We start from the raw sequence: 72,089 nt of genomic DNA on the forward strand, positions 1-72,089 counted from the left end.
CTTATCCCAAAAGGATTATCTGATTTGATTATCAGAGACAAGAGTTCCTTCAAGCAGAAGGACTCTTATCCATGATACGTCGATCAGTACCCTGGTCTGCGTGCGTGCAACCAAAAAAGGGATGTTTTCACATCTCTTCTCAAATCAAAAAAATCCTCAAAAATTTATGTGAATTGAGGATTCAATTTAAATTTTAGAAAATTAAAAATGGTGATAAATCCTCATGGAAGGATACTATGCTAGCACCTCTTCATGCGAGTGCTGATCACCACGTGCGCAGGCATTAAGACCGACTTATGGCATCTGTGTGGCATCCAGATAAGGCTAAACAAATTCTAGAAAAATTATCAAAAATAGCTTATCAAATGTAGAATGGTATCACCAAAAATTGTTCCAATTTAAAAGCATTTGATAGAGAGAAAGACTCTCCAAATCATAGAGAGATGCGATGCTTCTGTGCACGCCCGCGAGACATCCTTCTTTTTCCAATTTTTTCTCTTCCTCAAAAATTCTAGAAAAAATATATCTCATACTTTAAGATATGTACCAGAGGATAGAGAGTGATGTGAGATATTATACATAATTTTAATTCTATAAAAAATAATATTTTTTCTTCTACCCACACCAACACTTGTATGTCAAACCTGTTTTGCACCAAAAGTCCACCACAACTTGGACTCTTCATAATTGGTGTTAACATAGGATGTGGTGCCCTAATTTGAGTTGCTTCTAGGTGACATATCCTGACCCAAATTTTTACTAAATTGGGCTAGCTAATTAGCAAGGGATGGGATCAAATTGGTCTCCAAAGGAGCAAGGGTTTCCACACATGCTAGCATGCTTATCAGAACTCTGATTGAATCCAAAATTCTAATCAACCTTTTTCAAAAGGGTCCTTGGCTAATTTCTATATGTGTGTGATCCATTGGGTTCTACATCTAGTTGGTAGTAGGTCTGGATATAAGTTGACCAAATTTGATTAGATTTCAATCTAATCGATTTTGGTCCAATCGAGCTAACCCGAGTTTAATAATTAGAATCATTTCTAATTGGCAATCGAATTAAACTCTTTAATTTGATCAAAAATCTACAAGTCAAGATTGATATCTAGCAATGTATTATGACCATCTAAAAGATATAAAATTTGATAGAAATACCAAATCTATCCTTCAGTGGTAAATTATCGTGCAATTCAATCCTTCGATCATCCTTGCACCCTGAATATGTTCATGAGTATGGAATTATATCAAACTCAAACACATATTCATATTGATTCTCAATTAACCAATAATGACTCCAATAAAGAAGCATTGAAACTCTTTCTAATCTTTTTTCTACTTTTGGCCAAAAGACTTTTCTGAGTCATCTAGGATTGAGAATACACAGGATGCGATCTCCTCTTACTAGGAGTGATAGATTCCATATTGACCTTCTCACAATCTTCATACACACTCCACCATATCCAGAACACCCCGTACATATCTTAATACCATCCCTGAGTATGAACCAAAATATGGGTTCATGTGTACAAGATTTCATGATGGTTTCAGGTCTAAGGATCACTTGCATAACTCCCACTTAGAGAACCATCTTTGACATGCAGATAAGGCTTCCATTAGATGTTCTCTTTCATCGAGTCAATTCGGTGGACTCATTTCTCAAATGAGCACCCACATCCTTGTATTAGTGTCTCACATAAGTGGCTAGTGAGATCTGCCACCCTCTCCATTGAGCATACATAGGATGTGCCAGTCTATCTGAAATATTGATCTCCGACTCAATGCTCCTACGATCAAAAATATTTAAGATTAAGATTTTAGAATTTTAGGTCTCACTAGCATGACCCATTCATATCTCCTAAAATCATTATCCTAATCTTTGGGGTTCATCATAATCTTAGACATATTAAGATGCAGCTAATATGATGAATCAATACCTCAAATAATAAATATCGTTTCATGAGTTAGAAAATTTTAAAGAAAGTTCCATCGCAACACACTTACGATTGGCTTATAGGACACTCTTCTTTCATGAACCCCATAAGTTTCAGATCTGACTCGCCATAAACCAACCATTGGTCCTTAGTATTTCTCAAATACTTAAGGATGGCTTTAACCACTTTCCAGTGATTTTTTTCAGGATTAGATTGGTATCTACTCACTACTCCTAGTGAGTATGCCACATCTGGCCTTGTACATGTCATGACGTATATGATAGATCCCATGATCGAAGCATATGAGATTCTACTCATACGCTCTCTCTCTTCAGGAGTTATCGGACAATCTTTCTTAGAGAGAGAAATCCATGGTCTATTGGTAGATAGCCCTCCTTGAAATTTACCTCTTCAACACAGTATCTATGTACGTGGACTGGGATAATCCAAGCATCCTTTTAGATCTATCCCTATAGATCTTCATCTCTAGGATGTAGGATGCTTCACCCAAGTCTTTCATGGAGAACTGCAATGACAATCAAACTTTTATTTTCTGTAGTGCGGGGATGTCATTTTCGATTAAGAGAATATCATCCACGTACAAGATAAAGAATACCATAATAGGACTATTTGCCCATTTATAGATGCAGGGCTCTTCTTCATTCTTAACGAAGCCATACATTTTGATCACCTTATCAAAATATATGTTCAAACTTCGAGAAGCTTACTTCAATCCATAAATGGATCTCTAAAGCTTGCACACCTTGGACTCATCTGTGGATGTAAACCCCTCAGGTTGTATCATATACACTTCTTTGGTCAGCTCTCCATTCAAAAAAGCTATCTTTACATCCATCTGCTAGATCTCATAATCCAGATGGGCAGCTATTGCAAGCATTATCTGAATAGATTTGAGCATTGCCACAGGAGAGAATGTCTCGTTATAGTCAATACCATAATGTTGATGATACTCCTTGGCAACCAGATGGGCTTTATAGGTCTCTATCTTTCCATCTGCGTCTCTCTTCCTTTTGAAGATCCATTTACATCCAATGGGTTTAATCCCTTCAGGTGGGTCAACCAATGTCCATACATCATTGACCTTCATAGACTCCATTTCGAATTTCATGGCTTCAAGTCATTTCTCAAAATTAGATCTCTGTATTGCATCCATATAGGTGATCGAATCCTTATCATTCTCATCAAGTTTGATGGGATCACTGTCCTGGATTAAGAAACTATAGTATCTGTCTGGCTGACGTAGTACTCTATCGGATCGCCTTAATGGTGTAGGTACATTGGGCTCCGGATATGATCTAATCAAATCTGACTCAGGTTTAGCTATTGGTGTCGGTCCTTCTACCTATTGAACTTCATCAAGTTTAACCTTAGAGGCAATGGTTCCTTCACCAAGGAACTCCTTTTGTTCATCAGCATGATAGAAAAAATATCTTTTGGTCTCTTTGGGGTATCTTATGAATGTATATTTGTTAGACCTAGGTCCAAGTTTATCTGTAACTAACTGTTTGACATAGGTCGGGCACCTCCAGATCCTAAGATGTGAAAGTGCTGGCTTACGCCCTGTCCATATCTTATATGGAGTCTTAATTACAGACTTACTTGAAACCCTATTTAACAGATAACAGGCCGATTCGAGTGTATATCCTCAGAAGAATATCGATAAGCTGGCAAAACCCATCATGGATCGGATCATGTCTAACAGAGTCTGATTTCTCCTTTCAGACATACCATTATGCTGTGGTATTTCTAGAGGAGTCCATTGAGAGAGAATCTCATTCTCTCCTAGATATATGAAAAATTCACTAGAAAGGTATTCTTCTCCTCGATCAGATCGAAGAGTTTTAATACTCTTCTCAATTTATTTTTCTACTTCACTTCGGAATCATTTGAACATTTCAAATGAATTCAACTTATGTTTCATCAGATAGATATATCTATATCTGGATAGATCATCCATGAAAGTGATGAAGTAAAAATATCCACCTCTAACACCTGTACTCATGGGCCTGCATACATCAATATGTACTAGGCTCAAGAGCTGAGTAGCTCTCTCACCTTTTTTAGTAAAAGGTGACTTGGTCATTTTACCAAGAAGACAGGACTCACAGGTTGGAAGTGATTCACAATCACTGACTTCGAGGATTCCCTCTTGAGTCAACCTGTTTATCCTATTCTTGTTTATATGACTTAGCCTACAGTGCCATAAGTAGATATCGGATACACTATCTAATCTAGAGTGTTTGCCTGTAGAATAGACTACGTTAACAGGTTGTGATAATATATGCACACTATGGTTCAAATATCCACAAAAACTAGTAACACTATTCATAATGATATTACAAACTTATTTTTTTATTGAAATTTTATAATCATTTTTGGCCAGAAGGCCTATAGAAATAACATTTAAAAAGAAACTGGGACAGAAATGACAATCATTAAGAATAACGGTATGGGGCTCAAATACAAGTTTCAAGATTTCTAATGTTAGAACTGAAATTGATCTTCTATCTTCAATATTCAGGAACCTCTCATCTTGCTCGAATCTCCTACTAACCTGCAACCCCTGCAATGAATTGCAAATATGGTAAGGGCTATCGGTATCCAATACCCAGTCAGTTATATCACAAATAGAGAAATTGCAAGGAGTTATCATATAAATACCTTGCCCAGCAACAGCTTGCTTCTTTTTCTGTCTGTTCGGATCCAGGGAGGTAATGTACTGAAAATAGTTCCTCTTTCAGTACTCCTGCTTCTTGCAAAAGAAGCATTCAGTTTGACTCTTATCGGGCTTGATCTTTCTGGTCTGGCCCTACACTGATGTCTCAGCCTGAACTTGCACCTTCGTCACTTTCTTCTTCTTGTTCTTCTTCCCTTTCTCAAAAGATCGAGAACCAGAAGACGAACCTCCCATTAAGTTCAACGACTCTTTGTGGAGTTGGTGATCCTTCTTAAAGTTCTGAAGCAACCCCAGTAACCCATGGTAGTTTACTTCAGACTTTGTCATTATATAATGAGTGAGGAATGGAAGATAAGACTTGGGCAGTGAGTTCAGTATTGCATCTTTCCCAAGCTGCTCATGCAAGGAGAAAACGAGCTTGCTCAAACACTCCATCAGCTCGATCATGTACAATACATCATCAGTGACAGAAGCACCATCTCATATTTTGGCATTGAAGATGGCACAACTTGTCTTATGCCTCTCCACATCATCGAATGTGCCAAAGGCATCCTCCAACACTTGAAGCATGACCTTTGGCTGAGCTGTCTCAAATCTGTGACTAAACTTGTTGCTCATAGTAGCCAGCATGATACAGTGTACCATGGTCCGATCACTGAGCCACTTTTGGTAAGTGTCTCTGACTGTTCCACGTGCATTGACAGCTGACTCCTCAGGTGCAGGATCCGTTATCACATATAGGATTCATTCATGCTCCAGGACTATCTTCAATTTTTGATACCAGCTACCGAAGTTGGATCCCACCAAATTTTCATTATCCAATAATGATCGGAGTGATAGGGAAGTGGCCATATCTGCACAAAGAAAAATCATAACCTAATTAGTAATTGATTCGTTAAACCTAAAGATTTGGACTTTAATTAAAAGATTTCTCCTACTATTTTATTCGAATTAGTAGTCTCTACCTCCAATTCAAGAAAATATCCTAATTTCCTAGTGGATACTAGAATCTACTTAGACTGCACACAAGCCCAACTTTGGTTGGCCAACCCATGTACATCTAAGGATAGGTTCATAACCAATTATTTTTTTAAATAATTTTTAGTTATTTTAATTTTGCCCCAGTCCCTAATCAGTAGGCTTTGGCCTCCATTGAAAAGATCTAGTTAGGTCCAACCATTAACATGACCATACTTGACCCATCTAGCCAATGAATGATTAGGCCCAACTTTGGTTGGCTAACCTAACCATCATTTAGAAAGATGCAATCAAGAAATCATATTATGAATGATAATTCTATCAACCGATAAGCACCAGGCCTTTGGGCCTCTAATGATTGTCCAACTGATGGACCCATTATCATCCACTTAATGGGAGGTTATGATCTAGTTATCACCATAACTATTTCATTTTAAGAACCTAATAATTTTAGAAGATTTAATTGATTTAGAGGAGGAGGTCAGATCAACCAGCTTATCATGATTCTCCCACTGGCTTCACCAAGTCAGCTTAAGGGAGACCATTAAAAGGGCTAGTCTAGGAGCACCTAAATCAGTCACACTGATTTACCTAGCTGATATGGGTCACTCGAATAGTCAAGTGATCTAATCAAAATATAATTTTATCAAGAGGCTAGGTAAGTTCGATCGGTGGGAGGGTCTGCCAAAGCTTGCTTTAGACACCATCAGAAATGGTCAGGTAAGCAGGCTGTCAATTAAAAACCACCAGTCTGGTTTACCTTAGACACCAACTGATTTAATTAGTTTCGATTAGATCAACCTAACAGTTCTGCTAGACCGCTTAGCCAAGAATCAAGTTCATTTAGTTCTCGTTAAAGACATGGACTTGACCAACTACAACTATTGTAATTGAGCTAGAGAATCTTTGACCTAATCTAAGACAACAATTGATTAGATTTAGTCAATTCTCTAATTAAATCCATCTTTAATCTAACCTTAGGTCTAACCCAATTAATGGACCTAATTCCTACTAATCCATTAACCCAACGTGTTATGGTTTGTGTCTTAGGTTCTTCAATTCGCAATCCTAGAACCTAATCAAACAACTTCTTAATTCTCAATTAAGTTTTGAGCTGAGGATTGGGGTTTGACTTTTTGAAAATAATTTTCATATTTGTAAAATATTTTTACAACATAATTCTACCAACCAAGTTGCATGTTTGATTTATAATCAAAATGCAAGTGAAATAAGCATGAAACTACTTTAGATCTAATCTAAACAGGTTCATGTAATTGAAATAATTTCAACTTTAAACTGCATAAATTTTTCAGACAAATATATGATGGTTCTTTACACAAAAATTATTAATAAAAAGATTTTATTTTAGATTTAAATACTCTTTAAATCTAATAAATTATGAATTTAATTTAGATCATATCTAACAAATTTATGATTAAAGATAGATCTACACAAACTAGGACAATCTTTGCACTGTAAGGGGTAAACCTTACAGCAGAACAACCTACAGTTTGTGATTGATCTAAAAATTTTAATTTTTAATTTAAAAATTAGATTATAAATTAGATCTAATCTAAAAAATAATCTAAACATATATAAATAATCATGTAATAAATAATCTGACTCTGATACCAATTGAAGGAACCAGATCTAGGGTTTCAGGATTAGATCTTGAAACTTTTTCAAGATCAGGTAGCGAAAGACTAAAATAAATCAAAATTTATCTTATAAAATTAAAGAATCTCTAGAACTAAGATCTTATTATATGATTATTACATAATATTAAATCAAAAATTAAAATATAAAGAGCAAGAACTACATGTTGATCATATCAACATGTTTCTATACTACATCTAATGTATGTAAAATATAATAGATCAGATCTATTATCTTAAAAGTTAGATGTTCTAACTTTGCTGATCTGAACTTGAGGATGATGTTGTGAGCCGCACATACGTCCGACCTCTAGGAGTCATCCACACGAGCCCACAAATCACGATCAGAAGTCCTGATCCAGAAAATCACCACAGTATGCTAGTACTGTGTGATCTTTCTTCAATGGTCGATCAGATGCCTCATTCCTTTTGATTTGGACTCTTCCAAAGATGAGAAGTAGGAGAAGGAGTTTTAAATGTGAGATACTCTCAGAAAACTCACAGATGGAGGAAGAAAAGAGGTGAACTCAGCAATCCTAGAAGAAGATCCTCTTCTTCTTCTCTTTGCTCTCACCTAGACATCTAGTTTTGTGTCTATTATATCTCCACATCCCAACACTCTTTCTCTATGATTTTTACACACTCCAAAGATCTATCAATGCTCTATAATTCATAAAAATCTAAAGAAGAATTCATCTTAAATAAAGAGATATGAAGAATCTTTGTCTAGGTCAAATACCTAGTTAAGAAAAATCCAAATAGGGCAAGACAAGGGGTGCCCAACTCTTGGGTGCCCCCTCCTTTTTTTGCCATGGACCACCAGCAAAGGGCACACAATATGTGCCATAAAATTCATAAAAATTTCAAAAAAAATCTAGGTAAAATCAGTGCCATAAGAAAAAAGTTTTGATTCCTAAAATTCTATCTCATAGAATTTGAAATCCAAACTAATTCCTACTTTGACTTGGTTCACAACCACATTCCATGTAAGAGAGAAAGAGTGGAAAGCTTTGGGTATGCATGAAGGCCTAAGAGAGAAGGTTTTGTCACACAAAATAAGAGAGAGTGGGAGTGGGGGGCTAAGGTGACGCAAGGTGGAATCCTAGTCTTACTAGGATTCAATCTATGACTTGTTCAAATTTAGTTTCTCAAATCAAATCAAACTAAAACTAAATCAACCTAATTAAAATAAGTCTTAATCTAATTAAAAATTTAATTTAATTAGATTAAATTAGATTTAAATTTAATTTAATTTTTTAATCGAATTAGAAATTAGGTTGACCCATGTCTCAATTGAACTAAGACTAATTTTTTCTTGCACTTGGCTTATCCAATAAACTAATTGGACTTGATCCAATCAAGTCCAAACTAAATTTAATTAAATTATATTTAATTAAACTTAATCTCAGCCTATTGACTTAATTATATTAAGTCAATTAGCAATCAAATTACTAATCGATCCTCCTGCAATACTTACACTAGGTTAAATATCAATCGCATTGGTCGTTTAATCCTAGAACGATTCTTAATCATTGATCAACCATCCTGATCATGAACTCTAATATGTGTAACCTCATAGATCCAAACTTAAGCTAGTAGTACAGAAATAAATTTTTGTACCAATCGAAGTGACCATCTAGCAATGGTACCCGACGGTCGGATAGGTCGAATGTGTAGAACAACATCCTTAGAACCCATACGGATATAGTTTCTATATAATTCATCCCCTTGATCAAAATGCTTATAGAACATCTCAGAGTTCAACTATCAACTCTGATCAGGTTATCCATATTGTATTTCAAAATATCAAATCCATCTGATGGATTATCCTGATCAAGATTTTGCTAAATTGAAATACAGCGACTCATTCTTCTCCAACTCTTAGAGTGGTCAATCTCATTTTGATCACACTCTAACTTCACAAGTACTTGACTTTGCCCAAATGCCTTCCATCACTGAATTAGAAATCCAGTTAGTCCAGTACCAAAGCACAGTGAGTTGCTTGCAAGTCACTGAGATGATCTCAAATCTAAGGGACACTTATACCTATATCCCATTAGAGATATTCTCAATAGCAGAATGCTCTGGAGTTGGTCATGTTCAATAATGATGTACCCTTACATCTCACCTATATGCCATACCAGTGTCTCCACACTCTTTGATTAAGAGGACAACCAACCCATATGGCCTACAGCGACCTATGCTCAATAGAGACTATCGTCCTTATTAACAGTCTATCATTTGATCGTGAACAGTTTTAAGGACTAATCGATAAATTCTCTCTTTATCGAACCTAAATAGTCCTAAAGACTTCATCACAACAACAAAGTTCATTAGAAGATGAAAACTTATGATGAAAATATCAAAAATATATTTTATTTATTAACAAATCAATTACAATACAAGGTTGCTCAACCGTCAATAGGTTGACGATTGATTTTTGGGACATATTTTCCAACACAAGTATTATATGCTGGCATCTATGTCAAATGAGTTGCAAAGCCAGCATTGGCATATACCCACTGTCCGGGCCATGATCACTCACCTACAAGAATTATATGGTGAGCAAAGCCGTACTGCGTGCTTCGAAGTATCTAAAAGACTCTTCAATCTGAAGATACGTAAAGGGCAGTCTGTCCATGAGCACTATATGACAGTGATCAAGGATATTGAGGAGCTTGAGAAGCTCAGACTAGAAATACAAAAGGAATTGCAGATGGATCTGATCCTTCAATCTCTTATTAGTTCATATAGTCAATTCATTATGAATTTTTATATGAACAAACTTGACTGTACTATTTTTGAACTTGTCAACATATTGGTCATCACGGAGGGTACCTTGAAGAGTTCAAGAGATTCTGTTCTCGCTATGGAGTGGACTTCTTCTTTCAAGAGAAAGTCTACTGGAAGGAAGAAGGTTAAATCAATGAAGAAGCAAAAGAAAGAGAGCAAGCCGAAGAAGGATGGTCCAAAGATGGCTGAGGCAAGGAAAAAGTATTTTCACTATCATACTGAAGGCCACTGGAGGAGGAACTGTCTTAAATACCTGGAGAGCCTAAAGACCAAAAAGAGTGATAAGCCTTCTGAAGGTATGCTCGTAATTGAATCTAACATTATGGTTTCTTCTACTTCTAGTTGGGTATTAGACTTTAGCTTGAGTGCTTATATATGTACCTCAATGCAGGATTTAATAGAAAGTAGGAGGTTGAGGGAAGGTGATATGATCCTTTGGGTTGGTAATAGAGCAAAGATTGCTGTAGAGGTTGTTGGCACTTATCCTCTTCGATTACCGTCTGGTGTTAGATTAGATTTGAAATACTGTTATTATGTTCCTATAGCTAGTCAGTATTTAATTTCTGTGTCTATGCTAGCACGAAAAAGTTTTGAAATTTATTTTAATAAAGACTTTTGTTTCATTTATTTACAAAATAAATCAGTTGCATGAGATCTTTTAATTGACAATCTTTATCACTTGTATGTTGATGCGAATGTAAACCTAAACAAGCAAATAGTGAGTGTCATAGGCCAAAAGAGATTCAGAGATGAAATAAACTAGAAGTACTTGTGGCACCATATACTAGGCTATATTGGAGAGGACAGGATAAACAGACTGGAGAAAGATGGCCAAGTTGCCCTTTGTAGGACATGGAGAAAGGATCACAGAGTTACTTGCCCTGGTACACACCAATGTGTATGGAGCATTTGATGAGCAGGTCAGGAGTGGTTATACCTACTTCATTATCTTTATCGATGATCTATCTAAGTACGGATATGTGTATCTCATGAAACATAAGTCTGAGGCCTTTGAAAAGTTTAAAAAATTCAGATATGAAGTAGAAAAGCAGACAGACAAACCCGTTAAGGCTCTTCGATCTGATCGAGGAGGTGAATATCTTAGTCAAAAATTTTTGGGATATCTTAAAGACAACGGCATAATCTCTCAGTGGACCTCTATTGGAATATCTCAGCTCAACAGAGTATCCGAAAGGAGGAATAGGATCTTATTGGATACAGTCTGGTCCATGATGAGCTTTACTGATCTATCCTTATTTCTTTGGGGACATACTTTGTTAACTGTCATTCACTTATTGAATAGGGTTCCATCAAAGTTCATTCCTACCACACTGTATAAGATATGGTTCAGTAAAAAGCTGAGTCTGGATTATCTTAAGACTTGAGGATGTCTGACCTATGTTAAGAGATAAATGGCGGATAAGCTAGAGGATAGATCTATTATAGTTTACTTTATAAGATATCTAAAAGAATTCATGGGATACTACTTCTACCTTCCATAAGATCATAATATGATTGTGAGTCGAAATGTCGTATTTCTAAAAAAATAGTTTATCTAGGATGGCGGCAGTGGGAGGTTAGTGAAGCTCGAAGAGAAAGTCTCTGAAGAGCTCAGAGCTATAGATTCTCAGGAACCCGTAGTTCATGAGCCAGTAGTTGATGTTCCTCTATCATCTCATAGATCTAGCAGGGTCTCCCGACCTCCTAAAAGGTTCATGGGTATGCTTATAGAGGAAATAAAGAAAATATTCCTTATAGGAGATAGGGGTCATAGTGATGATCCTAATACCTTTGACAAGATGATGTCTGACATCGATTTTGAGAAATGATTAAATACTATGAAGTCAGAATTAACTCGATGCACTCGAACCAAGTCTGAACTTTAGTGTATCCACCTGAGGGTATCATATCCATTGGGTGTAAATGGGTCTATAAAAGAAAAATAGGTGCCGATGATAAGGTAGAGACCTATAAAGCTAGACTTGTGACTAAAGATTATAGTCAGTGCGAGGGCATTGACTATCAGAAAATTTTCTCGCCCGTAGCCATGCTGAAATCTATCCATACTTGCTATTGTGGCTTACTATGATTATGAAATCTGGCAGATGGATGTGAAAACTGCTTTTCTGAATGGATATCTTGAGGAAGATATCTATATAGAGCAGCCTATGAGTTTCACGTCCGGTGATAGTGATCACAGAGTCTGCAAGCTGCAAAGGTCCATATACAGATTAAAGCAGGCTTCTCAAAGTTGGAACCATCATTTTGATGAGGCAATCAAATTATTTGATTTTATCAAAAATGAAGAGAAATATTATGTATACAAGAGGGTCAGTGAGAGTGCGATCACCTTCCTCATATTGTACGTAGATGATATTCTTCTTATTGAAAATTACATTCCCATACTGACCATAGTCAAAAGATGGTTGTCTAAAAAATTCTCCATGAAAGACCTAGAAGAAGAATTCTATATTCTCGAAATAAAGGTATATAGGGATAGACCTAAACGGATGCTTGACCTGTCACAAAAGCTGTATATAGAGAAGGTGCTGAAGAGATTCAGCATGAAAAACTCCAAGAGAGGTCTCTTACCTCTTAGGCATGATATTAGTCTCTCCAAGATGATGTGTCTGACCACATTTGAGGAGGTACAGTGCATAAGTAGAATTCCTTATGCTTCGACGATAAAAAATCTTATGTACACCATGCTATGTACTCGACCTGATATGATCCTTATCGTGAGTGTCATGAGCAGGTATCAGTCGAATCTAGATGCGAAGTACTGGATAGCTGTGAAGAACATCCTTAAGTACTTAAGAATGACTAAGGATTTATTCTTGATCTTTGAAGGTGATTCTGAGTTGCGAGTCGAGGGCTATATGACTCAGACTTCATATCTGATCTTAATGATAGAAAGTCTATGTTAGGGTACGTATTCGTTTGCAATGGTGGCGCAGTTAGCTGAAAAAGTTCCAAGCAACCCATCATAATGGATTCAACCATGGAGACTGAGTATGTCACTATTTCGGATGCTGCAAAGGAAGGCTTCTAATTCAAAAAGTTTGTTATGAAATTTAAGGTTATGACATCGGATGCTATACCATTGTACTACAACAATAATGGAGCTATAGCACTTGTTAAGGAGCCAAAGTCTCATCAGAAATCTAAGCATATCGAGTGACATTTTCATATCATATGCGACTACCTCGAAAAGAAATATATCAAGGTATGAAGAGTAGACTCTGCAGACAATGTGGCAGACCCACTGACTAAGTAGTTGAGCCAATCAAAAATGGAAGTCCACCTTGAGAAGATGGGACTTAGATTTGTAGCCAATTGACTTTAGTCCAAGTGAAAGATTGTTGGATGTATGTCCTAAAAGTCAATATGGCTGATCCATTATAATAATTTTAGGATATAATTTTGTACTTAATATATTAATATGATCAATAAAAGGATAATTTTTTTTCATTCAAGTGTGATGTGTTCTTGAATCATCCATAGAATTAGTTTCGACACATATTTTCAAAGTGTTAGAATTAGAGACATGCATTTAATTCTTAAATATTTTCAATCATAGGATCATCATGAGGACGGTGATAGATCCAGATAGACTAGCACATAAATTACTTCCTTTGAGATAGATGAGTCTCTGATCTATTGTGTAGAGATACAGGACGATAAGTGCAGATAGTTGTTAGAGAATAACTAGTACTAAGCATGACCATAAGAGAGATCACTTGGATTTCTATTCAATCGTCAGTGATTATCTCAATGCTGTAGTTGTATGACTGATTCTTTGACTTGAAATGATACTACTGTTCATAGTGAGACTGCTGAAGTTTAATTGACACATAAATATAGATCTCAATGAGCCTTTGTAGTGAATGTTGGCGACAGTTGGTCTGCTATAGGAGTGGGGTATGCATGAAGATAGGATCTATCGATCCTGATAGAGAGGAGTAGTCTCATGAGATTTAAAAGGTTAAATCCAAGAATCTATGGCCATAGTAGTGTGATCGATGGAAAAGAGTTTTTATAGAAGTCACAATTGGACTTGAGCTAATCGAATCTATCATATGACTGATGTTGAGATTTGACGATTTATCCATAACCTGCCATCTAGTCGGGACTCATAATAGAGAGACTGAATCACACGTTAACTACACCTAGAGATTCATTTCAGTTCTACTAGATTGCCACTATATACTATCAGGTGTCACTGATGGATTGTGAGACCTCACTAGAATCATTCTGGATCGACAATCTTTACTAAGAGTGAAATTATTTCGACCCACTGAAAAGAGTTTCAATGATACAATGATAGAGATTATTGTATACCTCACTAACAAATAGAATTGAACCTATGAGGTCACACAATAAAGAGATTAGGTCTGAAATAAGTAATTGAGTTTATGAAGTGTCAATTGGGTTTAGAGAAACCCATTGAGTTTATGATAACCTTGCTAGCACATGGTTGGACTCAATTCCTCTTTCTGTTAGGATTACTTATTTGATAAGATAATTCTAACTTAATTATCTGCTAATAACTTACATGAATTAGATTCATGAGATTCTAATTGTTGGATGTCTAAGGTTATGGATCATATTAATTAAGGGTGCAAGTTCCTAATTAATTTTTTTGATTGTTATTTTTGGACGCCATCTTGATTTGATCAAGTTGGGCATGTCCATTGATTAGAGAGCTTTTAATTCTCTTATGGGGCATCTCTTGGGTGTATTTTGGGGTGTCTAATTATGGGTGAAAGGATCCCAATTATTGGTGCCTAAAGGGTCTCCTAAAGTAAATTGGATAACTTAAGTTAATAAGAAACCCAATACAAGTAGGACTTATATTATGTGATTAAATAGGATTCAATTCTTGTACCTATTTAAAGGGACCTCCTCTAAAATCTCTAAAGCATCCAAATCAGCAGCCCCTCATGCCCAAAGGCTCTCCTCATGCCCTCTCTTCCTCTCCCTTTCTTTTCTCTTGGGCATTCTACATGCCCATCCCTTAGGATGCGAGTCCCAAGGAGTTCCACACCTAAGGTGTTGGGCGTTCTATAATTTGCTAGTTGCTGGTGTTTTGTAGCAGCACAAAGTAAGGAAAAAACTCTAGAGAAGAGGAGAAGAAGATCAAGGAGAAAGATCAAGCATTGATCGCAATCCAGGCTTCATTCAGATTCAGTAGGTTGAATTTTGAAAAAACTAAAATTCAGATTTTAGAGGACTGTTCCAAACTGATCCCAAGTGGATACTCGTAGAGGTCGGATACTTGTACAGCTAAAAGAGAACCTCTTCTCTTTCAGATTTAGATTCGAAGAAAAAGATTACGAAATAGGTATGTGATTTGATCACAATCTGAATTTTAGCATATATCAATTTCAGCATATGAGATAGATCCATGTAGTTTTTGTTGGGAAATATATCTCAAAAGCCAATCATCAAGCTATTGACGGTTGAGCAATCAAGTATTATAATTGATTTATTAATAAATAAAATATATTTTTGATATTTTCATCCAAAGCATTCATCTTCTAATGGACTCCATTGTTATGATGAAGTCTTTAGGACTATTTAAGTTCGATAAAGAAAAGATTTATCAATTAGTCCTTAAAACTGTTCAAGACCAAATGATAGACTGTTAATAAAGACGACAGCTTCTATCGAGTATAGGTCGCTGTAAGCCATATGGGTTGGTTGTCCTCTTAACCAAGGAGTGTGGAGACACTAGTATGGAATACAGGTGAGATGTAAGGGTACATCATCATTGAACGTGACCAACTTCAGAGTATTCTGCTGTTGAGAATGACTCTGATGGGATATAGGTATAAGTGTCCCTTAAACCTGAGATCACCTCAGTGACTTGCAAGCAACTCACTGTGCTTTAGTACTAGACTAACTAAATTTCTAATTCAGTGACGAAAGACTTTTGGGCATAGTCAAGTACTTACGAAGTCAGAGTGTGATCGAGATGGGATTGACCACTCTAAGAGTTGGAGAAGAATAAGTCACTATATTTTAATTTAGCAAAACCTTGGCCAGAGTAATCCATCAGATGGATTTGATATTTTGAAATATAATGTGGACAACCTGATCAGAGTTGATAGTTGAACTCTGAGGTGTCCTATGATCATTTTGGTCAAGGGGATGAATTATACGGAAACTATATCCGCATGGGTTCTAAGGATGTTGTTCTACATATTCGACCTATCCAGTCGTCGGGTACCATTGCTAGATAGTCACTTTGATTGGTACAAAAATTTATTCCTGTGCTACCGACTTAGGTTCAGACCTATGAGGTCACACACATTAGAGTTCATGATCCAATCGAATGGTTGATCAACAATTTAGAATCGTTCTAGGGTTAAATGATTAATACGATTGACATTTAACCTAGTACAAGTGTTGCAGGAGGATCGATTAGCAATTCGATTCCTAATTAGCTTAATTTGATTAAGCCAATGGGCTGAGATTAAGTCTAATTAAATATAATTTAATTAGATTTAGTTTGGGCTTGATTGGATCAAGTCCAATTAGTTTATTGGATAAGCCAAGTGCAAGGAAAAAACTAGTCCTAGTTCAATTAGGACTTGGGTCAACCTAATTTCTAATTTGATTAGAAAATTAAATCAGATTTAAATCTAATTTAATCTGATTAAATTAAATTTTTAATTAGGTTAAGATTTATTTTAATTAGATTGATATAATTTTGGTTTGATTTGGTTTGAGAAACTAAATTAAAACAAGTCATAAGATAAAATCCTAGTAAGACTAGGATTCCACCTTGCACCACATAAGCCCCCCCATGCCCTCTCTCTTATTCCACGCCAATCTCCTCTTATTTTGTATGATAAAAGTACTCTCCCAGGTCTTTCCCATGTTCAAAAGGTTTTCTCTCTTCTTTCATACATGGAAAGTGGTTGTGGATCAAATCAAAGTAGGAATAAGTTTGGATTTCAAATTCTATGAGATAGAGTTTTAGAAATCTAAAACTCTTTCTTTTTTGTACCGAATTTATTCAAATTTTTTTTGAGATTTTTGTGACTTTTAGGGCACACATTTTGTATCCTTTGCTGGTGGTCTATGCATGAAAATAAAGAGGAGACGCTCAAGAGTTGGGCACCCCTTATCTTGCCATGTGTGGATAAGCCTTGACTAGGTATTTGACCTACATAAAGACTCTATCATATCTCTCTCCATAAAATGAGTTTTTTCATAAAAATTTTGAAGAACATAGAGATTTGAGAGACCTTTGGGGCATCCAAAAATCAAAGAGAAAAATCTTTGGGTTGTGGAGATATAATAGACACAAGATAGGGTGTCTAGGAGAGAGTAACGAGAAGAAGAAGAGGGTCTTCTTTTAGGATTGTTAGTTTCATCTCTTTCCTTACTCCATCTTGAGTTTTTCTGAGAGCATCTTAGATCTAAAACTCCTCCTCCTACTTTTTATTTTTGGAAGAGCCCAAATCAAGAAGAAGGAGGCACCTGATCAACCATCAAAGAAGGATCAGCGCAGTACTAGCATACTGTGCTGATTCCCTGAAGCATGACTTCTGATCGAGACTCGGGGGCTCGTGTGGACGACTCCTAGAGACCGAATGCATGTGCAGTTTGTAACATCATCCTCAAGTCTGGATCGATAAGGTTAGAATGTCTAACTTGTAAGGTAATAGATCTGATCTATTATTTAATACATATATTAGATGTAGTATAGAAATATGTTGATATGATCAACATGTAGCTCATGCTTTATATATTTAATTTTTGATTTAATACTATATAATAATTATTTAATAAAATCTTAAATCTAGAAATTTTCTAATTTTAGAAAATAAATTTTAATTTATTTTAGTTTTTCGCTACTTGATCTTGAAAAGTTTCAAGATCTAACCCTGAAACCCTAGATCTGATTCCTTCAATTGGTATCAGAGTCTAAGGTTATTTATTACATGATTATTTATATATATTTAGATTATTTTTTAGATTAGATTTAATTTATAATTTAATTATTAAATCTAAAATTAAAATTTTAGATCAATCATGAACTGCAAGGTTATCCTGCTGTAAAGTTTATCCCTTACAATGCAAAGATTGTCCTAGTTTGTGTAGATCTATCTTTAATAATAAATTTGTTAGATATAATATAGATTAAATTTATAATTTATTAGATTTAAAAAATATTTAAATCTAAAATAAAATCTCTTTGTTAATAATTTTTGTGCAAAAAAATTATTTAAAATTAAAATTGTTTCAATTACATGAACCTGTTTAGATTAGATCTAAAGTAGTTTCATGTTTATTTTACTTACATCTTGATTATGAATCAAACATGCAATATGGTTGGTAGAACCATATTGTAAAATTGTTTGACAAATATGAAAATTATTTTTGAAAAGCCGAACCCAACCCTATGCCCAAAACTTAATTGAGAATTAAGAAGTTGTTTGATTAGATTCTAGGATTGTGAATTGAAGAACCTAAGACACAAACCATAACACATTGGGTTAATGGGTTAGTGAGAATTAGGTCCATTAATTGGGTTAGACCTATAATTAGATTAAAGATGGACTTAATTAGAGAATTGACTAAATCTAATCAATTATTGTCTTAGATTAAGTCAAGGATTCTCTAGATCAATTACAATAGTTGTAGTTGGTCAAATCTATATCTTTAATGAGAACCAAATGGACTTGATTCTTGGCTAAGCGGTCTAGCATGAACTGTTAGGTTGATCTAATTGAAACTAATTAAACCAGTTGGTGTCTAAGATAAACCAAACCGGTAGTTTTTAATTGGGAGCCCGCTTACCTGGCTATTTTTGATGGTGTCTAAGGCAAGCTTTAGCCGACCCTCCCACTGATCGAACTTACCTGATCTCTTGATAAAATTATATTTTGATCGGATCACTTGACTATTCAAGCTGACCCATGTCAGCTAGGTAAATCAGTGTGACTGATTTAGGTATTCCTAGACCAGTCCTTTTAATGGTCTTCCTTAAGCTGACTTGGTGAAGTCTGTCGGAGGATCATGATAAGCTGGTTCATCTGACCTCATCCTCTAAATCATTTAAATCTTCTAAAATTATTAGATCCTTAAAATGATAAAGTTATGGAGATAACTGAGTCATAACCTCCCGTTATGGTGTTTGATAATGAGTCCATTAACTTAATAATCATTGCAAACCCAAAGGCCTAGTGCTTGTTGACTAATGGAATTATCACTCATCATATGATGACTTGAAAGTGTCTCTCTAATAGTGATTAGATGAGCCAACCAAAGTTGGGCTTAATCATTCATTGATTAGATGTACCAAATATGGTCATGTTAATGGTTGGATCTAACCGGATCCTTACATTGGAGGCCAAAGCCTACTGATTAGGTTTTTGGGGCAAAATTAAAATTACTAAAAATTATTTAGAGAAACAATTGGTTATGAATCTACCCTTAAATGTACATGGGTTGGCCAACCAAAGTTGGGCTTGTGTGCAGTCTAAGTGGCTTCTAGTACCCACTAAGGAATTAAGGTAATTCTTCGAATTGGAGGTAGAGGCTATCAATTATAATAAAATAGTAGAAAAAATTTTTTGATTAAAGTCTAAATCTTTAGGTTTAATGAATCAATTACTAATTAGGTTATGATTTTCTTTTGTGCAGATATGGCTACTTCCCTATCGCTCGATCATTGTTGGACAATGATAAGTTGGTGGGATCCAATTTTGGTAGCTGGTACCGAAAGTTGAAGATAGTCTTGGAGCATGAAAGGATCTTATATCTGATAATGGATCCTGCACCTGAGGAGCCAACTACCAATGCACGTGGAATAGTCAGAGATACTTACCAGAAGTGGCTCAGTGATCAGACCATGGTGCGCTGTATCATGCTGGCTGCCATGAACGACGAGTTCAGTCGTAGATTCGAGATGGCTCAGTCAAAGGACATGCTTCAAGTGTTGGAGGATGCCTTTGGCACACCTGATGATGTGGAGAGGCACAAGACTAGTTATGCCATCTTCAACACCAAAATACGGGATGGTGCCTCTGTCACTGATCATGTATTGTACATGATCGAGCTGATGGAACGATCGAGCAAGCTCAACTTTTTCTTGCATGAGCAGCTTGGGAAAGATGCAATACTAAACTCGCTGCCCAAGTCTTATCTCCCATTCCTCACTCATTATAGAATGACAAAGCCTGAAGTGAACTACTAGGGTTACTGGGGTTGCTTCAAAACTTTGAGAAGGATCACCAACTCCACAAGGAGTCGGTGAACTTAGTGGGAGGTTCATCTTCTGATTCTCAATCCTTTAAAAAAAAGGAAGAAGAACAAGAAGAAAAAAGTAAAAAAGGTGCAAGTTCAAGCTGGGACATCAGTGCAAGGCCAGACCAAAAAGATCAAGCCCGATAAGAGTCAAGTTGAATGCTTCTTTTGCAAGAAACGGAGGCACTGAGAGAGGAACTGTCCCAGTACATTGCCTCCCTAGACCCGAACAGGTAGAGAAAGCATCAAGTTGTTGCTAGGCAAGGTATTTATATGATAACTCCCTGCAATTTCTCTATTTGTGATATAACTGACTGGGTATTGGATACCGATAGCTCTTACCATATTTGCAATTCATTGCAAGGGTTGCAGGTAAGTAAGAGATTTGAGCAAGGTGAGAGGTTCCTGAATGTTGAAGAAGGAAGATCGATTCCAGTTCTAGCATTAGAAATCTTGAAACTTGTATTTGAATCCCATATCATTATTCTTAATGATTGTCATTTCTGTCCTAGTTTCTTTTTAAATATCATTTCTGTAGGCCTTCTGGCCAAAAATGATTATAAAATTTCAATAAAGAAACAAGTTTGTAATATCATTATGAATGGTGTTACTATTTTTTATGGACATTTGAACAATGGTGTGTATATGCTATCACAACCTGTTAATATAGTCTATTCAACTGGCAAGTATCCTAGATTAGATAATGTGTCAGATATCTACTTATGGCATTGTAGGCTAGGTCATATAAATAAAAACAGAATAAACAGGTTGACTCAAGAGGAAATTCTCGAAGTCAGTGATTGTGAATCACTTCCAACCTGTGAGTCCTGTCTTCTTGGTAAAATGACCAAGTCATCTTTTACTGAAAAAGGTGAGAGAGCTACTGAGCTCTTGGGCCTAGTATATACTGATGTATGTGGGCCCATGAGCACAAGTGCTAGAGGTGGATATTTTTACTTCATAACTTTCACAGATGATCTATCCAGATATGGATATGTCTATCTGATGAAACATAAGTCGGATTCATTTGAAATGTTCCAACGATTCTAAAGTGTAGTAAAAAAACAAACTGAGAAGAGTATTAAAACTCTTCGATCTGATCGAGGAGAAAAATATCTTTCTAGTGAGTTTCTCACATATCTAGGAGAGAATGGGATTCTCTCCCAATAGACTTCTCTAGGAACACCACAGCATAATGGTGTGTCTGAAAGGAGAAATCAGACTCTGTTAGACATGGTCCGATCCATGATGGATTTTACCAGCTTGTCGATATCCTTCTGGGGATATGTACTCGAATCAGCCTGTTATCTATTAAATAGGATTCCAAGTAAGTCTGTAATTAAGACTCCATATGAGATATGGACAGGACGTAAGCCAGCACTTTCACACCTTAAGGTCTGGGGGTGCCTGACCTATGTCAAATGATTAGTCACAGATAAACTTGGACCTAGGTCTGACAAATGCACATTTATTGGGTATCCCAAAGAGATCAAAGGATATTTTTTCTACCATACTAATGAATAAAAGGTGTTCGTTAGCCTTAAGGCAATCTTTTTAAAAAAGGAGTTCCTTGGTGAAGGAACCATTGCCTCTAAAGTTGAACTTGATGAAGTTCAATAGGTAGAAAGACCGACACCAATAGCTGAACCTGAGTCGAATTTGATTAGATCAGATCCAAAGCTCAATGTACCTGCACCATTAAGGTGATCTGATAGAGTACCGTGTCAGCCAGACAGATACTATGATTTCTTGATCCGGGATGGAGATCCCATCGAACTCGATGAGAATGATGAGGATCTGATCACCTATATAGATGCAATGCAGAGACCTGATTTCGAGAAATGACTTGAAGACATGAAATCCAAAATGGAGTCCATGAAGGTCAATAATGTATGGACATTGGTTGACCCACCTAAAGATGTTAAACCCATTGAGTGTAAATGGGTGTTCAAAAGGAAAAGGGACGCAGACAGAAAGGTGGAGACCTATAAAGCCCGTTTGGTTGCCAAGGGGTATCGTCAATGTTATGGTATTGACTATGATGAGATATTTTCTCCTATGGTAATGCTCAAATCCATTCGGATAATGCTTGCAATAGCTGTCCATCTGGATTATGAGATCTGGCAAATGGATGTAAAGACAGCTTTCTTGAATGGAGAGTTGACCGAAGAGGTGTATATGATACAACCTAAGGGATTTACATCCATAGATGAGTCCAAGGTGTGCAAGCTTCAGAGATCCATTTATGGATTGAAGCAAGCTTCTCGGAGTTGGAACATGTATTTTGATAAGGTGATCAAAATGTATGGCTTCGTTAAAAATGGAGAAGAGTCCAGCATCTATAAATGGGCAAATGGACCAGTTGTGGTATTCTTTATCTTGTACGTGGATGATATTCTCTTAATTGGAAATGACATCCCTCCACTATAGGGAATAAAAGTTTGGTTGTCATTACAGTTCTCCATGAAGAACTTGGGTGAAGCATCTTACATCCTAGGGATGAAGATCTATAAGGATAGATTTAAAAAGATACTTGGGTTATCCCAGTCCACGTACATAGACACTGTTGGGAATAGTGTCCCAAAGTCAATCATCAGTCTGTTGACGGTTGTACTCATTTTTGTATATATACATGAATTATGAATTAATAAAAATTATTTTAATATTTTTCATCACAAAATATTTCATCTTCTAATGAACTCCTATGCTGTGGTGAAGTCCTTAGGACTATTTAGACTCGACAAAGGAGGATTTATCATTTAGTCCTTTAATTTATTCACGACCAAATGATACGTTGTTATCAAGGACGATAACATTTATCAAGCATAGGTCGTTGTGTGCCATATAGGTTGGTTGTCCTCTTAACCAATGAGTGTGGAGACACTGGTATGGCATACAGGTGAGATGTAAGGGTACATCTGCACTGAACGTGACCGACTCCGAAGCTATTTCTACTATCAAGATTTGCTCCGATGAAATATGGGTATAAATATCCCTCCGACCTGAGACCACCACGGTGACTTGCAAGCAACTCACTGCACTTAGGCACTGGACTACCTGAATTTTTAATTCAGTGACGGAAGGCTGCTGGGTGTAGTCAAGTACTTGACTTGTCGGTGTGTGTGTCAAGATGGGATTGACCACTCCAGTTTAGGAGCTGTGTACAGTTGTATTTCAATTTAGCAAAACCTTGATCAGGGTAGTCCTTATGAGGAGTCATAGGACTATTTGAGTTGAGCACGATTCGAATGATCTGATCAGAGTGGACAGTTTAACCCTGAGTCGTCCTAAACACAGGGGTCAAAAAGATGAATTATACAGTAACCATATTCATGTAGGTTCTGAGTGTTGCGATTGCAACTCTTTGACCTATCTAGACATCGGGTACCATTGCTAGATGGTCACTTCGATTAGTACAGGAATTGGTTCCTGTGCTACCGGCTTAGGTTCGAACCTACGGGATCACACATATTAGAGGTTCCTATCTGATCTGATGGCTGGTGTAGAATTCTACATGTTTGGGACTCAGTGATCGAGAATTAGGATTCTCTGATCATGAGTTCCATACATTATGGGTACCGAGGTCAAGAGTCCCACTGGTTGGGACTTTTCGATCAGGGTTACATATCGATGAATTCTGATGCCCGATTGCCCATCGAATTTGGACTCAGTATTTATGAGATGTTTAATTAATAATTTGATCACTAATTAACTCAATTTGATAGAGTAATTATTTTTGGATCAAGTCCAATTGAATTGGATTCAATTGGGTTTGACCTGATTGGGTTAAGAGTTGACCTAATCATCAAGATGGTTTGGTCTCTGATTTGATCAGGGGTTGGACTTAGTCAATTCCTGATTTGATTAGGATTTTATTGAGCCTAATTAAGCCTAATTAAGTTGAATTTAAATTTATCTAATTGGATCTAACTTATTTGGTTCAATTAGGTTGGTTTAAATAATTAAACCACCTTGACCCAATCTCCATGCGCCACCTCACTTCCATTGCAACCATTTGAATTCATAAGAAGAAACTTCTCATGAATTTTTTCCTCACACCAAGCCCTCTCCACGTCCCACTTTAATGTGCCACATGAATGGATAAGGATGATTGGTTGGCCATTCAAATTCAAAATAAAGTTTGAATTTGAATGGGCAATCAATCTTTGCACCTTATCCCTTTTTTTATGCCCCATTTATTACATGAGAAAAGATTTCTCATGAAATCACTCCATGCATAATTTAAGCCATGCCTCACACCTTTAGTGGATAAGGGATGAGTTGGTGTCTATTTGAATTCAAAATTTGATTTGAATTCAAATGTGCAATTACTCATCTTTATCCTTTCTTTTGGATAAGGCGTTTGACATTGTTATAAAAGTAGGAGAAGAGTGGGGCGTGCAAGAAGAAGATTTTTGGAGAAAAATTCTAGGGCGTGAGAAGTCTTGTGCGTGAGAAGGAAGTCCATATTGTTCTAAGAGAAAAAAAAAAAGAAAAGAAAGAAAAGTGGGTGCAAGATTTCCATTGAGTTCCCTAGAGTTTTAGCCTGGGGTTCAGAAAATGAGAAAGTGAGCTACGAGTGTCGTGAGCCCATAAAATCTCTGAAAGATCTTCAACATTTTCTCAAGCACGTCTGTTGATGATCCAAAGCATCCGAAGAATTGACAGACATCGATCGAAGGAGTTCGATCAGCATCCGTCGTTAAAAGGGCTCTACAATAAGCTAGCACTCGTGAGGAGTCGATCAGACCGAGAGCTTCGTGTGGACGATCTGCAGAGGCCAGACATACTGTGTGGCTACATCGCGATGATCAGACTCTCTCGATGATGATTAGATTGCGGTGATCTACTACCCACACAAAGGTATTGTGTTCTGAACATATTACAGTAAAGTGTTTACTGTTCGAATTTGAATTTCAAATTTAAATGAATACATGCTATATATCATATTTAGATCCTAGTGTAGGATAAATTTATATTAATTAATTAGATTAATTAAAAATTTCTGCTGTAAAATAGTGATTTTGAAAAGTTTTAAAATTATCATTTTACCCCAACACTGAATTTTCGCATCAAATGGTATCAGAGCGGGTTCTTAGATATGATATATATATATTTGCATGTGTAGATTAAGTTGTAATCTAAAAGTTTAAATTTAAAATTTAAAATTTATTTGAAATTTAAAATTCAAAATTTAAAATTTAAAATTTAAAATTTAAATTTTAAAATTGGTATATTTAGATATACTTGATCCAAGTAGCAAGTAATCGAATTGGGTTGGTTGCCATGGCCGTCCGATCATAGGAGAAAAGTAGGATTTAAAGGCCCTCTCCTCCCATTCGATGGGGTCTCCTATGACGGTAGGGGTGCCGCTGCAATTATATCCCATGCAGATGAAGCAGCGAAAGGAATTAAGATGTAAAGATTCAATTATGAAATTTATCATGAATGTGTTAGATTAGATCTAAAAGAATATTCATGATTTATTTTGATTGAGTTATTTTTTGTTATGTAATTAGCAATAGGATTGCTATTTATGAAATGTGCTGATCTATTTGTGAAATGAGTCAACATATTTGGTGAACAAAAAATAAAACCTTTCAAATTTGAAAATTATTTTTGAAATGCCAAACCCTGACACATTAGCCCAAATACTTAATTAAAAGAATTAAGTATTGTCTGGTAGGTCTAGAATTGTGAATTAAGACCTAAGACAATTGCATAAACTTGTGGGTCAATGGGTTAGATGGATTAGGTTCATAATTGGGTTAGACCTAAGGTTAGCTTAAAGAAATGGACTAAATTAGAGTAATTGGTCAAATCTAATCAAAAGTTGAATTAGATTAGGTCAATGATACTTTAGACTCAACTTCAATAGTTGTAGTTGAATGGGTCCATGTCTTTAACTAGACCAAGATGGACTTAATTCATGGCTATGCGGTGGAACCCTATTTACTAAGTTGATCAAATTAAAACTAATGAACCGGTTGGTGTCTAAGGTAAGTTTGGTAGTTTGACCAGTGGTTTTTAAGCGGGAGCTACTCACAGTGATTCGATCTCTGACGAGTTAATGGCTTATCTCCACCACTGATCTCACTTACCTGGCCAACCTGGTGAATTAGGTTTTGATTAGATCACTTGGTGATTAGGGCTCACCCATGTCATTAGGTAAATCAGTTTGACTGATTTAGGTGCTCCTAATGCCAACTTTAATTAAATCCTTTTTAATCTGACTTGGTGAAGTCAGTGGGAGGATTGAAATTGGCTGGATATTTTCTTCTCATCTATCTTTTAATAAAATCTTCAAAAATTATTAGGTCCCTAAAATGATTAAGTTATATTGATAACTAAGTCATAGCCTCCCATTAAGTGAGTGATAATGAGTCCATTAGTTTAATAATCATTGGAGGTCCAAAGGCCTGGTGCTTATTGACTAATAGAATTATCATTCATAATATGATAATTTGGTTTGAGTCTTTCTGATGGTGATCAGGTTGGCCGGCCAAAGTCGGACCTGATCATTTATTGGTCCGATTCATCAAATCAAATCATGTTAATGGTTGGACCTAACCAGATCTTTTCAGTGGAGGCCAAAGCCTACTGATGAGGTTCTGAGGCAAAATCAATTACTAGAAGTTGTTTAGAGAAACAACTGGTTATGAACCTACCCATAGATGCACATGGGTTGACCAACCAAAGTTGGGCTCATGTGTAGTCTGTGTGGATTCTAGTACCCATTAAGAAATTAAAGTAATTCCTCGAATTGAAGGTTGAGGCTACCAGTTCATAAAAATACTAGGAGAAATTTTAGACTAAAGTCCAAGTCTTTAGTATTTATAATTTATGTACTAATAGAGGTCTGATTTTTCTTTATGCAGCTATGGCCACTACCCTGTCCCTCTGGTCATTATTAGATAATGACAAGCTCATGAGACCTAATTTCGATAGCTGGTATTGAAAATTAAAAATCGTCCTTGAGCATGAGCAGATCCTTTATGTAGTAACGGATCCGACACTTGAGGAGCCAGCCCCGAATATTAGAGGGATGGTCTGAGATACTTATCAGAAGTGGCTCAACGACCGCACCACCATTCGGTGTATTATGCTAGCGGCAATGAATGATGAGTTCAACCGCAGGTTCGAGAATGCCCAACCACAGGAGATGCTTCAAATGTTGAACGACTCCTTTGGCACGCCTGACGATGTTGAAGGCACAAAACTAGTTCTGCCATTTTCAATGCTCGAATGAGAGATGGAGCCTCAGTCACTGATCATGTATTGTACATGATCGAAATGATTGAGCGCCTAAGTAAACTGGGCTTTCCTCTGCACGAGCAGCTCGGTAAGGATGCGATCCTTAATTCTCTGTCCAAGTCCTACCTTCCCTTCCTTACTCATTTTTGAATGACAAAGCCTGCAATGAACTACCACGGCTTGTTAGGATTACTGCAGAACTTTGAGAAGGACCACCAGCTCCATAAGGAGTCGATAAATATTGTGGGAGGGTCTTCTTCTAGTCGTCGACCCTTTAAGAAAGAGAAGAAGAACAAGAAGAAGAAGAATAAGAAGGTGCAATCGCATGCTGGGATATCTGCACATGGTCAGACCAAGAAGCACAAGCCCGACCAGAGCCAGACGGAGTGCTTCTTTTGCAAGAAGCAGGGGCACTGGAAGAGGAATTGTCCTCTATACATTGCCTCACTGGATCCAAACAGACCGAAGAAGAAGCAAGGTACTTATATGATAACACCTTGTAATTTTTTCATTTGTGATACTACTGCCTGGGTATTGGATACTGGAAGCCTTTATCATATTTGCAATTCGATGCAGGGTCTACAGGTCAGTAGGAGATTTGATGAAGGTGAGAGATTCCTGAACTTTGGAGATGGAAGCAAAGTTTTAGTTCTAGCATTAGGAATCATGAACCTTGTAATCAATTCTCGAAATATAATTCTGAGTGAATGACACTATTGTCCAAGTTTTTTATTAAATATTATTTCTGTAGGCCTTTTGGCCATGAACGGTTATCAATTTTTAATAAAAGAAAATGTTTGCAATATCATTTTGAATGGTGTTATAATGTTTGTTGGACAACTTAATAATGGAATTTACTTTCTATCATAACCTGTTAATGTGGTTCAAACCTTCGATAAACATCCTAGAATAGATAATGTATCAGAAGTCTACCTTTGGCATTGTAGGCTAGGTCATATCAATAAGAATAGAATAAACAGGTTGGCTCAAGAAGGAATTCTTGAAGTAGGTGATTATGAATCACTTCCAACCTGTGAGTCCTGTCTTCTTGGTAAAATGACCAAATCACCTTTTATTGGAAAAGGTGAGCGAGCCAGTGAACTCTTGGCTCTGGTACATTCTGATGTATGTGGACCCATGAGATCAAGTGCAAGAGGTGGATATTTCTACTTCATAACCTTCATAGACGACCTATCGAGGTATAGGTATGTCTATTTAATAAAGCATAAATCGGAGTCGTTTGAAATGTTCAAACTATTTCAAAATGAGATAGAAAAATAAACTGAAAAGTATATTAAAATTCTTCGATCTGATCGAGGAGGTGAATACCTTTCCAATAATTCTCTGACATATCTTGGAGAGAATGGGATTCTCTCTCAGTGGACTCCTCCTGGAACACCACAACATAATGGTGTATCTGAAAGAAAGAATCGGACCTTGTTGGACATGATTCGATCCATGATGGGATTTGCTGGTCTGCCGATCTTCTTCTGGGGATATGCACTCGAATCGGCTTGTTATCTTCTAAATAGAGTTCCGAGTAAGTCTGTAACCAAAACGCCATATGAGATATGGATAGGACGTAAGCCAGTACTCTCGCACCTTAGGATTTGGGGGTGTCCGGCTTATGTTAAACGTTTAATTACGGACAAGCTTGGACCTAGGTCTGACAAGTGTAATTTTATAGGGTACCCAAAAGAGACCAAAGGGTATTACTTCTACCTAGCTGATGAGCAAAAAGTGTTTGTCAGTCTTAAGGTAATCTTTTTGGAAAAGGAGTTTCTTAGTGAAGGGACTGTTGCCTCTAAGATCGAACTTGACGAAGTTCGGCAGGTGGAAAAATCGATACAAGTTGCTGAACCTGAACTGGATTTGGTTAGATCAGATTCGGAGCCCATTGTTCAAGCATCCTTAAGGCGATCTGGTAGAGTACCACGTCAACCAGACAGATACTATGGTTTCTTGGTCCGGGATGATGATCCTATCGAACTTGATGAAAACGATAAGGATCTGATCACCTACATGGATGCAATGCAGAGATCCGACTCTGAGAAATGGCTAGAGGCCATGAAATCCGAAATGTAGTCCATGAAGGTCAACGATGTGTGGACATTGGTTGACCCAACCGAAGGAGTAAAATCCATAGGTTGTAAGTAGGTCTTCAAGAGGAAGAGAGGCGCAGACGGAAAGGTGGAAACCTATAAAGCCCATCTGGTTGCCAAAGGATATCGTCAACGTTATGGTATAGACTATGACGAGACGTTTTCTTCTGTGGCAATGCTCAAATCTATTCAGATTATGCTTGCGATAGCTGCCCATCTGGACTATGAAATCTGGCAGATGGATGTGAAGACAGCTTTCCTAAACGGAGAGCTGGATGAAGAAGTGTATATAATACAACTTGAAGGATTCACATCCATAGATGAGTCTAAGGTGTGCAGGCTACAGAGGTCTATTTATGGACTTAAGCAGGCATCATGAAGTTGGAACATACGTTTTGATAAGATGATCAAGACGTATGGCTTCATTAAGAATGGAGAAGAGCCATGCATTTATAAGTGGGCTAATGGTCCAGTAGTAGTATTTCTTGTATTGTATGTGGATGACATTCTCTTAATCGAGAATGATGTCCCTGCATTACAGGAAATAAAGATTTGGCTATCGTCACAGTTCTCCATGAAGGATCTGGGAGAAGCTTCCTACATCCTAGGGATGAGGATCTATAGGGATAGATCTAAAAGGTTGCTTGGTTTATCTCAGTCCACATACATTGATACTATGCTGAAGAGGTTCAGCATGGAGAATTCCAAGAAAGGCTATCTTCCGATAGGCCATGGAATTTCTCTCTCAAAGAGGGATTGTCCGACAACACCTCAAGAGAGAGAGCGTATGGATAGGATTCCATATGCTTCGGCAGTAGGATCTATCATGTACACCATGACATGTACACGATCAGATGTGGCATACTCACTAGGGATAGTGAGTAGATACCAATCTGATCCAGGGGAGAATCACTGGAAGGTTATTAAAACCATCCTGAAGTATTTAAGAAATACTAAGGATCAGTGGCTTGTTTATGATGAATCAAACTTGAGACTTATAGGGTTTACAAACTCTAGTTTTCAGTCTGATCACAATGACAGCAAAAGTGTGTCGGGATTTATTTTTATCCTTAATGGTGGAGCTATCTGCTGGAAAAGTTTCAAGCAGCACACAGTGGCTGATTCAGTTTGCGAGGCAGAGTATGTCACTGCATCAGATGCTGCCAAAGAAGCGATGTGGCTGAGAAAATTTATCACCGAGCTCGGAGTAGCACCCTCCCTTGTTGGTCTAGTTCTGCTCTACTGTGACAGCTCTGGAGCCATTGCTCAGGCGAAAGAACCAAAGACACACCAACAGACGAAGCATATTCTGCGCCGCTACTATCTCATCCAAGAAATTGTGGATCGAGGTAACGTCGATCTTCAGAAGATCGATGGGAAGGAGAACCTAGCCGACCCATTCACTAAAGCCATTGCGGTGAAGGAGTTCGACAACTACAAGTCAAAGATGGGTATTAGATACTGCACCGATTGGCTTTAGGTCAAGTGGGAGATTGTTGGGAATAGTATCCTAAAGTCAATCGTCAGCCTGTTGACGGTTGTGCTCATTTTTGTATATGTACATAAATTATGAATTAATAAAAATTATTTTGATATTTTTCATCACAAAATATTTCATCTTCTAATGAACTCCTATGCTGTGGTGAAGTCCTTAGGACTATTTAGATTCGACAATGGAGGATTTATCGTTGAGTTCTTAAATTTGTTCGCGATCAAATGATACGTTGTTACCAAGGACGACAACGTTTATCAAGCATAGGTCATTGTGTGTCATATAGGTTGGTTGTCCTCTTAACCAATGAGTGTGGAGACACTGGTATGGCATACAGATGAGATGTAAGGGTACATCTGCACTGAACATGACCGACTCTGGAGCTATTTTTGCTGTCAAGATTTACTCCGATGGAATATGGGTATAAATATCCCTCCGATCTGAAACCACCACAGTGACTTGCAAGCAACTCACTGCACTTAGGCACTAGACTACCTGAATTTCTAATTCAGTGACGGAAGGCTGCTGGGTGTAGTCAAGTACTTGACTTGTCGGTGCGTGTGTCAAGATAGGATTGACCACTCCAGTTTAGGAGCTGTGTATAGTCGTGTTTCAATTTAGCAAAATCTTGGCCAGGGTAGTCCTTGTGAGGAGTCACAGGACTGTTTGAGTTGAGCACGATTCGGATGATCTGATCAGGGTTGACAGTTTAACCCTGAGTCATCCTAAACACAGGGGTCAAAAGGATGAATTATACAGCAACCATATTCATGTAGGTTCTGAGTGTTGCGATTGCGATTTTGACCAATCCAGACATCGAGTACCATTGCTAGATGGTCACTTCGATTAGTACAGGAATTGGTTCCTGTGCTATCGGCTTAGGTTCGAACCTGCGGGGTCACACATATCAGAGGTTCCTATCTGATCTGATGGCTGGTGTAGAATCCTACATGTTTGAGACTCAGTGATCGAGAATCAAGATTCTCTGATCATGAGTTCCACACATTATGGGTACCGGGGTCAAGAGTCCCACTGGTTGGGACTTTTCGATTAGGGTTACATATCGATGAATTCTGATACCCGATTGCCCATCGGATTTGGACTCAATATTTATGAGTAATTTAATTAGTGATTTGATTACTAATTAACTCAATTTAATTGAGTAATTATTTTTGGATCAAGTCCAATTGAATTGGATTCAGTTGGATTTGACTCGATTAGGTTAAGAATTGACCTAATCGTCAAGATGGTTTGGTCCCTGATTTGATCGGGGGTTGGACTTAGTCAATTCCTGATTTGATTAAGATTTTATTGAGCCTAATTAAGCCTAATTAAGTTGGATTTAAATTAGTCTAATTGGACCTAACTTATTTAGTTCAATTAGGTTGGTTTAAATAATTAAACCACCTTGACCCAATCTCCATGCGCCACCTCACTTCCATTGCACCCATTTGAATTCATGAGAAAAAACTTCTCATGAATTTTTTTCTTACGCCAAGCCCTCTCCACGCCCCACTTTAATGTGCCATATAAATGGATAAGGATGATTGGTTGGCCATTCAAATTCAAAATAAAGTTTGAATTTGAATGGACAATCAATCTTTACACCTTATCCCTTTTTTTACACCCTATTTATTACATGAGAAAAAATTTCTCATGAAATCACTCCATGCATAATTTAAGCCATGCCTCACACCTTTAGTGGATAAGGGATGAGTTGGTGTCCATTTGAATTCAAAATTTGATTTGAATTCAAATATGCAATTACTCATCTTTATCCTTTCTTTTGGATAAGATGTTTGACGTTGTTATAAAAGGAGGAGAAGAGTGGGGCGTGCAAGAAGAAGATTTTTGGAGAAAAATTTTGGGGCGTGAGAAGTCTTGTGCATGAGAAGGAAGTCCATATCCTTCCAAGAGAAAAAGAAAGAAAAGAAAGAAAAATGGGTGCAAGATTTTCGGTGAGTTCCCTAAAGTTTTAGCCTGGGGTTTGGGAAGTGAGAAAGTGAGCTACGAGTGTCGTGAGCCCACAAAATCTCAGAAAGATCTTTAACATCCTCTCAAGCATGTCTGTTGATGATTTGGAGCATCTGAAGAATCGACAGACACCGATCGAAGGAGTTCGATCAGCATTCACCGTCAAAAGGGCTCTACAACGAGCTAGCACTCGTGAGGAGTTGATCAGACCGAGAGCTTCATGTGAATGATTTACAGAGGTCAGATATACTGTGTGGCTACGTCACGATGATTAGACTCTTCCGACGGTAATCAGATTGCAGCGATCTATTACCCGCACAAAGGTATTGTGTTCTGAACATATTACAGTAAAGTGTTTACTGTTTGAATTTGAATTTCAAATTTAAATGAATGCATGCTATATATTATATTTAGATCTTAGTATAGGATAAATTTATATTAATTAATTAGATTAATTAATAATTTCTGCTGTAAAATAGTGATTTTGAAAAAATTTTAAAATTATTATTTTACCCCTACACTGAATTTTTGCATCAGACACTGTGCTGAAGAGGTTCAGCATGGAGAATTTCAAGAAGAGCTATCTACCGATAGGCCATAGAATTTTTCTCTCTAAGAAGGATTGCCTGACAACTCTTGAAGAGAGAGAGCATATGAGTAGAGTCCTATATGCTTTAGTCGTGGGATCTATCATGTACGTCATGACATGTATAAGACTAGATGTGGCATACTCACTAGGAGTAGTGAGTAGATACCAATATGATCCTAGAGAAAATTACTGGAAAGTGGTTAAAGCCATCCTTAAGTATTTGAGAAATACTAAGGAATAATGGTTAGTTTATGGCAAGTCAGATCTGAAACTTGTGGAGTTCACAGACTCCAGCTTTCAATCTGACCATGATGATAGTAGAAGCGTGTCAGATTATATCTTTACTCTGAATGGTGGAGCTATCTGCTGGAAGAGTTCAAAGCAGCATACTGTGGCAGACTTTGTTTGTGAGGTGGAGTACATCGTAGCATCGGATGGTGCGAAGGAAGCTGTGTGGCTGAGAAAATTTATCATCGAGCTTGGAGTAGCACCCTCCCTCGATGGTTCAGTCTTGCTCTATTGTGACAGCACTAGTGCCATAGCTCAAGCGAAGGAATTCAAAGCACACCAGCGGATGAAGCATATTTTGCGTCGCTTTCACCTGGTCTGAGAGATCATGGATCGAGGTGATGTCGACCTTTAGAAGATCGACGGAAAGAAGAACCTGGCCAACCCCTTCACTAAAACCCTGGCGATAAAGGAGTTTGACAACCACAAGTTGAAGATGGGTATTAGATACTGTGCCAAGTGGCTTTAGAAAAAGTGAGAGTTGTTGGAAAATATGTCTCAAAAGTCAATCGTCAAGCTGTTGACAATTGAGCAACCAAGTATTGTAATTGATTTGTTAATAAATAAAATATATTTTTAATATTTTCATCATAAGCTTTCATCTTCTAATGAACTCCGTTGTTATGATGAAGTCCTTAGGACTATTTAAGTTCGATAAAGAGAGGATTTATCGATTAGTCCTTAAAATTATTTACGATCAAATGATAGGCTGTTAATAAGGACGACAGCTTCTATCGAGCATAGGTCGCTGTAGGCCATATGGGTTGGTTGTCCTCTTAACCAAAGAGTATGGAGATACTAATATGGCATACAGGTGAGATGTAAGGATACATTATCATTGAACGTGACCAACTCTAGAGCATTCTGCTGTCGAAAATGACTCTGATGGGATATAGGTATAAGTGTCCCTTAGACCTGAGATCACCTCAGTGACTTGCAAGCAACCACTGTGCTTTGGTATTGGACTAACTGAATTTCTAATTCAGTGACGGAAGACTTTTGGGCACAGTCAAGTATTTGCGAAGTCAGAGTATGATCGAGATGGGATTGACCACTCCAAGAGTTGGAGAAGAATGAGTCACTGTATTTTAATTTAGCAAAATCTTGGCCAAGATAATCCATCAGATGGATTTGATTTTTTGAAATATAATGTGGACAACCTGATCAGAGTTGACAGTAAAACTCTGAGGTGTCTTATGATCATTTTGGTCAAGGGGATGAATTATATGAAAACTATATCCGTATGAGTTCTAAGAATGTTGTTCTACACATTCGACCTATCCGATCGTCGGGTACCATTGCTAGATGGTCACTTCGATTGGTACAAAAATTTATTCTTGTGCTACCGACTTAGGCTCAGACCTATGAGGTCACACACATTAGAGTTCATGATCCGATCAGATGGTTGATCAACGATTAAGAATCATTCTAGGGTTAAATAATCAATACAATTGATATTTAACCTAGTGCAAGTGTTGCAGGAGGATCGATTAGCAATTCGATTGCTAATTGACTTAATTTGATTAAGCCAATGGGCTGAGATTAAGTCTAATTAAATATAATTTAATTAAATTTAGTTTGAACTTGATTGGATCAAGTCCAATTGGTTTATTCGATAAGCCAAGTGCAAGAAAAAAACTAGTCCTAGTTCAATTAGGACTTGGGTCAACCTAATTTCTAATTTGATTAAAAAATTAAATCAAATTTAAATCTCATTTAATCTGATTAAATTAGGTTCTTAATTAGGTTAAGACCTATTTTAATTAGATTGATCTAATTTTGGTTTGATTTGGTTTGAGAAATCAAATTAAAACAAGTCATAAGATAGAATCCTAGTAAGATTAGGATTCCACCTTGCGCCACATAAGCCCCTCCCACGCCCTCTCTCTTATTCCATGCCAATTCCCTCTTATTTTGTGCGACAAAAGCCCTCTCCCAGGTCTTTTCCATATCCAAAAAGTTTCCTCTCTTCTTTCATACATGGAAAGTGGTTGTAGATTAAATCAAAGTAGGAATAAGTTTGGATTTCAAATTCTATGAGATAGAGTTTTAGAAATCCAAAACTCTTTCCTTTTGCACCAAATTTACTTAGAACTTTTTTGATATTTTTGTGTCTTTTAGGGCACACATTTTTCACCCTTTGCTGGTGGTCCATGCACAAAAATAAGGAGGAGGCACTCAAGAGTTGGACGCCTCTTATCTTGCCATGTTTGGATAAGCCTTGACTAGGTATTTGACCTAGACAAGGACTCTATCATATCTCTCTCTATAAAATGAGTTTCTTCATAAAATTTTTGAAGAATATAGAAATTTTAGAGACCTTTGGAGCATCTAAAAATTAGACAGAAAGACCTTTGGATCGTGGAGATATAATAGATACAAGATAGGGTGTCTAAGAGAGAGTAAAGAGAAAAAGAAGAGGGTCTTCTTCTAGGGTTGTTAGTTTCATCTCTTTTCTTCCTTCATCTTGAGTTTTTCTGAGAGTGTCTCAAATCTAAAACTCTTCGTCCTACTTCTCATCTTTGGAAGAATTCAAATCAAGAAGAAGGAAGTATCTGATCAACCATCGAAGAAGGATCAGCGCAGTACTAGCATACTGTGCTGATTTTCTGAAACAGGACTTCTGATCGAGATTCGTGGGCTCGTATGGATGACTCCTAGAGATTGGATGCATGTGCGGTTTGCAACATCATCCTCAAGTCTGAATTAGCAAGGTTAGAACGTCTAACTTGCAAGGTAATAGATCTGATCTATTGTTTAATACATACATTAGATGTAGTATAGAAACATATTGATATGATCAACATGTAGCTCATGCTCTATATATTTTAATTTTTTATTTAATGCTATGTAATAATCATATAATAGAATCTTAGATCTAGGGATTCTTTAATTTTAAAAAATAAATTTTGATTTATTTTAGTCTTCCACTGCCTGATCTTGAAAAGGTTTCAAGATCTAACCCTAAAATCCTAGATCTGGTTCTTTCAGTTTTATATTTTTATACATGCATAGTTCAGATTAAAAATATTTTAATCTTATTTTCTACTATGGTGTTTAAAAAATAAAGTTTTGAAATATATATGCATGCATCAAACCCCGAATTTCAACACCTACTTCTCAGTGCGAAATATTTTTCACTAGGAAGTGGGAGGAAAATGTTAGGCCATATTTGGTCAATCCACGACATGTCTGATTTTTGAAGATGTGGCAAATATTTGGCGATATGACTTGACAGTGAAATGAATATGCCCTACAAGCCAATCGACTTATGTATATAAGAAATTTTTTTTATAATCTTTCAGACTTATGTAAATGATATTTTATATTAATAAAATGTATTTTTTTTATTTCATCATGTGCTACATCTTATATTTTTAATTGAGATCATGATGAATCTCATAGATCAGGACAATGGTTTTAGAGTTATGATGAGATCATATCTATGAGACCTAAAACTTTAAAATCTTGATCTAGAATATTTCTAATTAGAGGGATATTGAGTTGGAGATCGATGTTCTGAAAGAACTAGCACATCCTATGTATGCTCGGTAGAGAGGGTATCTGATCTCACAAGCTACTTATGTGAGACACTAATACAAGGGTATGGGTGCTCATTAGAGAATAAGTTTACTGAATTGATCCGACATGAGAAACATCTTATGAAATTCTAATGTCAAGAGATGCTTTTCTAGTAGGGGTTGTGCATGTGATCCTTATATCTGAGACCACCATGGTACCTTGTATATATAAAACTATAATTTTGGTTCATACTCATTTATGACTTAATCATGTATGAGTGTTCTGGATATAGTGGATTATGTATGGAGGTTATGAGTAGGTCAATATAGAATCGATCACTCTTAGTAAAATGAGATCGCATCCTACTAGTTCCAATCGAGAGATGATTCAAGAAGACTTTGATCAAAGTAGAATAAAAATTAGAAAGAATTTTTAATATTTTATTAATCAAATTATCATCTTATGATCAAGAGAAATATGAATATAAAATTAGATTTGACTTGGTTCCATATCCATAATCATATTCGAGATACTGGATGATCGAAGGATTGAATTGTACGGTAACTTACCACTGAAGGATATTTTTGATATTTTTATCAAAAAATTTTATATCTTTTGGATAGGTATGATACATTGCTAGATGTCAATCATGTCTTGTAGGTTTTCATGAATTGAAGAGTTTAATTCATGGGTCAATTAGAAAGGATTCTAATTTGACAACTTAGATATACATCGATTTGACCTAATTCAATTAGATGGACTCTAATCAATTCGGATCAACATAAATCTAGACCTACTACTGGCTAGATGTAAAACCTAAAGGGTCACACATATCAAAAAATTAGTCAAAGATTTTATTTGATTTAATCATGGGATATTGGATCCGGATTGGGTGCCTAATTGACAAGCTAGCACTTGTTGGCTAACCCAAGCTCCTAACCTAATCTATTTGGATTTGAAACCTTGCTAATAAATCAACTAAAATTAAGTGAGACTTAATTTGATTAGTGTCTATTTTAATTAACCTTAATTGAGAATTTTTTCATAATTTTAAGATCATTTATCAAGAGTCCCAAGTTGGTAGGACTCTTGGTGTAAGGCGCCACATTGTTTGGCGCAAGAAATGTGCACGTACAAGAAGTCCTTCTCCAAAGGGATTTTACTCCGAATTTCTATGTCATTTTAATCCTTATTTGATGAGGTTTAATGCCTAATTTTATGAGATTTTAATGAGATTAAAATCTATGGCTTATGGGGTATGGAAATCAGATCATGCATTTTGGTTTTAGTGCATGAGGTCTTGTTACGTGTGAGAGGATTAGAGTCCTTTTCATGGAAGGATCTAATCCTAATTTTTGATGCCAACTAATTTCTTTCCTTTATCTTATTGCACGCCATTTTTGAAGAATTTTAATGGGATTAAAATACCTAAATGGTGTGGAGATAAAGTGGATAATGTTTGGCGCATGGTTTTGGTGCACGGTAATTGTTCTTAGTGTGCAGATTGGCTAAGAGTCCTTCTGCATGTTAATCACCTTTTTGGGGTAAGGATCAGAGGGCCAAGATTTAATCCCTACCTTTGGTTGAGTGATTTAACCAAGTCAAAACACATTTGGAGGGCCAAGATGGGGTCTTAATGGCGCCAATTCTAGAAGGCTGAAAATTCTTCGTAACTTTTCACGTATCAATTCTCTCCCAGAGTTTTAAATTAAATCAAAGGCCTTAATCAGATTATGGCGTGGGATTTGGATGGCTAGGATTAGGTTTGACCTAGTCAAACAATCATAAAGAAGTCCGATTATTGAAAAGAAGTCAAACGATGCTTAAACATCGTATGAATTCATAACGCATAACAACGGTCCTTCTGATTAAAGGACGTATTTGATACGTTAATAACCCGATTCAAAGCTTTTATGAATAGATATATTAGCGTCTATTCGTATGTTATAAATACCTCCCTGATCTGGATAAAAATCAATCAGAAGTCTGATAAAGTTTCTTCCTTCCCTTGTTAAGACAAGATCTTGTAGTTTTAAGACAAGGGGTCTTCTTTAAAACAAGGTCTTAGACTTCAAGACAAAGAGTCTTCCATTAGGACAAGGGTTTAGGAAGATCTTTTTGAAAGGCGAAGAGAGGGGTTTAGGCCATTTAAGAGAAAATTGATGAAAGAGTGCTGAGAATTGGTCTTAGCAAGGCAAGATAGTTCTCGGAAGGAGAATTTGATAAGGTAAGGTTCTGTCGGAGCATTTCTTTGATCCTGATTTCGTGTGGATCACCTGTTGGAGGGCAAATATTTGGGCACCTTGTGGAAAAGAAAGGATACCGCCTTCTTTCATTCTTCACCAACCTAAGATTTCATTTCTAAACCTCACTTATAGGCATATATGTTTGATTGAATACATCAACGGAGATCCTAGGATTTTGGATTTCGGGTTTATCGGATTTCATAAAAATTTTGAAATCTAGTCTTCCATTGCGTGATCCAAAACCCAACAGACGGTTCAAAGCATATGATTTGAGCGACGTCATGTGATTTGAGTGGTGTCACAGACTTCGGTGTCTAGCAGATCACCACGTAAGATCGATAACCCGATGATGCCTACATCGTCAGGTTTCTACCATCCCATGCCACCTCCACCTAGGCTCCCCCTGAGCCATCCCCCAGATTGGACACTCCCCAGGAGCACTTGGCATGTGGGCCTCGTTGGATTGGCACTTTGCTATGTAGATTTCCAATTCCTCCGGATGTGGGTGACAGGTCTTATGGCAGCCTGCTAACACCCACTATTTTGACTCCGACGACGTCCGTCGTGATGGCTTTGACAACCATGACCCTAAGATCGACGTGCGCCAACACCTGGCAGGCTCTCATCTATAAAAAGAGAGAGAAAGAGAAAATAGGGGGTCTTTTGGACTTTCTTTGTAGGTGCTCGATTCTGTATCGACGCCTGTCTGTTTTAACGACTTGCAATCCTCAGTTGGAGTCTAGCCACTCCAGCTGATTCCGCCACATCAATCAGATCGGAGAGGACCAACAACAATAGATATTAGACATGTTGATAGATCTTATATGTCTAACATTGCTTATGAAATACTAGCTAAACTGCACGTGCTTAAGCACAATGTGGGCCGGCTAACTATATAAATCTTGCTATATATTTTTCTTTGTTATGTACAAATATTTTTGTGTATTATTTGGGTTAGGTTTGATTGGTTTTGGGCTAGACATAAGATTTGCAAAGAATTTGAATCGAAAGAGGCCCAAAAAAATTGGAAAAAAAGAGCAATTTTTTGTGCACCATGCACGCACGGTGATTGGAACACGTGGGGAGGTGGGTTGGGGGTGTGACGGGGAGATGGAATAAAAAAAAAATAGTGGCATGCGTCAATCACCGTGCATAGTGCAGAGCGATCTGCATTGCATGCGGTACAATAAGAATTTTGCTGGAAAAGAATCGGACCGGGCTCGGATAAAATTATGGGCTGACTAATTTGAGTCACGGTGCTCTTAGGTGATCCACTCAAATTGCACCAGTCATCTTCGGCCATGTATCATAGAATGGTGAAATGATGCAGCGATTGACGTGGCATAGCCTCCTGAAAATCCAATTGGTCCGCAACGAAGGGGTCAATATCTGTACGAGAAATTTAATCTGGACGGTGAATAACAGGGAGCAATGTAATCGGGCGGCGGAAATTTTATCCCGCATTCGGAAGTCTATGCAAAAATCTGCACCTTTCCGTTTCCGGACGCTTCTGGAAGCTGAGCCCCGTTCCACCAATTCCCATTCTCCTCTCTTTTTGTTTTTCTTTCCTCTCCCTTTCGTCGATGAGCCTGGCGGTGGCTTCTTCGGACATCTGTCAGCTCCCATTTCGCTGCTTCGAGCACCAAGAGGTTTATACAACCTCTTCCTCTTCCTCCTCTTTTGGTTATGCTGTCTCCCACTCTGTCTTTGGAAAGAATTCTTGATATATTTTTTTGATTCTGCTACCATGTTCGACTTGCTCGTGGATGCATTTGTGCTTGTTTTGTTGCTAAAATTCTTGTGTATTTTGTGTGGCTTGAGGTTTTTCGTGCTATTCATTTACTTGCTTATAGTTTTATTCTTTTTGAGGGGTTGCGGCCTTCCTCTTTGGGCAGCATAAGTGACAATAGTGTTGCTAATCAACTTGGTGGTGGGATTTCTACACTTCGACTTGATGGGGCTAATCTTTGGATGCTGAGAAAGTGAATACCTGGTATGTTAAAGAGGGATCCTGTTACTGTGTCTGATCCAAGCTATTATTTATTGTCCATGGATTAGCATGCAACTTGATAGCCCATTTGGCTTGTAAAGTATTCTTCATTTTATTTATTTATTTTCACATTTTGGTACGAAGCATTGCTGAGTTGGGTATGAATTCCCTTTCCTGAGCTCAGTACTTGGATCTTCTACTTGTGACTTTCCTACAGCTGGATTGATTAAATGTTAATTCTAGAAAACACTGGGCATCTGGCCTTTGCTAGCACGGTCTAGCATGAATATTGTCCCGTGGTATTTCAAATTCTGATTGTTTTCTTAAATTCACTGTTATAACCCAAAACCTAATTCAGCTCACAAAAGTCCAAAATAAAAAAAAAAAAAAAAAACAGAGGAATTCAAAATCGGAAAGAAGACTCCCGATAGGAGTCTTCTTCTCCGGCGAGATCCGGGCTAGATCAGGACTCCTAGGACCCCTCGAAGTCCTAGGGCCCCCTATAAGAATACCCTTTTCCCTTGAGACCGGACATTGGCCTCTTCCCTCTCTCCTTCTCTCCGATTTTTCCGAAATAGAGCCGCGGACACCACCTTGTCTTCACCGTGACTGCTCTCCGACGAAGTCACCGGAGGTCAAGGTAAGCTTCCCTCTTTTTCCTCTCTTCCTTCCCCTTCTTTCCGTGCTCTTGTGCGCGGCTGCCGGCAACGAGAGTCGCCGATTTTCGATCGGGGAAAGAGACCTCTGTTTTGGTCTCTTTCCCGTAGATTTTTCCGGCACCGGCGATCGAAATCGATCGCCGGCCACGCTCCTCCGTGACCGAGGGAGTGGCCCCCGTCGGCCGCTGGCCTCCGCTGCGGCGGTCGTGGCCTGAACGGCCCGGCAAAAGAGGGGATGCCGGTCCCCTGTTCCGGCGCGGGCAGAGCCAAGAAGAAGAAGAAGAAGAAGAAGAAAAAGAAAAGAAAAGAAAAAGAAAAGAAAAGAAGAAAAGGAAAAGAAAAGAAAAAGAAAAGAAGAAAAAAGAAGAAAAAAAAAAGAAAAGAAAAAGAAGAAAAAAAAAAGAGAGAAAAAGAAAAGAAAAGAAAAGAAAAGAATAAATATAATAATAATAATAATAACAAAATATATATATATATATACTTATATATATATATATATGAACAAATAAATAAATAAATAAATAAATAATAAAATAAAATAAAATAAAAATGATAAGAGAGAGAGTTTCTCTCTCCTCTCTCTTCTTTCAGTCTGAACCTGACTTTCTCTCTCTGGAATTGGACTTTCTCTCTCTAGGTTGTTTCTCTTTCTTGATGAATTTCTCTCTCTCTAAAGTTATTCCTCTAAGATTAGCGAAGTGGAAGGCTTTATCTGATGTTTTTGATCGAGTTTAGGAAAGAGTCGATTTTAAGTGAGGTTTTGAATTGGGATTTGTTTAGATTTAATTTTGAATTAAAATTAATATAAAAATATAATTTTGAATAATAGGCACGGAAGAATCACTTAGAAGTTAGTCGATCTGTTCATTCAGTGCTCCGTGAAAGGTAAGTAATGAATCATCTTCTCGAGATATTCCATATTTATTCTGAAAATAAATAATTATTCTCTGAAATTATGTATGATTTATGAAATTATGTTTTAAAAGAATAGTGCTTTTGAAATATTATGGTACGTCGATTTATGCACATGTTCAGTGAAAAATTATGATATATTATGGTACTAAGTATTTTGATACAGATCGAATTTATGCTCTCAGCCTAATTATGTTTCAGTGGGCCCTGCCAATGGGGATTATATGTTGGTACTCAGTGGACCCTGCCAGTGGGGGTTGTGTGCTGGTGTTTGTGGATCCTGCCAATGGGGGTTGTGCGCTGGTATTTGTGGACCCTGCCAGTGAGAGTTGTGCGCTGGTATTCTGTGGACCCCGCCAATGGGGGTTAAACGTTGGTCATAGTCGAGGCTGTTGAGTTACGAGTGTTTTGAATCGAATCGGATTTATGATTATATTATATGTGAATATTTGAAAATATTTGATTTGTATTAAATCAGCATGAAATATAATCTTATGTTTATTTGCAGTATTATTCTTGAAAATTATATAATATCTGAATTATCTAGTTGAGATATTTGTTATTTACTGGGCTGTCTAGCTCATTACCTTTCTTTCTATTTTTCAGATTCAGATAATTAATTTCGAGCGTGGGACGAAATATTGGGACAGAGCTTTTAGAAGCGAGATTAGCATTGTCAACTTCATTGAACTTAGATCTATTATTTTATTGTTAGCAAAAATTTTATTGGATGTAAGACATTTGATTTAATTATTTGAATTACAGTTGAATAATAATTATTTGAATTTATTCCGCTGCGATGCATTGATATCGTGATGAGATGCCTTGCATGTTTATGGAGAGAGTTCTTCATGAGTATGCGGCGGTTGTCGCGACCCTTGATTCATAATCTCGGGTCGGGGGCGTGACATTCACTATATGAGCTGACCGATTTTCTTTATTTGTCAAGATAGCCTACTACTTGATCTCCTTGTTTTACGAGGCGATAAGACCGCACTACTTGGGGTATGTCATCTGTGACATAGTTTCCCCTTACATAATCCTTGCTTTTTACAAGCTCTCGTATGCTAGCATACCAATTGAATTCTCCAAGCAGTATCTAGGGAGGATGTCAAAGCCGGTACCTACAGAAGAAACTCCTGTTGTATATTAAAGTTTGAAAGAAAGTATTCTCGACTGGATTTTTTTCGTATGCCAAAACATGGGCAAGCCCTTGACTAGTCTACACAGTTCTGTATGCTAAGTTAGACAAACCTGCTTTTACATTATTTAGATTGTCAAAGAAGAATCGGTGAGCCTTCGTTTCTTGGATGATGATTTCAGCCCTTTTGATATGGAGACTGAGACATCTGTATCTTTGTACTGAACAAATAAAGAAATAGGGGTGCAGTTCATTCCTTTTCCCTCCGGCACTTCTCAATTTGGCAAATTCATTGTATCCATAATTTTGATCTGCATAGCTTTGTCCCACTTCATGTGATGATGCTGATCTTATTACATAATTTGTTGATGAATATCAACTATCTTGACAAAGTCATGAGCTTTGATGGTGCTCCCTGAGGTGGGGCAATACATCTTTCATTGGTAGTCACCTAAATGAATCTTGTAGTTTTGTATGCATCCTAGTAAAGGAAATTGTTTGAGACAGACTGAATATATTTGGAAAAACATGCATCCTATTGAAATGCTTGAGCGGTTGCTTATTGTTTCTTTTGATATTGCAAGTATCAAAGAAAAGTCTATGTCGTGTGTAAATATAATTCCCTTGATATTGTTGACATAATCCTTAATAATGTGCCCTGTGCAAGCTAGGGAGATCATTTCATGTTTTGAAAGTTATCACTTGGTCTAGAAATTTTTTACCATGAAAGTTGATTTTAGAAGATTTTTGCTACTTGAATGCTTTGAGACCTTTGCTCAAGGAGAAGAATGATAAAAATGCTGATTTTTTTTCAGAAGTTTTGAAATCATCAAAGTTAGTGAATTAGTAAAACTTAAGGAATTCTAGTTGGTTTTTGGTTTTGTTACATTTTCTTTTCCTTTTGCAAAGCATCTAATTTTTGTGTTAGCTAGATTTTTGATTTTTTAAATGGGAAGATAGTTTTAGCATCCTTTTGTTAAAAAAAAAATAAAAACTAAGCATCCACATAATGGCTTATTACTGTTGTAGATTGGTTTGGAGAACTTCTAGAGGTAAAACTGTTTCTTTCTTTATTACTTTATCTGTATGTTTTCTTTTTATACTGTCTATCTTCTTAATCTCCATCTCTGTCTTCTTAAATTTAAGATTTTTGTTCTTTTATTTATTGTCATATCTAAACCAACAAACTTTGCTGATTATATCTTCTCTATCTCTAGTTGATACAACCAAAGGTGCTTGGAACGATATATACGGCCATGTTGTCTCTATTTCTTAAATCATTTCTTACATGTTGATCAAAGGCCTCTTTTGAATAATATAAGTTTTGATGATTTCATCATTTTGCAAAGTTGTACCAATACATAACTATATATGTTTTCCAAGAACATGTCTTCTTGTTTTTCAGAAAAAACTAGTAAGGTGAAATTTTATAGATGAAGAAAGGAATGTTGCTTTTGAGCTTTTCTCATTTTCTATGACATGGTATCAGCTCTGTCAGTGCATATTATGTTAGATAGGTCTTGAGGAATATCCAAATCACTTGATGGGATGCCCCACAAAATTTCATATTGGTTTTGTTGGGTATAAAATAACCCCAGCCGAAGTTCGTAAGAGGCCAATCCTCCCAGGACTCTTTCGGCTTCCGACCTTGTATGGCGTCTTTCTGAATTCTCCCGGCCGTTTGAGCTTCTACAGTACCATCTAGACTCCTCCAGCAGTTGACCTTCCATAGTGTCCTCCAGATTTCTCCAACGAACGAACTCCTATCATATCCTCCGGACTTTTCCAATAATGAGCTCCTTCAGTCGTCTATCGGACTGCTCCAAATGCTCACTGGGCTTCACTATCTGCTGATTTCCTACAGTGATCGACTACTCTCAGAATCTCTTTCAGACTTCCTCCTGTCACGATCGACTTTACTCCGAGTTTCTCCCGGACTTCGTCAATGTCCGGGCTTCTCCAACAACAGGACTTCTATAGTAACCAGACTCCATCCAAGTTTCTACAGTGGTCGACCGTCTTTCGAATGTCATCCGAGCTTCTACAGTAAGCGAATTTCGTCCGAACTTTTATTGCAAACGGACTTCAGTCGAGCTTCTACAATAAGCGGTTTCCATCCGGACTTCCACGACAATCGGTCTCCATCCGAGCTTCTACAGTAAGCGGCCTCCTTCCGGACTTCTGCAAGAACCGAATTTCGTTCGAACTTCTACATCAGACAAATTCCAGACGGACTTCTCTAGCAATCAGACTCCAGTCGGATTTCTCCAGCAGAAAGTTTCCGTCCGGGCTTCTACAGTAGATGACTTCCATCTGCAGCATCAATGCTTAAGGCACCCAACCACAGTTAACCCGTCATCTACCTTAGAAACATCCGAGCTTCTCTTAGATTACTGAGACAGAGAGCTATTCCGCTCCACCAGACATCCCAACCGAGCTTCAGCCGTCCGATCTGAACTCTCCAGCAAGTCGCGACAACGAACACCACTCCACTCTCTGTAACAAACTCCACTACTCTCCATAACAAACTCCACGTGGTCCCGAACGGCTCACTACCAGGCAGTTACAGACGTCGCTGTCAATCGGTTACGCTCTTCCGTCTATAAAAGAGACTCCCCCAGATACATTCTCCTCTAAGCTCTAAGCACTATCTCTAAACTCTGCTAAAATCCCATTCGAGTACTCCATTTCTGTTGAAGCAGAGTACTGACTTGAGCATCGGAGAGTGTTGCCGGAGCACCCCCAACTCTGGTTTAGACTTTCCTTGCAGATCCCGACGGCGGCCGTGATCCCCTCGACTCCAGCTTCTTCGGTATCGGCAGAATTCTGCACCAACAGGTATTTTTCAATGTGTTAAAAAAACATATGTCGGTTCATATACAGATTTAAATCTGTAAACATGGATATTTTTGTATCAAGCAATGTTGCAAGAATTGCTTCATAGAATCTACGATTTGATAGTTTTATATATATCTACCACCATTCAGTTATAACTTCTAATGGCTAAAGCAAGGACAACTTTCTAAATGGATCTAGAACTTAGTTTGTTTAGACTAGATGGTACCTTGCTTTGAGGTATATAGATGAGGAAATTAATTAATAGCAGCTAGCTTATTAAGATTTCGAAAATGCCAACTGTATAAAGAAGTAATTTTTTTCTAAAATGAAAAATATAAATAATTTGCACTGGTAATCATGAAGTTTGACTTATGAAACAAGCACCAAAATCACAAAATATGGCTGTCCAAATCACGAAATATGGTTGTGGAGTGAAGATAGAAAAAATTGCTACAATCTCCCGGAGCCATCATTGTTGAAATATTGCAACAATCTGTCAGAACCATTAAGGTTTCATGTAGGAAAATTAATCATATTGCTTAGACATTCCAGGGAATGTTAACTTGACGTATTGGCTGTTTGATAGCAATCATCTTTACTTGCTCCAGATATGGAAAAATGTGTTCTTGTTCAATATTTGTACAAGGTTACACACTTAATTTGTTTAGGTACTCAGTTTCTATTATAACTTTTTATTTATTTCTGCACATGATTAAGTGAATTGTGCATACTGCATATTATAATCTTTGTGAGAGTATGCTTGCTGTTTAAGTACCCTGGTTTCAGCAAAATTTAGTTCTTATACAATCTGTCTTCGTGCATGGGGTTTTCCAAGAGGCTAAATTGGGTACAGTGCTGAGATTAAGGGCTTTACTCTATAGAGGACTAGGATACCACATTAAGTGGCTGAGCTTTATTTTCTTTCTATTAGGTGAAGAGTCCTTGCTTGCAACATATTTTCTTTAATAAGCTGCATGTGTGGTCTATTAATAAGTCCTCCCACCCTTGTACTTCAAAAACTTTAAATGCTAATGAGCTTTCTTGGGGGTCCCTCCCTTTCTTTGTGTAAGGTGATTATGCTATCCATCTCTCTCTCATGATTTTGTGGGAACTTTTAAGGGACGGCTTGCAAGAGTTAAAATCATTACTAATCTCTGTTTTGGGTGTCGGTACCCTTCTTGACTGAACTCTTCTCAAATCCACTCTATAGGCATAAATTCATAAACTATCCATATGAAATACTAGACTTTGCCCAATTTTGTTATCTGGTAGTTCGCTGACAGGCAAGCAGAAAACTTCTAGTAAGCCTGTAACTTTATTATCGGCATCTCTTCGAAACTGATCTAACGATGGATATTGATTGCCTTGAAATTTGCCTCTGGTGAGTTAATCAAATTTTAGGTACGGTACATTGGTGTGAAAACCTTGCGCAAATCTATGTTGATACATAGCAACCCTATTGCCTTTAGACCTATTAATAACATGAAAAAGCCCAGATTACTTATCAAATTTAATCCTGCATCTTGGTGGTTATCTATGTCATCATAACAAGTACATGGAGGGGTAATGGTAAACTTAAGTTGCTGCAACATTACAAGGAAATAACTAACATAATTTGGATGTGCAGTACCTCAGGAACACATGATTGAAAGGATCAAGTTCTATGGTTTTAGAAATATATATTTCATTTTCTATGGGTTCGATAATAAATCTTCAATATGTATTGAGAAATTAACTGGATTGATGTTCATAAGTGTATAATAACAGCACATGCTTAGTTGCTCAATGAACAGTGCTTGGAGGTAGTCGAGGGAACAAGTGTGACTTTAGAAATTTGAAACTTATAGAAATAACAGAAGTTGTAGAATCTCGATGATACGGACATCATGATATTTTCAAGCTGACGAACTGACTGATATTTTGGATTCTAGAAATTCTGAAATTCTGTTGCTTTTGGACGCTCCGTGTGACACATGGGAATAAAAACACTTGTAAATGGATCAGCCTGCTTGGTGATTGTGTGATAGCCCAACCAAATCAAGCCCACATAAGCCCAAAACAGAAAAAAAAAAAAAAAAAAAAAATAGAAAAAAAAATAGAGCAACCGGGAAGAAGACTCCCGGTAGGAGTCTTCTTCTCCGGCGAATCCCGAGCAAATTAGGACTCCTAGGACCCCTCGGAGTCCTAGGGTGCTCTATAAGAAGACCCCCTCCCTCTTGAGACCGATCATTGGCCTCCTCCCTCTCTCTTTCTCTCCGTTCTTCTCGATCGAAGGCCGCGGACACCCTTTGATTTCTCGCCGTGATTGCCGCCGACGAGGTCTCCGGAGGCTGAGGTAAGTTTTCCTCTTCCTCCCCTCTTTCTTCTCCTTCCTCCCCGTGCATTTGTGCGCGGCTGCCGGCGACAAAAATCGCCGATTTTCGATCGGGAAAGGGACCTCTGTTTTTGGGTCTCTTTTCCTTGAAGTTTCCGGCGCCGGCGATCGGAATTGATCGCCGGCCACCCTCCTCCGTGACCGGGGGAGTGATTCCCGTCGGCCGCCGGCCTCCGCCGCGGCGGCCGTGGCCCGAATGGCCGGTCAAGGCCGAGGGGACGCCGGTCCCCTGTTCCGGTGCGGGAAGAACCGAGAAGAAGAAGAAGAAAAAAAAGAAAAAGAAAAGAAAAGAAAAAGAAAAGAAAAGAAGAAAAAGAAAAAGAAAAAGAAGAAAAAGAAAAGAAAAGGAAAGAAAAAGAAGAAAAAAAAAAAAGAAGAAAAAGAAAAGAAAAGAAAATAATAATAATATTAATAAAAATAAATAAATAAATATATATGTATATTTATATATATATATATATAAGTAAGTAAATAAATAAATAAATAAATAAATAAATAAATTAATTAAAATTGATGAGAGAGAGAGTTTCTCTCTCTTCTCTCTCTCCTTTTCAGTCTGAACTCTGACTTTCTCTCTCTAGAATTGGACTTTCTCTCTCTACTTTCTCTCTCTAGAATTTTCTCTCTCTAGAATATTTCTCTCTCTTGATGGATTCCTCTCTCTCTAAAGTTATTCCTCTAGGATTAACGTAGTGGAAGGCTTCATCTGATGATTCTGATCAAGTTTAGAGACGAGTCTGATTTTAAGCGAGATTTTGATTTTGAGATTTGTTAGATTTAATTTTGAATTAAAATTAATGTAAAAATATAATTTTGAATAATAGGCACGGAAGAATCTCCTAGAAGTTAGTCGATCCATTCATTCAGTGCTCCGTGAAAGGTAAGTAATGAATCATCTTCTCGAGATATTCCATATTTATTCTGAAAATAAATAATTATTCTCTGAAATTATACATGATTTATGGAATTATGTTTTGAAAGAAAAGTGCATTTTGAAATGTTATGGTATATCGATTTATGCACATATTTAGTGAAAGATTATGATATATGTTGTGGTACTAAGTGTTTTGATACAGATCGAATTTATGCTCTCAGCCTAACTATGTTTCAGTGGGCCCCGCCAATGGGGATTATACGTTGGTACTTTGTGGACCCTGCCAGTGGGGGTTGTGCGCTGGTATTTGTGGATCCTGCCAGTGGGGGTTGTGCGCTGGTATTTCTGGACCCTGCCAGTGGGGGTTGTGCGCTGGTATTCTGTGGACCCCGCCAATGGGGGTTAAACGTTGGTCATAGTCGAGGCTGTTGAGTTACGAGTGTTTTTGAATCGAATCGGATTTATGAATATATTATATGTGAATATTTGAAAATATTGGATCTGCATTAAATCAGCATGAAATATATTTTTATGTTTTATTTGCAGCATTGTTCTTGAAAATTAAATAATATCTGAATATCTGGTAGAGATACTTGTTACTTACTGGGCCGTCTAGCTCATTACCTTTCTTTCTATTTTTCAGATTCAGATAATTAATTTCGAGCGTGGAAAGAAATTTTGGGACAGAGCTTTTAGAGGCGAGATTTAGCATTGTCAACACTTCAATTGAATTTAGATTTATTGTTTTAGAAAAATTTTATTGGATGTAAGACATTTGATTTAATTACATGAATTACAGTTGAATAATTAATTATTTGAATTTATTCCGCTGCGATGCATTGATATCGTGATGAGATGCCTTGCATGCTTATGGAGAGAGTTCTTCATGAGTATGCGGCGGTTGCCGCGACCCTCGATTCACAAATCTCGGGTCGGGGGCGTGACAATTAATATGGTATCAGAGCATAAGTGGATAAATTATGACACATAGAATTTAACATATATGAGTGTAGGTGGGTAGACATTAGGAATATTGGGACGTTAGAGTATGAGAATCATAATAAACCCATCCTAACAAATAGATCAATGAATCTAATAAGGTTTTACTACCACAAGGTTACCATGCCACCCCGTAGAATGACAAGAACTACTCAAGGAATTGCAAGAGAGACATCACAACCACGGGATGGTAGCACTCCCCATCTGACCAGTGGCACCCCTCAAGAGGAGGGAGTTGTAGATCCTAATGGGAGTACTTCGAGAGCACGTCAAGAACCAGATATGGCTCAGTTAATGCAGACCCTAATCAGGATGGTACGAGCGCAACAACAAATGCAGCAGCAAATGTTTGAACAACAGCAGATACAACGAGATACACAACAACATCAGCATCCACCACCACAACATGGAGAGCAACCAGTACAACGGAACAATATTTCAGAATTTAAAAAGCTTGCTCCTCCAGCTTTCAAGGGAACTACCGAACCTTTGGAGGCTGATAACTGGATAATGGAGATGGAGAAGGCTTTCGCTGTCCAAGAGTATCTTGATGAAGAAAAGATTCGATATGCAGCTTATTTACTACAAGGAGAAGCATACAACTGGTGTCAGCGACTACAGCGCAAGCATGAACAAGACGGCGAAATACTTACCTGGGAAAGGTTTCGGATTGCATTCTATGATCAGTATTTTCCTCGGAGTATAAGGATCCAGAAAGAGCAAGAGTTTATTTATTTGAAGCAAAAGGGTATGAGTGTGACTGAATATGAAGCAAAATTTACAGAGTTAGCCAAATTTGCTCCGAGATTAGTGGATGGTGAGCAAGAACGTGTTCACAAGTTTGAGATGGGACTGAGAACTAAGATTCGAAAACAAGTGGTTCCATATGAATTGACAACTTATGCAGATGTGGTAAACAAAGCACTGATAATTGAAAGAGAAGTCAATGCAGAATGCATGGAAAGGGAAAGAAAGCAAAGAAAGAGAGCACAATCAAATGATACCCAAGGGCAGAATAATAAAAACATCAAAAGATCAGCTAAGGGAGCAGTAGACAATAAGACTCAACAGATTGATGGTGAGCCGTGTTCCAGATGTGGCAAAAATCATACAGAAAAGGATTGCTATTGGAATATCGGTGCTTGTTTCAAATGTGGACAGAAGGATCATAAAATTGCTAGCTGCCCGCTAAATACTGAAAATCAAGCTGGCAAAAGAACTCATGAAGGACAACAGAAGGGAGGCGGACAGATTTCTAAAACCCAGGGAAGAGTTTATGCGCTTACTCAACAGAATCCACAAGCTTCCAATACAATGGTGACAGGTATGAAAAATTTCGAGGACGAAATTTCTTTTTAGGGGTGAAGAATGTGATAGCCCAACCAAATCAAGCCCACATAAGCCCAAAACAGAAAAAAAAAAAAAAAAAAATAGAAAAAAAAATAGAGCAACCGGGAAGAAGACTCCCGGTAGGAGTCTTCTTCTCCGGCGAATCTCGAGCAAATTAGGACTCCTAGGACCCCTCGGAGTCCTAGGGTGCTCTATAAGAAGACCCCCTCCCTCTTGAGACCGATCATTGGCCTCCTCCCTCTCTCTTTCTCTCCGTTCTTCTCGATCGAAGGCCGCGGACACCCTTTGATTTCTCGCCGTGATTGCCGCCGACGAGGTCTCCGGAGGCTGAGGTAAGTTTTCCTCTTCCTCCCCTTTTTCTTCTCCTTCCTCCCCGTGCATTTGTGCGCGGCTGCCGGCGACAAAAATCGCCGATTTCCGATCGGGAAAGGGACCTCTGTTTTTGGGTCTCTTTTCCTTGAAGTTTCCGGCGCCGGCGATCAATTCCCACCCTCCTCCGTGACCGGGGGAGTGATTCCCGTCGGCCGCCGGCCTCCGCCGCGGCGGCCGTGGCCCGAATGGCCGGTCAAGGCCGAGGGGACGCCGGTCCCCTGTTCCGGTGCGGGAAGAACCGAGAAGAAGAAGAAGAAAAAAAAGAAAAAGAAAAGAAAAGAAAAAGAAAAGAAAAGAAGAAAAAGAAAAAGAAAAAGAAGAAAAAGAAAAGAAAAGGAAAGAAAAAGAAGAAAAAAAAAAAAAGAAGAAAAAGAAAAGAAAAGAAAATAATAATAATATTAATAAAAATAAATAAATAAATATATATGTATATTTATATATATATATATAAGTAAGTAAATAAATAAATAAATAAATAAATAAATAAATTAAAATTGATGAGAGAGAGAGTTTCTCTCTCTTCTCTCTCTCCTTTTCAGTCTGAACTCTGACTTTCTCTCTCTAGAATTGAACTTTCTCTCTCTACTTTTTCTCTCTAGAATTTTCTCTCTCTAGAATATTTCTCTCTCTTGATGGATTCCTCTCTCTCTAAAGTTATTTCTCTAGGATTAACGTAGTGGAAGGCTTCATCTGATGATTCTGATCAAGTTTAGAGACGAGTCTGATTTTAAGCGAGATTTTGATTTTGAGATTTGTTAGATTTAATTTTGAATTAAAATTAATGTAAAAATATAATTTTGAATAATAGGCACGGAAGAATCTCCTAGAAGTTAGTCGATCCATTCATTCAGTGCTCCGTGAAAGGTAAGTAATGAATCATCTTCTCGAGATATTCCATATTTATTCTGAAAATAAATAATTATTCTCTGAAATTATACATGATTTATGGAATTATGTTTTGAAAGAAAAGTGCATTTTGAAATGTTATGGTATATCGATTTATGCACATATTTAGTGAAAGATTATGATATATGTTGTGGTACTAAGTGTTTTGATACAGATCGAATTTATGCTCTCAGCCTAACTATGTTTCAGTGGGCCCCGCCAATGGGGATTATACGTTGGTACTTTGTGGACCCTGCCAGTGGGGGTTGTGCGCTGGTATTTGTGGACCCTGCCAGTGGGGGTTGTGCGCTGGTATTTCTGGACCCTGCCAGTGGGGGTTGTGCGCTGGTATTCTGTGGACCCCGCCAATGGGGGTTAAACGTTGGTCATAGTCGAGGCTGTTGAGTTACGAGTGTTTTTGAATCGAATCGGATTTATGAATATATTATATGTGAATATTTGAAAATATTGGATCTGCATTAAATCAGCATGAAATATATTTTTATGTTTTATTTGCAGCATTGTTCTTGAAAATTAAATAATATCTGAATATCTGGTAGAGATACTTGTTACTTACTGGGCCGTCTAGCTCATTACCTTTCTTTCTATTTTTCAGATTCAGATAATTAATTTCGAGCGTGGAAAGAAATTTTGGGACAGAGCTTTTAGAGGCGAGATTTAGCATTGTCAACACTTCAATTGAATTTAGATTTATTGTTTTAGAAAAATTTTATTGGATGTAAGACATTTGATTTAATTACATGAATTACAGTTGAATAATTAATTATTTGAATTTATTCCGCTGCGATGCATTGATATCGTGATGAGATGCCTTGCATGCTTATGGAGAGAGTTCTTCATGAGTATGCGGCGGTTGCCGCGACCCTCGATTCACAAATCTCGGGTCGGGGGCGTGACAGATTGCCATTTGGCTTACTAAAGCAATTGATATATAATGCTTTTCTCAGCTCTAAAGAAATCGAGGTTATTCTCAGGGTGTATAGATGTAAAGTGTCCTTTCATATATATATATATATTTTTTTATCATTCTAACAGTAATGATTGGCTTGATATCTGATATATGTTATCTCATTCACGGGATGGCTGAACCTTTTTACACAGTTTCAGCAGATAGTGAAACCACTGGTGATGACAAAGTGCAATCTGCTTTTCCTGATCTTGCAATTAGTATTGAAATTGGAACTTGAATGTGTTGTGCCGCAATATGGAACGGTACACAAGTCGAACAGCATAGGAATCCCAGAAATCAAAAGTTGATGTACTCTTATGTCATGTTCAAGAGATATTCTTGAGAAGTGCAGTTTTTAACAATGAAATGCTTAGTTGGAAGCCTGGATACGGGCCCAGTGGTTCATGCCAGTAAGAAGCTTGCTTGTCTGGTTTAGACTTTGGATATTGGTGTCAAACCATTTATTGTGGCTCTAGTGAATAATGTCTGGAGGTCCACCGCACCTTAAGAAGTCCTCGCAATCTTTATGGTGGAGTTAAAAGCCATAGCAAAAGTCCTACTCAATTGTTCAATCGGAAATGCCCTCCTAACTATGCCACTCTCTCTCTCTCTCAAAATAGGGTTTGGGGGGGGGGGGGGTGATGCTGCGATCGGTGTAGCAATCCATTCTAGACGTGACCATGAGAGCCTCCATCTCATTGAGTGAATATTTGATTTTGGAAGCAATAAGTACAATTTTTTTCTCACCATATTTGAGAGAAGATCTTGGGTTGGATGAGTACATCACTTTCAGCCTCATCTTAGCACATGGAGGATCAGATGATGCATCCAATTATAGCCATCCGCTCAATCCTTAGGGGATAAATCTCCGTCATTTAATCGGCTGCGCCAGTCTCTTTCAGCGGCTTCCAGCAAACTAGGACTAGTGAGCCATTGCCATGGCAGGATTCCATGTGCTTGCATGAGAATATGGGGAGCGGCAGCGAGAAAGTTGCTCTTTACATTTAACATGGGTGCAGGATATTGTGATGTTGCTATATACAATTAGGGGAGTTTCCTAGATCAAGACACTATTAGGTTGTGTTGATGCAAGTTTCTAGTTCGGTGCTGGAGCTGGATGCTGTCCAGAAAATTAGACGTTTGAAAGAATCTCTGAGGGAAGTCTATACTTGTTGTTGATCTTCTAGCGGGGGATTTTTCAATATCTAAGTTAGCTGGAGCTTGAGAACAATGGAGAAAAGAAGAACGGTGGGAGCAAGAGCATTGGGGTGCTATTTTTTTATCCAATTAAGCTTATTTGAGGGTCCCTTTGATATCTTTTTTATATAAAGGTGAAGCCATAGATATTTTAGTCAAAATCTGTAGGCCATGTTCTAATAGATCGTTGAGATAGAGGATCTTCGCACTATCATGTGAATCAAAGTTGATAGGTGGTTGTGGATTTTGCTCATGTGGACTAATGAGCTGGCAGTCTGAGATGGGCACAGAGTCGAGGTCCTGGGCTGATGTCTGTCTGAGGTTATTTTATGAAATCGGCTTAGATGCATTCCAAAAAGAGAGATGGTGTCGATCAGTAAATTACCTCCACAACATCTGCCTTTCACTTTCGAGTTTGAAGTGGTTTTACTACTTCGGATGAAGAAAGTAGTCGATCCTGAAATTGGCCCTTAGTTGTTGATCCAACTTTTTCTCGAGAACATTCATTTTGCTATATTCGATAGAGGAAATTTTAAAGCATTATTATTATGTCGCTTTATAATCCCTGCCATGATTATGAGGGTAGGGAGCTTGAAGAGTTGCAGAATAATATCTGGAAAAAAAAGAGATTCAGAGATCGTTTTCGAACTCGCTGGGACTCACCACGTGCCAGGTGTTGGTTTGCCTCGTAGCGTGGCTTGATTTGGGGATGGTGTTGCCCAGCTATGCAACCCAAGAGGGGGGGAGTGAATTGGGTTTCTAAAAATTTTAAGCTTAACTAATGACTTATGAAAAATGTTCGTCAATAGCTAAATGAATGAGGAGAATAAACTTAATTCAAGACTAATTGCCAAAAGCAAGAATGCAAGGAAATAATGAAGAGTTAAAGAGAACCAATTATGCACATCACAAACAAAAGGATTTATAGTGGTTCGGTGCCAACCTTGCACCTACATCCACTCCCCAAGCTCCTACTTGGGAATTCCAATCCACTAATCTTGTATTCAACCCGAATACAAACGTCGGAAACTCTGATTCTAGCTATCCCAAGCTAGACCACTTATTTTTCGGGTACAAACCAACCCAATACACTCCGATTCTAGGTTCGGATCAACCTTCCCTTATTTTGGAACCCCTCTAAAACAAAAACAATCACTCAAACTGAGTAAAATAATTTATAGCACAAATAAGTATAAAGAAAGCTCTTTTAATGAGCGAATATAACTTTAAATACACTTTACTTAAAAGAAGAAGCCCCTTTTTGGATTTTCTCAAGGTGGATGGAGACTTGATTGAGCGCTTGAGGAGTTGGTAAGCTTGGATTGATGGCTTCTTGAAAGCTTTAAATGAGCTCTTGATTAGACCTGAAAAGTTGGCTTGAGAAATCCTTTTTCAAATTCTCTTTTTTGAATGCTCTTGAATGCTCTTCAAATCTCTTTCTAATCTTTTACTCGTTTCCCACCTTTTGGATCCTTTTATAGCTTTAAGAAATAGAGAAAAATATTTTAGGCTGAAAAAGAGCCGTTAGACCACATTAAATGAGCATTAAAAGCACTTAAAATGGGTTAAAAACTAGCCGTTGCGGAGAAATCCCGTCATAGGGGTCGACTCATGGATCGACTCATGCCTGGGGGTCGACTCATGGGTCGACCTCTGTGGTTGAATACCAGAAAACAGGGTTCTGTGATTTTTGGCCTAAAAACTGCAGGGGTCGACTCATGGGTCGACTCATGCCTTGAGGGTCGACTCATGGGTCGACTCACAGGTTGTGCCAAGCCAAAAATTCTGCGTGCCAAACAGCTCATGTGCCATGAGTTGACTCATGGGTCGACTCATGAATTTCAAACATGCATAACTTTCAAAATACAAGTCCAAAAATAATAAAATTTTCGCCAATGGATCATAAATCTTTTGTTCTACCATTTGATACTATCAAATCAGGATTTTGATAAAATTACGATTTTGCCCCTGAAGAGCAAAAAGTCTTTTTCAAATGAAAATTATTAGTACCCCTTCAACTGCTTTGTAATCATCAAAATCAATCTAAGGAGCAACAATCTTCCCCTTTTTGATGATGACAAAACACTTGAACAAAAGTATCTATGTGAATCATGAATTTCAAAAGAATGCATTATAAGTAGAAAAAAGAAGATTTATTACCAACTTATAAGTGCATTTGCTTGAGAAGAAGATTGATTCTTTTGGTATGTGATACAAGTGCACATTTGCATAAATAGTTTGCCCATTTGCTTAAAGATTTGAAAATTTGCTCATTGGATTATGTGATTTTGGTATTAGAGTAGAAAATTATTTTTTTGTTATCAGAGCAAGTTGTATCTTGAAAATTTGCTCATTCTCATTTGATTATTTAGTTTTAGTATCAGAACAAAAATAATTAAGTGTACTAATGCATGTCTAAGAATTAATTTGTAAAGTATATCAGAGCATGTCAAATTTTAAGATGTATCAGAGCAAGTTAAATTTTAAAGCATATCAGAGCATGTTTAAGGAGTAATTTTAAAGGTTGCTCATTTTCATTGTACTTAGCAATTTACTCATTGTATTTTTGAGTCATTTAATAATTTTGCTTTTGATGTTGTTCTTTAATTTCTCCCCAATTCATTCATTTTATTTTCAAATCTTTTAATAATTTATAATTTTGCTTTTGATATGTTTCTTTTTCTTTAATTCTTCCCCAATTCATTCATTTTATTTTCAAGTCTTTTAATAATTTATAATTTTGCTTTTGATATGTTTCTTTTTCTTTAATTTCTCTCCCTTTTTGACATCATCAAACATTGTTAACTCTCCCTCTTTTTCTGACTACGTTTTCTCTTTAGTGTTTCTTCAAACTTCTAGTGCTAATCATTAATGTTTGCTCCCCCTGAAAATAGCAATCATTAACCAAAATATGCCATAGATTACCATAGATATGAATTATCAATAAAGAGAAGATATATAATCAAGAGATGATTGACATCATTACAAAGAGTAGATATATAATTAAAAGATGATTAAAAACATAGTTGTTTCAATACATATTTCATATCATAAAAGTCAGCTAGCTAATGTCATTACATGGCCCAAAATACAGATCCTAGAAAGAACAAGAGACTAACACCTAGGATCTAATAAAGCTCATGACTAGATGGATCAGAGTCATCAGAGATAGGGTGAGGAGATGATGGATCTCGACCAAGAGCACGTCCTTTACCCCGTCTGTCTCTGCCACGAGTGGAGGTGCTGGCACGAGCAGGTGAGCGAGATAAACTAGGAGGCTGAGAACGTTGAGAGGCCAAAGACTGGACTGAAAGAGTGAGTCTAATGGAATCAAGAACGTTCAGTGCTCTCGAAACAGACTGAAGCAGAGCAGTGAACTGAGTAGATGCATGCTCACTCGAGCCTCTGATCTCTCTCCTCAATAACTCATAACCTCCCTCCAATGCACCTCTAAGCCTGCCAGCCTCTGCAGTAAGGTCTGTGACCTCAATAGAGCTCTCCTGTGGCTGAGGATGGGCCAAAGCTAAGACTTGCCCCTGCAAGTCAAGAACTCTCCCAGTCAGTCTCCAAATGCTGTCCTCGAGCTACTGAATCCGAATAGACTGATCTGAGATCAACTGAAATACAGTGGAGATATGGGGAATCAAGGTCTGATCAGATGAATCTAATGAAGTGGACCCTGGTGAAAATGAGAAGTGCTCCACTGTCGAGAAAGCAAGGAAGCCACACGCTGAGAAATCTGCTCGATCTGATCATCAGCCAATCTGTACTCTGGAGGAGGTGCTCTGCTCTCTGGCTGCTGTACTGGTGTGTACCTCCTGGTGAACTCTGAAGGGTCAGCCTCTGGATCTGAAACAAACTGGATATCTGGAGATGCTGCCCTGAAGTCATGGAGAGGAGATGAGGGACCTTCTTCTTCAGCTCTGTCCTCTACTCTGTCTTCAGCTCTCTCCTCAGAACCCTTGATCCAACCACCATCAGATTTACTGAATCCCATACGGTGCAGAGTGTGTTGGTTGATGGTGTCTGCATGAGAAAGCTTAGCAGATGCCTCCCCCTCAAAACTGACTCCAAACCTCCTGAAAACTAGTGTGAGAGCCATACCAAAAGGCAGATGTGCCTTGGATCTGTTCAGTGTCTCTCTCATGGCCTCAATCATTAAAGCAGGGAGGTTTAATGGGGTTTGAGTGATCACATGAAATATTATACAAATATCTCTGCCAGAAAGGAGGTCATGCCTACCACTCCTAGAGAAGAAGAGCTTTATCACTAATTGATGTAAGATCCTCATTTCAATTGACAAAATTTTGGCTTCCAATTTATTCAAACTTCCCGAGTAGGTTCCTCCTAGAATTATATTGATCCTCTCTTCCTTCACTGGGAGTTCCATGTAAGAATATCCCTCACAGGGCAAATGTAGTATCTCTCCCAAAATAATAGGATCCAGACAGATATCAACTCCCTTAACTGTAGAAGTTACTATTCCATTGCCATAATGTAGATTTTGATAAAATTCTCTAACCAAGTCTACAAAAGTAACTTCCTTGAGAGAGCAGTAAAAATCCCAACCCTGATTTTTTATCTTTGTCCCAAAGGAGAAATCTTCTTTTTCAAAGAATCTAAAATCCACATTCTTGCCGGTTTCAACCTTCCTATCAGATAGAGGGATTTTGCTAGGGCTAAGGGGAGATTGAGAGGGACCTTGAGCAGACACTGAAGCCAGAATGGGAGCAGTGGAGGACTGAGCAGCTTGCCTTTTCCTGCGGACGCTTTCTTCCAGCTCACGGACTGATTTTCTTCTTTGAGGGAGCTTCATTTTTGGGGCCATTCTTACCACAAGAGCAGGCAGGAAGACTAGGAGGATCAAATGGATGAGTAGTAGGAGGGTTACAAGAGGATGGAAAGGGATTTTGGCGGAGAGAAGAGATGGTTTTGAGAAGAACGGTGGAGGCTAGGGCACGCTCCAACCGCTTCAATCAAAGGAGAAAGATGCGAAAATCACCTTTCCCAGGCGGTGATTTGAGGTGGAGAGGAGAAGGGAGAATGTTCTTGAGCTAAATCTTTAGTTTTGGAGAGAAATAAGATGAGGATGACGGGTCTTGGAGGGAGGAAGACGAAGAGAATGAGGGGTCGGCTCATGAACAGGTTTAAGATAAAAAGGAATGAACCCGTGGGATATTGGCCGAAAATTACAAGTTTGCCAATGGGTCGACCCTAGGGGGTTGACTCATGAATCACAAAAATTCAGAAAAAATATGAATAAATTCTGAAAAAATTTTAAATTTTGGGAGAAGGAATTTTGCTCAAAGATAAGTTGTGAGAATGATAATCTTGAGCTTTTAGGACCAAGAGAGATGATGAAAATTGATCTCAAATCGATTCCTTTGAAATAGAGAAACACTTAGGCATAAGGATCAAGAATTCCTAGATTTCTCCTAATTTCACAGAATCTATCCTCGCTAAGGGCCTTTGTAAAGATATCGGCTAATTGATTTTCAGTGCAAACATATTCAAGAGTTATATCTTTGTTTTGAACATGTTCTCTTATAAAATGATGTCTTATTTCAATATGCTTAGACCTTGAATGTTGAATTGGATTTTTAGTTAGATTTATGGCACTTGTGTTGTCACATCTTATGGGTGTTTCATTAAGTTTGATTCCAAAGTCTTCGAGTTATTGCTTAATCCACAAGATTTGAGCACAACAACTTCCGGCTGCAATGTATTCGGCCTCAGCCGTAGACAGTGCTACCAAATTTTGTTTCTTGCTAAACCAGGAGATTAGGTTAACTCTAAGAAATTGGCAAGTTTCACTTGTGCTTTTTCTATCTAATCTACATCCAACAAAATCAGCATCTGAATATCCTAATAAATCAATTAGTGAGTCCTTAGAGTACCATAACCCTAGAGTTTGAGTACCATTCAAGTATCTAAGGATTCTTTTAACAGCATTCAAATAAGATTCTTTAGGATTAGATTGATATCTAGCACACAAACAAACACTAAACATGATATCAGGCCTACTTGCAGTTAAATATAATAAAGAGCCAATCATACCTCTATAGTATTTTAAGTCTACACATTTACCTTCATCATCCTTGTCAAGCTTACATGAGGGGCTCATGGGTGTGCCAATCGGTTTGGAGTTCTCCATTCCAAATCTTTTGAGTAGTTCCTTGGTGTACTTGCTTTGGGTGATGGAGATTCCCTCTTTTGTTTGTTTGATTTGGAGTCCGAGGAAGAAGGTAAGTTCTCCCATCATGCTCATCTCAAACTCTCCCTGCATGAGCTTAGCAAAGTCTTGACAAAGAGATTCATTAGTAGACCCAAAAATTATGTCATCAACATAAATTTGTATTACTAACGTATCATTTTGATTTCTTTTAATAAAGAGGGTTGTATCTACATTACCTCTTGAAAAATTATTATTTAGTAAAAATTTGCTTAGCCTATCATACTAAGCTCTAGATGCTTGTTTTAATCCATATAAAGCTTTATTTAATTTAAAAACATGATTAGGAAAAGCATGATTTTCAAATCCTGGGGGTTGTTCTACATAGACTTCTTCAGCAATATATCCATTCAAAAATGCACTTTTGACATCCATTTGAAATAATTTGAATTTCATAAAGCAGGCATATGCAAGTAGAAGTCTAATGGCTTCTAATCTAGCAACAGGTGCAAAGGTCTCATCAAAATCAATTCCTTCTTCTTGATTATAACCTTTGGCAACCAATCTTACTTTATTTCTTATTACATTACCATGTTCATCTAATTTGTTCCTAAAGACCCATTTTGTGCCAATTATTGAATAATTTTTAGGTCTTGATACTAAAGTCCAAACATTATTTCTTTCAAATTGATTAAGTTCCTCTTGCATTGCATTAATCCAATTATGATCATTTTCAGCTTCTTCAATAATTTTTGGTTCAAGATGAGATACAAAAATACAATGATTAAATACATCTCTAAGTGAAGAACGAATTTTTACCCCATGCATAGGATCACCAATAATTAACTCCTTAGGGTGATTGTGAATATACCTCCATTCCTTGGGTAGGTCATTTGTACCTTGAGGTTGTTCTTGAATTTCTTCACCTCTCTCATCTTGTTTGTCTTCTTGTTCCTCGTCCTCTTGAGTTGTTGAATCTTTCAGAGTGATCTCCTTCATTCCTTCTATTAGAGGATCTGCATCATCAACACCCTCATTTTTCTTTGAAGGAAGATCGTTAGATTCATCAAAAACAACATGTATGGACTCCTCTACTACTAAAGTTCTTTTGTTAAAAACTCTAAAAGCTTTACTAGTGGAGGAGTAACCAAGAAAGATTGCTTCATCTGATTTTACATCAAATTTATCAAGTCTTTCTTTGCCATTATTTAGTACAAAATATCGGCAATCAAAAATATGAAAATATGCAATATTCGATTTTCTTTCTTTCCAAAGTTCATAGGGGGTTTTCTTTAAAATTTGTCTAATCAAAGCACGATTTAAAATGTAACATGCTGTGTTAATTGCTTCCGTCCAAAAATATCTTGGAAGGTTGCTTTCACAAAGCATGGTACGGGCCATTTCTTCTAAGGTTCTATTTTTCCTTTCTACTACCCCATTTTGTTGGGGAGTCCTAGGAGCAGAGAAGTTATGGCCAATTCCATTTTTATCATAAAAGTTTTCAAAGTCTTGATTTTCAAATTCAGTTCCATGATCGCTTCGAATATTTTGAATTGAAAATCCTTTTTCATTAGTAACTTTTCGGTAAAATTTAGTGAAAATATGAAAAGTTTCATCTTTGTGTGCTAAAAAGAAAACCCAAGTAAAATGAGAGTAATCATCTATAATTACAAAACCATATCGTTTTCCTCCTAGACTAGTGGTTCTAGTTGGTCCAAATAAGTCCATATGCAAAAGCTCTAAAGGTCTAGAAGTTGAAACAATATTTTTGAATTTAAATGAAACTCTTGTTTGTTTACCTAGTTGGCATGCATCACAAATTCTATCTTTTTCAAAATTCAGTTTAGGCAAGCCAAGAACTAATTCTTTCTTAATTAATTTTGAAAGAGAATGCATGCTAATGTGTGCAAGTCTACGATGCCAAAGCCAACTAGTCTCATTAACTTTAGCATTCAAGGATACTAGGCATTGCATGGTTATTTTGGCTAAATCATTTAAATCTACTATATAAACATTGCCATGTCTATGTCCAATAAATTTAATACCATCGTTAATAGGACTGGTTACAATGCAAACAGATGATTCAAAAATAACTTTATATCCTTTATCACAAAATTGACTAATACTTAGTAAATTATGCTTTAAACCATTAACTAACAAAATATTTTCAATGTATTTGGAGGGAGTGATACCAATGTTACCTATACCGATGATCTTTCCTTTGCTATTGTCTCCAAAGGTGACCATCCCTCCATCCTTAGCATCAAGCGTGATGAATTGTGATTCATCACCAGTCATGTGTCTCGAGCATCCACTGTCAAGATACCATTTCCTATTTCCTCCTTGGGATGCTAGACACACCTGCAAGCAAAAGTCAAATTTTTGTTTTAGGTACCCAAGCTTTCTTGGGTCCTTTTTGGTTAGTCATAATGGTTCCTTTTGGAACCCATATTTTCTTTATAGTTGATTTTGCAGATTTGTTAGAGATGCAAGTGTATGATTTATGTCCTACTATACCATATTTGAAACAAGTAATATTGGTAAACTTGTTACTTAAAGAGTTTATATAAATATTTTTCAGATATTTTTGTTTCTTCAAGGGGTTATAGCCAAGTCCAGCCTTATCATACACAGCTTTTTGATTATCAAGGATCATATTGAGTTTATTTGAACTCAAGGTGAACTTTTCTACTATTGGTTTTAGCTTGGCGATTTCATTCTTTAAGCTTTGATTTTCTTGAAGCAAGGTGGATTTTTCAATTGAAAAGTTTTCAGCTTGTTTCAATAAAGATTGATTTTTCAATTTTAGCTCTTTGTTCTTCATCCCTAGTTTCTTTAATTCATCAACTAAATCATAGAATGCTTCATGTAATTCTTCAAATATAAAGTCACTAGGGGTTTCGGAAATTACCTCATTTTTGTGTGCCATAAGGCACAGGTTGGCTTGTTCGGTTGAGGTTTCCTCATCGGAGCTTGAGTCATCACTCGCACTCCATGTGGCCATCATGGCCTTCTTCTTGAACTTCTTGGGACCTTTCTTCAGTTGTGGGCATTCGGATTTGAAGTGTCCTGGCTTCTTGCACTCGTAGCAGATAAGGGGTTGGGCTTTCTCTTTTTTATTGCTTTGTTCCCCTTTTGTGAATGGCCTCTTCCTCATCCCCTGTTTCCTTTTTCTCAAAAATTTTTTGAATCTTCGGGTGATGAGTGCCATCTCTTCATCCTGTTCTTCATCTTCAGTGTCATCAGTTTCTTCATCTGGTGGAGCTGTGGATTTGAGGGCAATGGTTCTTTTCTTTTTGACTTCTTCCTCTTGATGTTGCTTCATGCTTAGCTCATGAGTCATCAAAGATCCAAGAAGCTCTTCTAGAGGTAGAGTGTTCAAGTCCTTGGCTTCTTGGATGGCGGTCACTTTGGCTTCCCAAGTTCTTGGTAAGGACCTGAGAATCTTTCTTACAAGCTCACTGTTAGTATAGGACTTACCAAGACTCTTTAAACCATTAATAATATCAGTGAAGCGAGTAAACATTACAGTTATGGACTCATCATGCTCCATTTTGAACAATTCATATTTATGCACAAGCATGTTTATTTTAGACTCTTTTACTTGATTGGTTCCCTCATGGGTTACTTCTAGTCTATCCCATATTTCTTTAGCAGATGAGCAAGTAGAAATGCGATTAAATTCGTTTGCATCAAGAGCACAATAAAGAACATTCATTGCTTTAGCATTTAATTGGGCCATCTTCTTATCAATCTCATCCCATTCTTTCTCGGGTTTGGTTGATTCTTCATCATCTATAATTTTAGTGGGTGTGTGAGGACCGTTCACTATGATACTCCACATATCATAGTCGAGTGCTTGTATGAATATTTTCATCCGAGCTTTCCAATAGGTGTAATTAGATCCATTGAAAAGTGGAGGTCGGTTGGTGGATTGCCCCTCGGCTAGAGAAGTACCGACGTGGGTTGCCATAGATCTTTGGCTCTTTGATTGTTTAGATCAAAGAAGGGCTAGAGCACCGGGCTCTGATACCACTTGTTGCCCAGCTATGCAACCCAAGAGGGGGGGGTGAATTGGGTTTCTAAAAATTTTAAGCTTAACTAATGACTTATGAAAAATGTTCGTCAATAGCTAAATGAATGAGGAGAATAAACTTAATTCAAGACTAATTGCCAAAAGCAAGAATGCAAGAAAATAATGAAGAGTTAAAGAGAAGCAATTATGCACATCACAAACAAAAGGATTTATAGTGGTTCGGTGCCAACCTTGCACCTACATCCACTCCCCAAGCTCCTACTTGAAAATTTCAATCCACTAATCTTGTATTCAACCCGAATACAAACGTCGGAAACTCCGACTCTAGCTATCCCAAGCTAGACCACTTATTTTCCGGGTACAAGCCAACCCAATACACTCCGATTCTAGGTTCGGATCAACCTTCCCTTATTTTGGAACCCCTCCAAAACAAAAACAATCACTCAAACTGAGTAAAATAATTTATAACACAAATAAGTACAAAGAAAGCTCCTTTAATGAGCGAATATAACTTTAAATACACTTTACTTAAAAGAAGAAGCCCCTTTTTGGATTTCCTCAAGGTGGATGGAGACTTGATTGAGCGCTTGAGGAGTTGGTAAGCTTGGATTGATGGCTTCTTGAAAGCTTTAAATGAGCTCTTGATTAGGCCTGAAAAGTTGGCTTGAGAAATCCTTTTTCAAATTCTCTCTTTTGAATGCTCTTGAATGCTCTCTTGAATGCTCTTCAAATCTCTTTCTAATCTCTTACTTGTTTCCCACCTTTTGGATCCTTTTATAGCTTTAAGAAATAGAGAAAAATATTTTAGGCTAAAAAAGAGCCGTTAGACCATATTAAATGAGCATTAAAAGTACTTAAAATGGGTTAAAAACTAGCCGTTGCAGAGAAATCCCGTCACAGGGGTCGACTCATGGGTCGACTCATGCCTGGGGGTCGACTCATGGGTCGACCTCTGTGGTTGAATACCAGAAAATAGGGTTCTGTGATTTTTGGCCTAAAAGCTGCAGGGGTCGACTCATGCCTTGAGGGTCGACTCATGGGTCGACTCACAGGTTGTGCCAAGCTAAAAATTCTGCGTGCCAAACAGCTCATGTGCCATGAGTTGACTCATGGGTCGACTCATGAATTTCAAACATGCATAACTTTCAAAATACAAGTCCAAAAATAATGAAATTTTTGCCAATGGATCACAAATCTTTTATTCAACCATTTGATACTATCAAATCAGAGTTTTGGTAAAATTATGATTTTGCCCCTAAAGAGCAAAAAATCTTTTTCAAATGAAAATTATTAGTACCCCTTCAACTGCTTTGTAATCATCAAAATCAATCTAAGGAGCAACAGATGGTGCGATAAAGGGTCACAAGATCTGTTACTTTTGATGCTGGTCAAGTGGTAGGATCTGACGATTTGATAGTTGAATCTGTGCCGTTGGTAGTTCATATAAATGAGCTACTTGTTTGATTAGATTTTCTACCACTCAATTGTCAGTTACCCTCTCGATATTGTAGTTGTGAGAGGAAGACTTTCCCTCCTTCCTATTGACATTGTCTCCTCCAGCATCGGTGATTATCTTGTTCTCTAGTTGATTCCCCATCCCTGATCTTGTAGTGATGAGGCCGTCATTTTTGCCCATCAAATTGGCGGTAAAAAAAGGAAGTTGAGTTATGTGGGCAGAGAGTCTTCGTCAAAGAAGTTGAGAAGTATCCAGTCGAGGGTTCTCATTCACACTTTGGTGCAATTCATGAGAACGTCACCTACCGACTCAATGGAGATCAAGGATAAGCCAATAGCGGTCGAGCAGTTGCAATCTGCCACACTGATAGCTCCAGAGTTGAGGCAGGCTTTGTCTCCTCCTGAAGGCTGGGCCTTGCCTCCTTCTAGCTTGTTGAGCAGATTGGCGAGGTTCGAGATGGGTTCTCCCTCATTCGGAGGTGAGGGAGGGTTTACTATTATTTTGAAGACAGTGTGGAGGGATGGCTCTGCTCTCTAGAACCACTAGTTCGCTCGGGAGCTGGTGAAGATGATTTTGCTACCGATCAAGTAATCGAAGAGGAGGGTTCGTCCCCTGGATGAGGTTGTAGGAGCCTTTTATACCAGTCTTCATGGGATGACTTCCTACTTCTCGTGGTCGCTTCCATCTTTTACTATTGGCTCCTAACTCCTATCTTTCTATGTAGCTGGTGCATGACATTGTTGCTCTCAATGAGGTCTTGGTAGGTTTCGACCATATGAGGTTTGTGTTGGAAGAAAGGCTTAGGGCATCCAAGGTTCGGGCAAGGGTTGCGCAGGAAGAGAGGCAAGCCATCGAGGATAAAATGGGGCTCGTCAAGGCTGCAGCCGGGGAGGAAAAGGCAAAGGCCATTATTGAGGTGAAACTAAAAGGCATCGAGAAATAGAAAGCCTTGGCGGAGTTTGAGAAAGAAGTCGTCGAAGCCTTCCTGATTGCCTACATATATGGCTCTCATGCTTGCAAGGCATGTCTTTATCGGATGGTTCCCAAGCTAGATCTAAGCCGTCTTTGCCTCGAGAATAGTGATGACAAGGTTGGTGCATTTTCGTCGGATGAGGATGAGTCTGTCCTACCCGAGCCTGCCCCAGTTGAAGGCTCAGTTCTCGCTACCAAGGATGCTGCGGAGTTCGTCCTACCCTCGCCTGAAGACTAGCTTCTTTTCTTTCTTATAGTTGCCTTGGGTACTTTTTGTCGGCAAACTTTTATAATGAATTTTTATTAATGAAACATGTTTCTTTACTTTTTGAATAAAATGAAGTCCATTATTACCTCTTGATGTTTGTGTTGACCGACTCCAATTTGAAATCTCGTTAACTCTTCATAATATTGGAGTTTTTGGTTTAGACCATATTGTGAGATCTCGATGTTTGAAGTCATGTCATGGGTAGTCGGTCCAAAGTCGTTTGGCGATGTATTTTTGTTGAGTCGTTATCGTCCTCTCAGTTTGATCCCTATGGAGATATTTGGGAACATTCCAATGAGGTGTCATTTGAAGTCGATCCAAAGTCAATTCGTAGTAACTTTTGTTAAGTCTTTGTCATTGGCCTTCACTGGACTCATCAATGGATAAGAAGCATAGATGACCAGATGGGATTTCTGGAGGGTTAGTCCCTTCGTAGTCATCATCTTTGACCACCATTCAACCCATCCGTAGATGAGAAGTGTCAGGTGGCCAGGTGGAATCTTCGAAGGGTGAGCCCTTTCGTAATCATGATCTCTGGCCTCCTCTCGACCCGTCTGTGGATGAAGAGTGATAGTTGACCAGGTGGGGTTTCTAGAAGATTAGTCCCTGCTTGGTCATCATCTTTGATTTTTGCTCGATTTGTTTGTGGACGAGGAGCATCAGATGGTCAAATGGGGTCCCTGGAGGGTTAGTCTCTTCATGATCATTGTTGGTGTAAGATATTGGCCGGCATCAGAGGAGCTGGAGTGGACGGTCGAGATCGATCTTTCGAGAGTGAGACCTGTAAGAAAAGTCTTGATCGGAGATCGCTCCAGTAGGGATCTTTCGACGCTCAAGTCAGTATCTCATTCAATAGAGAGAGGAGCATGAGAGGTAGAGTAATGGCTTATCTTGGGGTCCTCTTTTTTGCATCTTTTTATAGACGAAGTCTGGAGGTTGTTAGGTCTGAGCTTATGGGCTGTCAGGGTTGGTTGTCTGCCGTCTATCCACTTACTAGATTGTTAGTCGTGGATATCAGCTATGCCACATGGCTGTTTTCTGAAAGCTTGCTGTTTGCCCACTAATTAAGTTGTTAGTCATGGGTGTTAGTTACGCTGCGTGACTATGCTTTGAAAGTTCGTTAGGATATTTTATCTGATTGCTCAGGTGATCTAGGTGGTTGGTGTATTCGAGTCGACCAGGTCGATCTGAGGCCTTGTCATGATCTTCGGAGGGAGATTGTTAGCAACGATTGATAGGTGAAGGGGCATCGACAGCCATCGAGAGAGCCCTTGATCGAGAATCAGGTTGATCGCAAAGCATGAGATTTGTTGGCTGTCGATGCTCATTCGATTGGAAACCGTCGGCTATGAATAGATGCATAGTCGGTCCGCATCATCCATAGATAGTCTTGAAAATCGATACCAGTGAGTGGACCATCAGGGGCATGCCGGTGATTCCAAATAAGACTCATCAAGTTTTGCCGACGAATCCTCGATATCAGCTTTCGCCTAGGCGATGTAAGCTGAAGGTCAGTGGTAGTTTTACTCAAGCATAGGCTGATCACAAGCTGGCCATGGTTTCAACCTTTCAGGAATTGGGCCTGACTGTTCTGGGCCTTAGGCTTCTTTACATTTTCAGCATGTGCGAATTTTCTCCTAATAGCTATCATCTTTGGCCTCTACTGAATCCGTCCATAGATGAGTGCCAAGTGGCCAGATAGGATCTTCGGAGGGTTAGCCCTTTCATAATCATCATCTTTGGCATCCACTCGACACATCTGTGGATGAGGAGTATTAGGTGGCCAGATGGGTGAAAAAAATTCGAGGACATGCATGTTAGATCAATAAAAATTTTTATGTAGTGAAAAATTAAGTTAATCTAACATATAACTATTAGATCTCATCTCATGAGACCTAATCTATCATATCCTTAAGGTCTAAAGCATAAAATATAAATTTTTAGCAAAGCAAAAAATGTTAAGATCTCATTTTCATCTTTGTGCAGGTAGGTATGCACCGCGATTCGATGATCGTGGATATCTCTTCAGATTCTTTGAAGAGTCATACAAGTATCCGATTTTTATAGATATCTACGGGACAGATCTAAGTTGTTCTTTTTGATTTCTTTTTTAAGAAATCAGCATGTAATTGGAAGAACAGCAGAAGAGAGGACTCCTTTTCTCTTGCTAGAAGGTGCAACGCCCAACTCTTGGGTGTACTAAAATCGGACGCCCAACACCTTGGGCGTGATCAACCAAGAATGCCCCAACCTGGGTGTGGGGCATGAGGGAGAAAGGAAGAGGGTGTAGAGAGCCAGGGAGGGGGTGCGGAGGCTGGGATTTTGGTTTCCCATGCTTTTGAGATCTCAAGGGGTATTTATAAAGTTAGAAGAGTCCTTGTATAGTTAGGATTTTGATCAAATTAAAATCCAATTTTACTTGGACTCTAAGTCTCCCTCTCTTTCCTTATCCTTTTGAGTGTCAATTAAGATAGGACATCCCTGCCTCTTTCCATGCACAAAATTAAATGGGCGTGCACCCCATTTGATCCTCTCTTTCCATGTTGCTGCACCAAGTGGGAGATGCCAACATTTGACAGCCTTTGGATCTAATCTAAATGGGCTTGAGCTCAACCCTCTTCTACATTAATTCATAATTAATTCAAATGTAATCCAAACTTTTGGTGACCATATTGCATGCCTTTTTGACTTAGTCCAATCCCTATCCAATAAGAATTTCTAATCTCAAGTGAAATTTGGGTTTACCATGTGCTAGTATGGTTTTTCTAAACCCAATAGAATTTCAGAAATTCTAACTCAATTAGGATTTCATAAGCCTAATTGCATGATTCTAGATC

General features: G+C 37.8%; 1 long non-coding RNA gene across 1 annotated transcript; it reads left to right on the forward strand.

The window, feature by feature from the left end:
• Positions 1 to 41,296: 41,296 nt before the first annotated feature.
• On the forward strand, positions 41,297 to 50,583 carry LOC105036002 (uncharacterized). The gene is made up of 4 exons (XR_012136964.1): positions 41,297 to 41,436; positions 41,641 to 41,780; positions 43,955 to 49,662; positions 50,526 to 50,583. It is a non-coding gene; the product is annotated as an uncharacterized lncRNA (long non-coding RNA).
• Positions 50,584 to 72,089: the final 21,506 nt, after the last annotated feature.

Source organism: Elaeis guineensis, chromosome 14 (genome assembly GCF_000442705.2).
Source record: "Elaeis guineensis isolate ETL-2024a chromosome 14, EG11, whole genome shotgun sequence".
Lineage (NCBI taxonomy): Eukaryota > Viridiplantae > Streptophyta > Magnoliopsida > Arecales > Arecaceae > Elaeis > Elaeis guineensis.